The sequence below is a fragment of the Nicotiana tomentosiformis genome, chromosome 4 (assembly GCF_000390325.3).
Source record: "Nicotiana tomentosiformis chromosome 4, ASM39032v3, whole genome shotgun sequence".
NCBI lineage: Eukaryota > Viridiplantae > Streptophyta > Magnoliopsida > Solanales > Solanaceae > Nicotiana > Nicotiana tomentosiformis.
This window is the reverse complement of record NC_090815.1, coordinates 16488565-16549512: the sequence shown is the minus strand read 5'-3', so window position 1 is coordinate 16549512 and position 60948 is coordinate 16488565. Positions and strand designations below refer to the sequence as shown.

Sequence of the window (60948 nt, the reverse complement as noted above, 5' to 3'; positions counted from 1 at the left end):
CTACTTATACATGGAATTCTCGATGAAATAATCCAAACAAGGAAACAGTGAAAGAATCAAATTGACCAACTTGCTCTACATATTGAAGGAGAAATTTCATTGGAAAAATTACCAACAAAATTCTATAGCAAGTCAGAAGAGGTGCAAGTGCACAGATAGTCATCATCAGGATGCAATTTAGGAATTAGTCAGTGTTTATTTTGTCTGAAAAGTTAAAATTCAAGACGCATTATAATTCCTAAATAATAGCCCTTTCGAGTGACTACCTTTCTACCCAAAAGTTGGAGCACAACTACTAATATTGTCGTATGATAGTTCACCCACCTAGTGAACTATCACCACACTCTAACGAGGACAGTATTAGTAGTTGTGCTCCAACTTTTGAGTGGAAATGACGTCACTCTAAATGATTACTATTTAGGAATTAACCGGTACATCCTGAAATTCAGCTTTTCAGTTCAATTTTTCACTAGCTAATCTCTAAATTGCTTCGCTGAGAATGGCTATATGTGCACACTTGCCCCCTAACGAGGACAGTATCACATCTCATTTATACAAATCGCGTTGAAAATGATGTGGAAAAAAGGCATAGATATTCTCAATTTAAAACTCGAAATACAAGTATTCTGCCATAGACATACATTGTTCAATAAGCAAAAGAAACATTGTTGAGCTACACCACTTGATAAAAAAGTCCACCACGACACAAAAATAAACAATTTCATCTCCGTGAATGCGCCACTTAAAAGAGAGAAGTTCCCTTTCCCTTCTTATCTCCACCAATCTCAAAGTGCTTGCACCTCTGCAAAGTCGGTATCAACATAGAATCTCAGGTATTAGCTATTACAATGATGAAAAGGAAGATTGAGAACCATAACAAACCTTGATTGGGTGCTGGGACACATGTTTGCAACCCTGGCATTGCAACCTTAGCACAATCTTCTTGGTAGTTTTGGCCTAGTTTTAGAGGAATGTCGATTTATGAGATGAATACCAAGGAAAAAGATTATTATTGACCAGAATTAGTTTTAACAAATGTTTACATGAATACTATTCTACCTTCTTGTGGAAGACGGGTTTCGTCTGCCCACCATAACCAGACTGCTTGCGATCATACCGACGCTTGCCTTGAGCTGCTAGGCTATCTTTTCCTTTCTTGTACTGTGTAACTTTATGCAGAGTGTGCTTTTTGCACTCCTTCGACTTGCAGTATGTCTTCTTAGTTTTTGGAACGTTCACCTGCAAGTACAAGTTTAAAGACGGAACTGGTACCCATGTGGAAATGTTATAGCTACATTAATATGCAGATCACAGGCCAAATACAAACATACCACAACAGAAATGAATTTATTGGATCCAGGAACTGTGATCTAGAGTATGCAAATGCCACTAGACAGAATTTCTCAATATGAGAGAGCCATTCCAAATAGTGTCGACCATAATTACTACAATCCTTTCCAGAAAAAAGCTGGCTCAACTTGAGGGAAAAAAAAAAGATGGAACTCGAGACATTCTTTAAAGAAAAGTGCTTTAGCTTTTATTTAATACAACACAATACAAGGAAAAAGGTTTCTAGTGGTACCACAAATAATGGATTTACTAGTTCTTTTTCCACCAATGATGTAGGACGAGTCCTACTTAATTCATTGCATTTGGGAATAGAAGGGTCTTTAGTCTCTTAACAACAATTGAAGAGGCTAATCGAGGCTGAATTCTAAAGTTGACTGCATTCATTATTATTATTTACAGTATTAAATTAAGATACTCTTGATGGCATAAACTAATGGAGTCTGCCCTTGCACTTCTAAATTATATTGACTTTTATAGCAACTCTTTCACAGATGAAGTAAACAGAATTTTATCAAGCTGTCAAATTTGGTCCAAGCCCAAATGACCCGCCCAATGTTGGGCTGGTTATTGACCCGCCAATTTATTGAACTCAACCCATCTTGACCCAACCCATCTCAACCCATTTAAAGTTGGGTTAATTTTTAGCCCAAATTGATCCATGAGTAACTTTGCCAAAATATCTTAGAAATAAATTTATTTTTTGTTTTGATATGTTGTATATGAATTATGACCATAACAAAAGAAAAAATATTTTATTTAGTAATTATACAATTCATAACATATATTTTAGAAATAAATTGATCCATGAGTAACTTTGCCAAAATATCTTAGAAATAAATTTATTTTTTGTTTTGATATGTTATACTATATGAATTATGACCATAACAAAAGAAAAAATATTTCATTTAGTAATTATACAATTCATAAGAAAACAACATATATTAACTAAAGATTGATAAGAGTTGGACGGGTTGGGCAATGACCCAAATTTTAGCATATCTTGACCCAACCCATCTTAGACCAAGTAACTTTTGAGCGGATCATTTGACCCGTCCAATTATTGACTCAACCCGTTTTGACCCGCCCAAAATAGGCCCAATCTGCCCATTTGACATCCCTATATAAAACACAAGGAGGCAATGAATTCCAAAATTGAATCACATCGTTCACAGCCCAATAATTAGAACAGCAAAAGAAATTTATAATACTTCTAGCACTTCTATAAAGTTTAGAACTGGGTTACTGAGCAAATATCAATGAACTGAGGAAGGCGCATGACAAATTAGTCCATGAAATGGCAGACTAAACAAGCATTGAATATCAGACATGTGAGAACTTTCATATACAAGCAAAATGCAGCGACTCAGTGCAACTCATTGAATCAACAGTGACTGCACACCATGCAGCACAGGTATAGGATAGTTGAGACTTTATTCTGTAAACAATTAAAACGCAGCAATAGTTTTGCCACATCTCACAGCTGCTTTACAGAATTAAAACGCAGCAATAGTTTTGCCACATCTCACAGCTGCAGCTTCCATTCTATATCTATGTATCTCCCAGAGATGCCGCATCAACTCAATGAAATAATGTAAGTAGAAATTGGTGTTCAAGTAAAAGAAGTTCATTACTGGAGTGACCATTTGAGTGCTCATCCACAAATCAGTGGATAGATATACTTTCATACTACAAGAAAAGCTTTTAAACCCATTGTAGAAAGAAGAAACATGCAAAACAGAAATATGTTTTCCATGAAATTAATAATCCTCTATATATGTGTCCTCACAGAAAGGCCTGGTACACTATCATAGTTCTTACTACCAAGTGCTTTACAAAAGCTATACTGTTGCAGACTTGCAGGTGCTAACAGAGCAGCTCTAACTCTTTTATTTTGGTATGTGGATGTTTTTGTCTGATCACTATGCAGACAAAGGCATTTCTTGGCTCTGGATATTAAGACTGGAGCACCAAAGCATAGAAGTAAATAGTTAGGGTCAAATGTTATTTCATGCAGTGGCTCTACTTTCTTTCTTGAGGATTTACACTATTCCTCTACTCTTCTCTTGCCTGGCAATAAGTCAAGCCGAGTCCAAACTTAGCCCATTATTTACTGCTAGGATTTTACTAGGCAGGGGCAGATTTATATGTAAATATATGGGGCACGTGAACCCATTGTCTCTCCACCAAACTAGGTGTTTTATGTACATATTTTTTAGAATTGGTCTAATATTATTTGCTGGCACCCATGCTCCAAAGAGGCTAAATGGTGCACTTGGTGGAATGTTGAGTTATCTACCTAGAGGAGCAGGGATCAAATCCCGTTTAGTACTTTCCTTTTTCTCCTATCTTTAGTGGTGCACCCATGTTATGAAAATTCTAGATCCGCCTTTGTTACTAGGTTCAACCCTTAATACTAAATATTAAATAATAGATGCAGTATTTGTTTTCCAGAATTCTTTTATGTGCTTTAAAAGTTTCACCACCTTCCGATATTTTAGATCTTTTTTTGGATAAGCTTCTGGTTTTTTAGATCTTTCAGTCAATTTTCATTGTTATAGTTTGTTATGCTTCATTGAAGAATTTTCATAGGAGTGTGTTATCACGCCTGGCCAGGTAACAGCACATTGCTTATTACTTAAATCACTTATGGTGCATCCAAAGGCCAGGTTACAGTATCATTTATTTAATAATGACGAGGTTACAATATCATATTTCTATACAAGCAACCTATTATTCAAACAAATATGAAACCAAAACGGATGATTGAGATAATGTGTTTCCCCGAGCGAAAATAAATCTGCAACATACGCTAAATCATGCAACTGGAATGAGGTGTGTCATCCACAATATGAACCCAATAAAATTAAGCTTATACAAGCCATATAATAAAACAGAAGCATAACATCCTTAAACAAAATGCAACAGAGATTACACCCTATACATAGGCAATGGTATTAAAATGTCATACTTTTGTTTGAAGTGCAGTGCAACCTATACTCTGAATATATCTGTATCGGAACGGGAAAGAATCTGGTCAAATAGAGGTCATTAACGAATTGATGTTGCATTCTGGAAACAACTAAAAAGCTCTGGTAAGTCAGAGGTATCGTTAATTAAACTTTCCTTGATCCTCCAGAATTAGCCTAAAATTAGAATGCCATTGATACTAAAATTAAGCAGAGATTTAGTATATAAATAAGCTTAACTTAAAAGCTTCAATACCCTTTGAATTCTTAGATTTTCTACACCAAAGAAGATGAAAAACCTTCCAAATAATGCATAAATAAGCACCTTTCAGCATATTGCAAGCTTAACGGCAAGTGAAGGGAATAAGCTAGCCTTAATCACAATCCAAAAGTTGCATTCTAGACGTGGAATCAATAGACATGTTGAACTTTTAATATATCAATAGCCATAATCGTCTATCTATCAATACTATACACCAGCCTAAGCCTCAACTCCAAATAATATTAGATTGATCAAAACATAGGTGGATCTAGCATGTAACATATGGGCCAGTGTTTTTGACCAGACTTTGTATATATATTAGAATATTCACTAAATACCTATAAATACATGAATGTGAACTCAGTTATAAGGTTATTGTAAGAGCCTATAAACATATGATTGTGCCCAGTTATTATTGCATATTAACTTGAAGTTACTCTATGAGCCCGCAATTCAAATCCTAGATCCGCCTCTAGCTCAAAATCATGTGATCTAATGCTGCTCTACCATGTGAAAACAAAGTGTGCCTAGGTGAGTGCATCGCAATTAATGCATTCAGAGGAATCGACACTAGTGATGCTAATTACACCTTTTTCGAAAGTATGAGCTTCTAGTAACACTCTGAAAAACAACTCTGCAAAATACATCAAATTTATATACTAACGAAGACCAACTCCAAGTTAGTCGAAATCGGCTATACAAGCCCCTGTATATGTTCTTCTCTATCACCGTGGAAGTGGCATGTACCTATATAGGCACGTCGGGACCAATAATAAATCTGATAAACAACTAATTATACTTGAACTGCCTTCCCTTTTTACAAGTGTGAATACAATTAACAGTTTGAATAAAAATTCAGAAAATAACAAAATGAGCATAGCTTTGAACTAACAAGCATTTATGAACTTTTTTCGTTTCTCTCTTCAAACTTAAAGTTTAACGACTCAAAGCAGCAGCAGCAACAGAGAGATAAAATGAGTTACCATGGTTGGAGGCTGACTTCAAGCAAGGAAGGAGCTGCAGTATAAACCACCTTTGTTTCTAATGGCGTCCAGAAGCCCTAGAAAATGAGGGAAGACGAAACCACTTTTATATGGTTAGGGTTTCTACTGGGATTTTTTCGATTATGGGTATATAAGCAGCCCATTGTAATTTCGGGCTTAATTATGGGCTTCTTAGTAGTGATTGTTACTTGGCCCGTCCTAAATGGGGTATTTGCACAAGTCAAAATGGCCTCGTGACCACTTAAACTTGCACCTGATTGTCAACTCGATAACCGAACTTAAAATTTTTTTATTTGAACACCTCAACTCATATATTTGTAAACTAATAAACCCTTTTGATCATTGACCATGCTTATGTGGCAGGAGCACAGATGACATGGACAAAGTGCGTGCAACTCACATAATTAAGGGAATCTTTTGCAAATACCCACTCATCACAAGCTATTTACCCACCCTTACCCATTAAGTTTTCTCCCTGCCCATTTTTTTAGCCAAGCCAAGACGAACCAAGCCAAGCCAAGCCAAGCCGAGCTGGACCGAACCAAGTCAAGTCGAACCGAGCCAAGCCGAACCAAGCCAAATCAAGCTAAGCTAGGTTAGGCAATTAGTTTTAACTGGATAGGTATATATCGTAAAAAGTTTTTAAATGGGTAGAGAAGGGTAATTATTTTAAGTTCAATAGGTATTTTGTATAAATCTTCCCATAATTAACGCACATGAGGACAATAATTTTGGATTAAAAAATTATAAAATCATGAAAAAAATAACAACAACAACAACAACAACAACAACAACAACAACCTAGTAAAATCTCACTAATGAGGTCTGGGGAGGGTAGTGTGTACGAAGACCTTACCCCTACCCCGAAGGAGTTGAGAGCCTGTTTTCGAAAGACTCTAGGCTCAAAAAAAATAAAAAGATAAAATGACAAAAAAAAAAAAATATTAGTGTCACAACAACAATCATAGGATAAATAGGAACACCATGAAATCTAGAAGAAAGATGTAAAGCAAAGGGAGACAATATTAGTAAATATTAGTATCACCACAACAATCATAAGAAAAATAGGAACACCATGAAATCTAGAAGAAAGATGCAAAGCAAAAGCGATAGCTAGTAAATAGGACATACACTGAAGAGCGAAATAGTAAGCCACAACATTATCAATAGCTATCTTAGACAAATAACTTACATGGCTAGTCCCACAATGGTACGAAGTAAGGCACGACTCAACTACCTCCTAACCTACAACCCTAATACTCGACCTCCACATCTTCCTATCAAGTGTCATGTCCTCGAAAATCTGGAGCCTTGCCATATCCTGCCTGATCACCTCTCCCCAATACTTCTTAGGTCGCCCTCTACCTCTTCTCATGCCATCCACAACCAGTTGCTCACACCTCTGTACCGGAGCATCTGGGCTTCTCCTCTGAATATGTCCGAACCATCTAAGCCTCGCTTCCCGCATCTTGTCATCAATGGGAGCCACATGCACCTTCTCTCGGATATCATCATTCCTAATCTTATCTATCCTAGTGTGCCCGCACATCCACCGCAACATCCTCATTTCTGCTACTTTCATCTTCTGGATATGTGAGTTCTTAACAGGCCAACACTCAGCCTCATACATCATGGCCGGTCTAACCACCGCTTTATAAAACTTACCTTTGAGTATCGGTGGCACTCTCTTGTCACACAGGACTCCAGATGCTAACCTCCACTTCATCCATCCTACCCCAATACGGTGTGTGACATCCTCGTCGATCTTCCCTCCCCCTGGATAACCGAACCAAGGTACTTGAAGCTGCCTCTACTCGGGATGACCTGCGAATCAAGCCTCACATCCACGCCCTCTTCCCCTGGCTCAGCGCTGAACTTACACTCCAGGTATTCCGTCTTCGTCCTGCTCAGCTTGAAACCCTTAGACTCAACAGCCTGTCTCCAAACCTCTAGCCTCTCGTTAACACCGGCTCACGACTCATCAATCAGAACTATGTCATCGGCGAATAGCATGTACCATGGCACATCCCCTTGAATATGGTATGTTAACACGTCCATCACCAGGGCGAATAAGAACGGACTGAGTGCAGAACCTTGGTGTAACCCCATTACAACCGGAAAATGCTCAGAGTCGCCTCCTACTGTCCTAACCCAAGTCTTAGCCCCATCATACATGTCCTTAATCGCCATAATGTAGGGAACCGACATACCTTTTGCCTCCAGGCATCTCCAGAGAATTTCTCTAGGAACCTTGTCATACGCTTTCTCTAGGTCAATAAACACCATGTGCAAATCCTTCTTCCTCTCTCTGTATAGTTCCACCAACCTTCTAACAAGGTGTATAGCTTCTGTAGTCGAACGACTCGGCATGAACCCGAACTGGTTGTCGGATACAGACACTGTCATCCTCACCCTCGCTTCAACCACCCTCTCCCACACTTTTATGGTATGACTCAGTAATTTGATACCCCTATAATTGTTACAACTTTGGATATCACCTTTGTTCTTATACAATGGAATCACCGTACTCCACCTCCACTCATCCAGTATCCTCTTTCCCTTAAAAATAATATTAAACAACCTAGTCAACCACTCCAAACCTGCTCTCCCCACACACTTCCAAAATTCTACCGGAATCTCGTTTGGCCCGGTCGCTCTGCCCCTACTCATCTCACGCATAGCTCCCACGACCTCCTCAACCTCGATACGCCTGCAGTACCCAAAGTCACGGTGACTCTCGGAATGCTCCAATTCGCCTAGTACAATATTCTGATCCCCTTCTTCATTCAGAAGTTTATGAAAGTAAGTCTGTCATCTCCTCTTAATCTGGGCATCTTCCATCAATACTCTACCATCTTCGTCCTTGGTGCATCTCACTTGGTCCAAATTCCGAGCCTTCCTCTCTCTCAACTTGGCCAGCCGGAATAACTTCTTCTCCCCAGATTTTTTCCCCAATTCCTCGTACATACGACCATAAGCCGCAGTCTTAGCCTCTGTGACCGCCAACTTAGCCTCTTTCTTAGATGCCTTATACCTCTCCATGCACACTCGCCTCTCCTCCTCACCTATTCTCCCCACTAACTTCAGGTACGCCGCCTTCTTTGCTTCCACTTTACCTTGGACCACTTCATTCCACCACCAGTCTCCTTTGTGCCCACCAGATACGCCCGTCGAGACCACTAACACCTCTTTCGCAGCCTCCCTAATATAGTCTGCTGTCGCTGACCACATAGTACTCTCGTCACCACTACTCCTCCAAGCTCCCATAGCCGACAACCTCCCCTCCAACGCTTGGGCTTTATCCTTAGTTAGGGCTCCCCACCTGATTTTCGGTCTTTCTCGATTAGACCTTTTTCTCCTCTTTAACATAATACCAACGTCCATCACCAAGAGCCTATGCTGCATCGCGAGTATCTTACCCGAAATCACCTTGCAATCCTTGCACAACCCTCTGTCACACCTCCTGACGAGGAGATAGTCAATTTGGGTCTTCGCCACCGCATTTTGAAAAGTAACCAAATGCCCCTCCCTCTTCCAAAATCTAGAGTTCGCAATCACCAACCCAAAAGCCTTAGCGAAGTCCAACAACGATGTACCTCCTCCGTTCCTCTCCCCAAAATATATAAAAAAAATTTATATAAAAAGAAACAGTACACTCTCTCCTCTTCTCCCTTCCTTTACCAGTACACTCATTCCCCTTCTCCCTGACCACCCTCTTTCTCCCCTTTCCTTCCACTCAAAATCATTTTTTCCTTTTACCTCCAAATCAAACCCATCAATTTTTTACTGTCAAAAGCACCCTTGAATCTTCTCCCAAGCTATTCTTCGACTAAAAGTCAAGGGTATAGTTAAGACTTAAGAGGAATGATTAAGAATTCAAAAGTTGTATGCCAGTTTTTGAATTTTACAGTAGTTTACATCACCATGGTCATAATTTGGCTAGAACACAAAAAAAATAATTTTAGAATTTCAGAAGAAATCAACGATGGCTTCAAAGTGGGGGAGCATTATGTTTCACCACTAAATTCATCTCCTCTTTCACTGCTAAACCGAGCACTATTTGATGAAGAACTTTTCAGAATGCCTTTGGTAACTTTCAAAGTATTCTTGTTTGATTTGAGTTCTTCAGATTTGATTGAAGAATAGGTTCTTGATGAATTTTTAAGAACATGATTATGGAGAAACAGGGGTTGCCGATCATTTTGAATTTGGGATTCGGTCCAGACTTTACCGGCAATAGGTTCGTTTACCGATTGTTTGGGAGGAGGGGGTATTTGAGTGGAAAAGAAAAGTAAAAGATATAATAAATTTTTGATGAATAAATTTTTAAAATGGACCCACAAATAACACATGTCAAACAATAAATAGTCTAACATATGACATGTTGTATATATCAGCGCAATTGACATACACACGCTTTGTGGGATATGTTTATTAACCCGTATTCTATTAAGTTGAAGTGTTCAAATGAGAAAGTTATATGTTCGTTTAACGAGTTGGCAATCAGGTGCAAGTTTAAGTGACCACGAGACCATTTTGCCTTTGCGCAAATGACCTTTGTTGAGGCTACTATTTAAATTATGTCCGACGCTAGTTCAATGGAGTAAATTTGTCTACAAGAAAAATTCCCCAACTAATTTTAAATGCAAAGCTTGGGTGACTGAGCTAATGTGAACAAAATTTAAAGAGTCCCCTAAAAAAGGACTTTAGCATACAAATAATCCGAGGAATCATAAATAGCCAACTTTATAACTGGTAATTGAAAAATAACAATAATTTCAAAAGTAATTAAAATTTAGTTACTTTTTCATGTAAAGATAAAATCTGAACAAAAAAATCCTTCAAAATGCAGAAAAATTCCAATATAATATCCTGCAGTTTGAATTTTACATATGAGATTCCATCATAATGTGTTGGAGTTCCAACATAATATGCTCGAAATTTATACGCATGAGCTCCATCATTCAACATATTATGGTAGAACTTTTTGTGTGCTGGAGTTCCAACATAATATGATGGAAGTTTATACACATGAGCTCCATAATATATTATGCTGAAACTTTTCATGTTTCAGCAAAATAATGATTATTTTTCGATGACTTTACAAACGATGACTATTTTTTAATTACCCGTTCGAAAACTGACTAGCCCGAACTATTTTCACAATAATTCATCCAAATTATTGTTCATTTTGCGTCTGCGGATCAAAAAATGGGAGAAATAGGGCACCATAAAGGGCGGTATTTAACTTTTGGTCTTTGGGATAGGTCACTTGTCCAATAGGCAATCCAAATATGTTTGCCCATGGGACAATACTTGTTAAGCTTGAAGTTTTGTCTATTTGTCAAGTGACCTACCTCAAAGATCGAAGTTCAAGAACAATTTCATTTAAGGTATTTTGTAAACTTAACCCAAAGTTAAGTATTAAACTTTGAGAACAATTATTGAACAATCGAAATTTAAAGATAATTTTGTCGTAAATCCCTAAACTGTACATTAGTACAAAAAATCAGTTCTATTGCAGTTCATAGTAGACCTCTCACAAATTCTCCTCCCATTTCTTGCATGGAAAATTTATTTTAGTAATGATGATGTCCGAGCCAACTTGTGATATCACCAGCTTGCTCACACCTCAACTCTACCTCCAGGTATTCACCAAGAATTAGTAGAATAACCTATTTTTTTTTCTATTCGAATTGAAACCCTGATCTCCAATGATTTTCACTCACTTTGTATGCGCCTGCACCGTTGTAGGCACTCGTGGTTTGGATATCTTAACAAGTGTACGTGGCAAGCATGGCCTGCTTTGAGCTTTTTTTGGGTAAAAAGATGACCAAAGCAGTGTAAAATTGTTTTCAATCTCCAGTCTACAGGCATTGCGGCAGAACTACAATGATCTACGTTGAATAAATCAAAACAAAGTGAAATAAGAAATGCAGAAAGAATGTCTAATATAATAATAACCAATGTTCTTTCCTCCAATTACAGATAAATAGACTTGAATATGTAATCTACATAGGATGTGTAAGGTTCATGAAGCATTACCATGCAAAAAGAAATTCTACTACAAAGTAATCTTTGCTGCACTGCTACAAATTCTTAACTCTGAGGACAAACTTCACCTTTTACCAATGGTAGATATGATATTCTCCAGGCAAAACTTTGAAATAAGAAAAGGAAAGAGAAGAAAAGATAAGGTTCTAGGACTAAGTAAGCATTTACTGTTTTACTTCTTTAGTTCTACTTTCAGTTTCTATGTGTTGAAGAAGGGGTAGTAAGATATGCAGACATAATTGCTAATCAACAGCAGTCTTGCTTTTTCGAGCAGCAATTGGTTTGGGAAGGCTATCAAAGATTGGTTTGGTAATTGCTGCAGCAGAAATTGCCTGAAAATCTGGCTTCAAATTCCACTTTGCTGTTGGCCACAGGGAAGATAATGTGCCACTACTATCTGAATCCTGCAAACTCGACGTACTTGATGATTTCCTGACACTTGTACTTTCGTTCAATAAAGAATCATTCAACCCGATAGGGATAGGATTTATTGAACTTGCTTCAGTATCTGGTCCAGAGAGAATTCGACTAGCTGACTTAGGCCGCAAAGCCAATCCCTTGCCAGCAACAGCAGAAAACCCGCTACCACTGCTGTTATCTTCCTTCAACAGTACTTCTGGGGTGCAAGAACTGAAATCAGCCTCAGATTTTTGACGCCTTCTTGACAATTTCTCGAACCATCTACCCGAGCCATTGCCCAGAACTCCATTCTCTGACATATCATTAGCTACGCTTTTACATTTTCTATGAAGACCGAGTGGTGGATTAGAATGAGGAATTGACTTGACAAACGGTCCATCTTCTAAATAATGTGATACTCCTTTCCGATAGACAGCCATTTCAAAACCTTCAGATGCAAGTTTCTGAATTTCCGGTTTAGGACCACCATAATGTGAAACTCTTGGCTGGGAGGAAGACTTTAATTTTAGGGATTGAAATGAACCAAACAAACCAGGGTATCGATTGCTTGAAGGAGTCTTCTCAGAGCTGCTTGGTCTGTCAAGAAACCAATCACAGTTACCACGCAGCTCTGCAGATTGTTAGCCAAAAATATAAAACCGCCAAAGAACTACAGCTGACCACAAGAACTAAAGATGGTACTCAAGAAGCCAACAAGACAGATCTAGCTGCGTTACATAATTAGTCTCATAAATACTTAAAATGAACGTCATATCAACTTTAAAAAAGTAAGCAATCTTCACATAGCTTAGCAGTTCGTATGAGTACTGTTCTGCAGAAACTAGTGACTGGGAAGTAATATGAATCAGATGTGCAATTAGATTCCGACGTCTTAATTTTAATAAAAACAAACGAGGCCTTAGCCTTTCTAATCCATAATAGTGTAGAACCGTATGATATCTCATTTCTTGCAGGCTTTACCAACTTCATTCTAATTCTCAATAAAAAGCAATGCAGAATATGTACCTGAAACAATCTTCTGCATCTCCATGAGACCCTTATTCCATCCATAATATGTTCTCGAGAGACCATTTTAAATAATTTTTTGCTTAAACATTGAATACTTTGTGAAGTCAAGGCAAGAACCAACTAAACTTTAGCTTTGTATGCAAACAGTTTGCAGATCCAAGAAATTTTTGTGGACAATCTTTTCTTCTTCTTTTTTTTTTTTCAATAAAATTCTTGTCAACTAAGTAAAGCTTGTCAATCTTTTTATTTTTTTGACAAGGACCAAGCTTATCAATCTTAATACATTGAAAAAAGTGTCGTGCACTTGAAAGCGATGTTTTTCTCCTTCAGAAATTGAGGGCATTTCGCTGGAATATGAGCCTTTTCAAGTCGATAGATAGGAAATAGTTCTATAAGTTAGTCACAGATAAAGTGCACAAATGCAAACTGAATCCACCTCGGAACCCTAACAATCTTACAACTGGTAGTCCACTAAGTGCTAATGATATGCAAAGAAGTGAATGCGAGATCCTACTTATTAGTACTCCAGCTTGGTTACTTGCTGCTCCACCTGTACGTAAGGATTTCAACTACATAGTACGTACAGCCAAGATCTAACAGTGCTGGTGCACTAGTTATTAATTGTTCTTTACAAACAGATCACCTTATACACAAATTCTAATAGCCTGGGAGAAGAATGATGGTTGTCCTTGAAATGCAAATCTCTAATTCGAAAATGCAGCAGAGATCCACCTAAGACAAATGGGCTCATTTGATGTTTTTATCTGCCATGCCCATACAAAGCTCTTGGCTAAACAAGACAGACTTAAATATCTAAGTGAAAAAGGGCTCGTTCACTTCTATTGACGACACAATTAAATTACAATTACATAGAACCAGAAGCTGATATGACTTGTTCCATGTAGTGAAGGATGAAATAAAAAGATGAGAATATCCAACTAAAAAACAAGGAGTAGATTATGGTTTGCTAACCGAAACTCTAATTCATCGATGCAAATTTCACCATGAAAATCAGAGCTTAAAGCAGTTAAATTTGTAAAGAAAGAGAAGGAAATAAGCTGAAGAAAGAAAAAGCTCAAACACGTCTATGCCTTGATTCAACCTCAACATAACATCTACATTTATAAAGGCATCTCTAGGTAACTGTGGTCAGATCTCCATACCATCTTATATTAACGAGTTGTAATGCAACTGAAAGCAATGAATTTTGCAGTCTCTATGCACCCATACAATAATCACTGATTTTCTGATGGAGTTGAATGCCATTCTCGAACAGTTAGAGAACCTTTTGTGGTTTTCATGTCCATAATAATAACGGAGGAAACAAGCAACGCATATTTTATGATAGACTGATAGGTAATGAGTTGGTCACATGTAAACAAGCAATTAACATAAATCTAAAACAGAAAATGAAAAAAGACTAGATCAGCGACTTATCCTCAGATTAGCACAAGTAGTTCATTTACGATGAAGGTTTTATTATCAGTCACTACAGGAAAATTGGGAAAGAGACGCTGATATGAGATTCTAAAGTAAGAAAGTTAGAATACCCTTGGGTGCCTTCACCATTTGACACTATGGGTGATGGTGGATGCCTCCCGTGTAATGGTATTTGAAGAGTCTTTAGAGCAAACATCTGGAGATCCGAAACCAGCCCATTCAACCTCTTAATATCAGCTACCTGTCACATTGCATACGATTGTACAGCATGTTAAAGCCATTATCTATTTGGAGAGAACAATCCCAGGTGTAAAATGATAAAGAAATGCGAGTAGATATTGGTGCACTTTGCTTTGCAATCAAAATAAAACAAGCTCAAGTTCACAATTGCATCAACTGCTTGCTTTAGCATGTCACATAATGAAATAAGTTGAAAAATTCTAGAATCAGTACACTGTTTATCCTCGCATTTGATTTCAGAATGTCCATAAAACTCAGCTGGCACTTTTACATGCAAAAGAAGACGTACTGGTGATAGCCAAAGGCAAACTTGTCCGTGTACAAAGTAATTTGTTATAATAGTAGCCAAAAGAAAAGCTTTAGCCTTTAAGTGGCAGTTGCTGGCTAGTCACAGCTCTAAAATCAAACCACCTCTACACCTCTTCCTCTTCTTTTAGACTTAACCACAGGGAAATAACACACAATGTCTAACCTTTTGTGCCTCCCTGGTCAGTTTTCGCTATTGCATCGTTCAGAGAAAACCTTTTCCATTTCTATTTGTGAATATGGTAAACCCCATCCCCATCAAACCTCCTTTATCAGCATTAAACAGTGACTTTTCTCATTGACTGACTCGAATCCACAACCACATTTGTTTTTTTTTTAAAAACATCAACTTTGTTCATTCAAAAATCCCCCCATTCTTCCATTCTTTCTATGATCAAACAAAAGTAGAAACTCATACATGAATCAAAATAAATACAGAAAATTTAATACAACAACAACTAAGACGTCAGTTGCAAACAAGTTGGGATCAACTATATGAATCATCACTAACCAACGATACTCCCTTTAAACTATAATACAAATAACATACATAAAATTTAATATTAAAAAAATACCAATATTTTTATTAGTATAAGCAAATACAAATAAAAATACAGAAAATTAAATATTTAAAAAGAAAAAAAGAAAAATTACCTCAACTCCATATTTGATTGCTACACCAGGAAGTGTGTCAAATTTTGAAACTTGGTGTTCAATGTAATTCAATCCTCCTCCACCGACACTACAACCACCGCTGCCACCACCAGCATGCGGTGGAGATGATGACCTCATCATGGCGGAGCAATCTCCCCCGCCAAAAAAAAAATAGAGGGGAAAAAGAACCTAATCCAGTTTCAATCTACATATTTTGATTATTTAACCAGTTATAAAGATTAAAATTATGTGTAAATCATGCTTCTCTAAATATCAAAAGAACCTAACCCAGTTTCAATCTACACATTTTGATCAATTAAACATGTACAAAAATTAGAATTATGTGTATATCATGCTGCTTTTATGTAATAAAGATTGTATCTTTATTACCAGCCTAAATAAAAAACCAAAAAAATATTAAAAGAATATATCCCTGCTTCAGTTACACATTTTGATCAATGCCCATCTAAAAAAGTAGAAGTAAAAATTAAATCTTGATTGGCAGATAAGGAAGAAATGAAAATGAATATAAGAGATGATGACTGTAAGATTTAAAATAAAAAGGCTTCTCAGATCTGCCGATTAATTGGATTTTTTTCTATAAAAAAATATATTGTTAGTTCCTTTTTTCTGGGGAAGAAAAATGTGAGAGAGTGAATGAAAGATGAAGGTGACGGTGTTGATAGGGGAATGATGACAAATTCCACTTTTTGCAGAATCCTTTGTTTTCCTTTGACTTAACCGCCTTTTTATATCTTCTGAAAATGAAGTACGAAAATGAGGTAAAAAATTGTCTTGCTTCTCTTCGTGTTTACACAAAAATGTAATACAACTTTTCATAACGGGAAAATGTCCAAATTTACTACGTTTAATATAAGTTATAAATTTATCCCACCGTCAATAAACTTTTAAAAATTACCCCTCAATCCGTTAAATAACTCAAAATCTCTCAAATCTATTTTATTTAAATCACTTATTTTTCTTCTTGATCCACTATTTTCAGAAATTATTTTTAATGTGAATGCTAAAGGTATTAAACTATACAAAATATCCATGGATATTTTTTAATTAACATTGCATCCACTTCTCTCCTTTTGATAATGGTTTTGTAATTGGTTTAAAATTTTATAATTTTTTAACGATATACACGCCGTAGAATTTTGTGAGTCTATTTGTTATGTATTATATCCGATTATTCATCATGTATGTACATATGCATTCGAATATATTTTGTAATTGTCTAGTTAGTAGAAAGTTCGGTCGACTAACTTAAGAGTGCACAATATGTAGACATTTGATTAAAGCAAAGTTGAATTTGACTATGCAAAATCTCCAAGAAACTTCAACTCGTATCACTACCAGTTGTAAAGTCTTCAGACCTTTGGTGGAATGAATTCATTAAAGATGTGAGTTGTTGTAAATACTTTTAAAATTTAGACAAGCTATCTAATTTAGATTCTTCAATTTACTATATTTTATTTACTACCATTGCATTATTTTAATATTTCTTTCTCTTATTCTCCTTTTCCAATTAAGAAAATAGGTAAATGTCAACTATTTTAAAAATGGTGGATCAAGAAAAAGAATAAGTGACTTAACTAAATTGATTTGGGAGAATCTAAGTCACTTGTAGACCTATGGGTAAATTTTAAAAATTTGTTGATGGTAGGAGTAAATTTATCCAAATAGTATAACAGTATGGATAAATTTGGCCAAATAGTATAACGAAGGTTAGATGTAGACAATATTCAAAAGTAGAGGATAAATTTGGACCTTTTTTCTTTCATAACTAATAGCATGTCTAACCAAGTTTTTAAAATCAACTTATTTTTAAAAGTATTTTTCTCAAAAGTACTTATCAGAAAAATAATTTTTGTGAGAAACATTTTGTGTTTGGCTAATTAGTTTGAAAAATACTTTTGATTATCAATTAATTTTTAGTCAAGCTTTTAAAAAGTGTTTCTAAATGAATTTTTCTCTTTTCAAAAAAAAAAAAAAACTTTTGGAAAGTAGCAAGTTTTTTGTTTCTCAAAAACTGCTCGTGCTTCTACTTAAAGCATTTCTTTTCCTTCCAAAAATTTAGCCAAACATTACTTTTGGCCAAAAAGAAGCACGTTAAATGCGCTATAAGTAATCTAACAAGGTGATAATATAATTAGTTAGTCAAAGTTAAACGAGAGAAAATATATTTATTGGTTATTTAGCGTGAATAATTTTCTATGAAAATTAATGCATTTGGTTAAATAATTAATATGAATTTGGAAAGTAAATTTCTTATTATTTTGAAGTAAAGTTTATGTTTTCAATACTTATAATTAAACTAGTATATATCAAAAATTGTTGTAGACGAAAAATGTTCCAAAATTTGTAAAAAGGAAGTTATAATGCAGCTGCTTAAGTTTTCATGTATTCTAGGAGCATGAAAATAACTCAAGTTGATTTGTGAGGCTTGACGAAACTCGATTATTTGGAGTTTCCAATTTTTTGGTAGACTGGGGTATTTTTTTTTTTTTTTATTATTATTAAAAAAAATTTGTGTGTGTGGCGGTAGTGTATTTAATGTGCGAAATGCGTTAGTAGTTATTTATGACTATTTCAAACACCGTAAAACTATCTAGATGCATCTCCCATTGTGATAAGATTTTTTCTTTTCTTTTGTTACAAAATAACTTACTCCTTAAGAAAGTCTAGACCAGTAAAAAAGAAGATACTTATTTAGTTACTTTAACCAAAAATATTACTCCTAGTAATTATACTTATTTTACGAGGAAAAGAAGAAGAAGTAATTATACTTGTGTAATTTTTCGTTCATGCCAAGTTCTATGATTTTCCATGGATGAATGTCAAAATAAAATCCAGAAATATGTAATTCCCAACATATCACATGATTCTTGTTTTTAAAAATCCACACTTTTTCAAACCCCAGAAAACTAGCTAAGTTGGTAGAGGTATGGCTCTCCTAATCTTATACTTCTATCTATTGAAGGACAAAGAAAAATGAAATCTATAAATTTGAGGCTGTAGTAAAATGGTCCTTAGATTTTATAATATGAAAGAGTTTTCTTTTGCGGTATGTGAAATTTAACCTCTTAATAATTTCATTTATCTGCTAATTAACTGCTTTCAAATGTGTAATTTAATAGAGGATTTTACATTATTGGATAACAAGGGATTCAAATGATTCTCACTTCTCAACGAGTTTACTTTTAATCAAATGCTATTAGAATTACTACATAAACCCAAAATGAATTTTCAAAAAAACAATGGTGTAAATGCAACAAAAAAAACAGAAAAGTGGAGATGCGGGGTATCGATCCCCGTACCTCTCGCATGCTAAGCGAGCGCTCTACCATCTGAGCTACATCCCCAGCTGTGATCAAATTTGTTACTATAATTTATCATGTTCAAAATAATTCCTTTCAAAACAATTTCCTTCCTTGGTTTATGCTTCATAATCTTGCAATCATTTAGGGCCCATTTGGCTATAAAAAAGTTTTCTTTTTTTCGTAATTAATGTTTGGCTATGAAAATTTCAAATTTCACTTGATGTTAAATTTCATAAATTTTTTGGAATATGAAAAACTCCAAAAAGTTATTTTACAAAATTTTCACTTGAATGCACTCAAACAAAATTCATTAACAACTTCAAATTATATTCATATCCACACACAACTCCAATTTTCAAATATCATTTTCAACTTGAGAAAAAAAATTCACTTATTTTCGGAATTTCACAATTCTTATGTTTAAACAGCCACTGAAAGTTAATTCTAGTTCAATCTGTAGCCTCATATAGCTAGTGCAATTTTCAATTACTGTGCCACTTCAAATATATGTTAAAGGGATAAAAGAAAGCATTTCTATTTTCATAGAGAAGATTCCCTACCTTATGACTCGAATAATTAAATATTAATTTCAACAACATAAATATGCATAAGTCTCAAACAAATTAAATTTGGCTATGTGAATCCTCCTTCAATATATTACTCCACTTAAACTCTCATCTCATGCCAATGTAATTGAATATCCATTTCACTAGAACAAACCCCCCACACACAGTGGTCATCATGTGCTTAATTATTGGTTTTGTTTAGTGGACAATTTTTCGGAAGGGAGAGCCTTGGGGCAACGATAAAGTTGTCTCAGTGTGTTCTATAGGTCACGAGTTCGAGCCGTGAAAGTAACCACTACTGCTTGCATTAGTATAGGTTGTCTACGTCACATAGGGGTACGACCCTTCACCGGACCTTGTGTGAATGCAAGATACTTTGTGCACCAAACTGTCATTTTTTATTTGTTTGTTTAAAGGATTTTTCATTAGCATCATGACTCATAACCACCTTTCAACTATCACAAAAATAAAATGTTGCTTCTCCAACAGTTGGTGGTCTTTAATATCCAATTTCAAGTTTCATTTTCTATACTTCAGAATATCAAAACCTTCTCAATTCAAGAAAACTGCAACTTATTCTTCTTGAAAATGGCCACTACAAGCCCAAATGATGTAGTGGCACATGACTTGAGTCCATTTATTTTTGTGCATAACGATGGTAGAGTGGAAAGACTAATAGAAACTGGATAGTTTATCCAGGTTTTGATTCAAAAGCTGGTGTTGATCCAAATATATTATGATTGCACCAGGCATAGTTAATTACTTGAATTTAAAAGTGGGGTTAGAAATAACGAAGCTTTGATGAGATGATTCTGAGTTGCATAAATTGTTAACTAGAGTAGTTCAAGAGAATGCTTCTAGTAAATTATCGTAATTGATCGAAAGGTAATTACGGTAGCCCGGAACTCATAATCCTCATAGAATATTACGGCGAGATTATAGCTAAAGAGTTGAGAATTAATCCGGCAATTGGGAAAATCAATAGCCCTAGATCCTTTTACCCTTGAATTCAATTTTAGTCTTGATTATTGCTAATTTTATTGTCATTTTTCCTTGGCTAAATAAATTTCACTGATTATTCATAAAACTATTGCATCTGGAAGTTGCCTAAGCTTATCATTAGCATTATTTAAGGGTGTAGTAAACAGGTTAGTTCCCTGTGGGATTCGACTCTGGACTTGAACCGGGTTATATTTACAGCGACCGCTTAGTCTTTCTTACAAGGCATAGTTGGGCGTGATCAAATTTTGGCGCTGTTGCGGGGAACTAACAGTGTTATTTATTACAACTTAGAAGAATTGTTAGGATTCTTAGTTTGGATCAATTTCTTACGGTGTTTAAATTTTTTTTTATTGAAATTCTCACGTTTGAATTCTCCTGTGACTCAGGTGTATGCCTAGAAGCTCTTCGAGGGCTGGTGAACTTTTTGAAGGACTTTCAGACCCCGAGAAAGCATTCAGGTCATTAAATCGAGCCAACAAGAAGAACAAACAGTTATAACAAAAACACACACTCGAAATTGAAATGGACAATGTGGACAATGTCAACGAAAACAATCGGAATAATCGGGTTGACCCAAACAATGGAGTGGTGGCACCTCTTGTGCCAGAAGCTACTATATATGATTGGGCACAACCAACTGCTGATAACTTAGCCACCGCCATTGTTGTACCTCAGATACAAGCGGAGACATTCCAGATCACCAACAACATGTTGCATTCATTGCAAAATAAGGGACTGTTCTCCAGGTCATACATTGAAGACCTACAACAACATCTGAAGAACTTCCTATCAATATGTGTGACCCAAAGATAGCCGAATATGACTCCTGAAGCCATCAAGCTATTACTGTTTCCATTCTCTGTAACTAGAGAGGCTTATACTTGGCTGAATTCACTCCCAATAAACTCCATTGCCATTTAGGAAGAATTAGTCAAACAGTTCTTAAACAAGTCTTATCCTCCCAACAAGACTGCAAGGCAGATTGATGAGATATTGCAGTTCAGGCAAAAACCAACTGAGTCCTTGCAAGAAACCTGGAAGAGGTTCAAGGGTATGCTAGTGAAGTGTCCACACCATGGCATTCCAGATCAGATACTGGGACAGAGATTCTACATGGGTTTAGCAGATAGTTTGAAGGCCAATGTAGATGCTTCAGCTGGGGGTGCATTTTTGAGCAAGACATTCACAGAGTGCAAGATTCTTCTTGACAAAATGGCTCAAAATTCAGGCTGGATGGCTAGAGGTACGACACTTACACCAATAGTGCATTCTGTTGCTCTTGACCCAAACAATTCCCATGCAGAGAACATAGCCACGCTCATGACTCAGATGAGCATACTGACAAAGAAAATTGATGAGATGGGTTCAAAGCAAGTGCACATTGTTGATACAACGAATGGAGGATTGTGTACTCCTTGCATAAACCAGGCATATGTGTGCTATTGGAGTGGAGAGAATGACAATCAGGGCTTCAGAGAAGACATGAATTATGTCAATAATTTTGGAGGTCAGAGGTAAGGTGAGCAACAATGGGGACCAGCACCAAACCAGCAGTACAGACCCAACCTGCCACAACACAACCCCAATTCTGGAGGCGCACGACCACAAGGTCAAGTTGTGCCTTATCAAAGGCATCAGGGCTATAATCAGCAGCACCAGTAACAGTTGGCCTACCAACCACCTTATCAACAACAAGACAACAATATGGTAGAAGTCAAGGGTATGCTGCAACAACTCATTGGAACAAGTGGTAAGATGCAAGAAAAGTTAGCAGCACATGATTCAGCAATCAAAGGCATTGAAACTCAACTAGGACAATTGTCTATGGCCTTGAACAATCACTTCCAAGGAACATTGCCTGCATATACAAATATTAACCCAAAGGAATAGAACCCAAATCAGCTAATGACAGTGAGTCTCAGGAATGGAAGAGATTTATATAGAGAGACTATGCCAACTACTCCAGTTACATTAGAGGCAGATGAGTCAGCAGAGCTCACTGAGGTTGTAATTGAACAAGCACAGTTTGACAAGGGTAAGGAGAAAGACGGTGAACAAGTCTCAGAACAGGTGACACCTCTTGTGCCAGAAGCTTCCAACAAAGAAAAGACATCAAGTAATGGACAGAGATTGATTCCTACACCATTCCCTCAGAGATTGGCAAAACAAAAGAAAGATGATCAATACAGAAAATTCATGGAAATGCTTCGACAGATTCAATTGAATATTCCACTGATGGATGCTTTGAAGGAAATGCCAGGGTATGCAAAAATGATGAAGGACTTGATGTCCCAGAAATTTGACTTCCAAGACCTGTCCACTGTAACTCTGACATAGACATGCAACGCGGTAGTGACAAGACCTATGGCCCAAAAGGCGTCTGATCCAGGTAGCTTCACTATCCCATGCACTATTGGGAGTTATGTTGTTGCTAAAGTATTGTGTGACTTGGGAGCCAGCATAAACCTGATGCCCTTAGTAATCTATACAAAACTGGGCATTGGCAGAGCTAGACCGACCTCAATGTTGCTGCAACTGGTTGATCGCACAGTTAAAAGACCGACAGGAATTCTTGATGATGTGCTTGTGCAAGTGGGAAAATTTGTATTTCCTGCAGACTTTGTTATTCTTGATTGTCAAGTGGATGAAGAGATACCCATCATTCTAGGAAGGCCATTCTTAGCCACTGGGAGAGATTAATTGATTGTGAGACTGGAGAGTTGAAAATGAAGTTGAACAATGAAGAAATAATATTCAACGTTCAACAATCCATGAGGAGACCCAGTGAATTTGCAAACTGCTCACTAGTGGAGGTCGTAGATATGATACTGCAAGAAGAGGATGAGACCCTTAATGTCAAGGATCCACTAGAAGCCTGCTTGATGAATTTGGAAGAGATGGACGGTGAAGGGTTGGCAGAGTGGGTCATGGCTCTCGAAGGTCAAGGATTCTGGAAAAGGGAACCTCAGTTCGAGCCCCTACGCTTAAAAGAGAGAGCAACACCACCTGCAAAACCATCAATAGTGGAGCCACCACAACTAGACCTGAAACCGCTTCCAGCCCACCTCAGGTACACTTTCTTGCGGCCTAATTCTACCTTGCCTGTTATTATATCATATGGTTTGCTAGCTGTGCAGGTAGAGCAACTATTGAAGGTATTGCAAGAATGTAAGACTGCCATTGGTTGGACCATGGCAGACATAAAGTGTATCAGCCCAGCCTTTTGCATGCACAAGATTCTTCTGGAAGAGGGGCACAAACCTTCCAGGGAACATGAACGACGTCTGAACCCAAATATGAAGGAAGTAGTAAAGAAGAAAGTGATCAAGTGGCTGGATGCGGGTATCATCTTCCCCATCTCTGACAGCCACTAGGTCAGTCCTGTCCAATGTATGCCGAAAAAGGGAGGAATGACGGTCGTACAAAATGAGAATAACGAGTTGATCTCGACTCGTACAGTTACGGGGTGGTGGATTTACATGGACTATCGAAAATTGAACATAGCCACTTGAAAGGACCATCTCTCATTGCCTTTCATTGACCAAATGTTGGACATGTTAGCTGGGTGGTCCCACTTCTGTTTCTTGGATGGATTTTCGGGGTATAACCAGGTCTCAATAGACCCGGACAGAGAGAAAACATCTTTCACTTGTCCATATGGCATCTTTTCCTTTCGGAGAATGCTCTTTGGACTTTGCAATGCACCGACTACATTCCAGTAGTGCATGTTATCCATTTTCATTGACATGGTGGAGGATATTATGGAGATGTTTATGGATGATTTCTCCGTGGTAGGGGATTCATTCGAAGATTGTCTTCACAATTTAAGAAGAGTGCTCAAAAGATGTGTGGAGACAAATTTGGTGCTGAATTAGGAAAAGTGCCATTTTATGGTACAAGAAGGAATAGTTTTAGGGCATCGAGTGTCCAGTAAGGGAATTAAGGTCGACCATGCTAAAGTTGATGTGATTGAGAAATTGCCACCGCCCACTTCGGTCAAGGCAGTGAGAAGTTTCCTTGGGCATGCCGGGTTCTACAGGTCATAAAAGATTTTTCCAAAATTGCTAACTCTTTATATAAACTTCTTGAAAAGGATCATCCCTTTGTTTTTTCTAATGATTGCAGGTTGGCATTTGAGGAGCTGAAGAAGAGACTGATAATTGAACCCATCATTGTTGCACCCAACTGGGAGCAACCATTCGAGCTCATGTGTGACGCCAGTGATTATGCTATAGGAGCAGTATTGGGGCAGCGAAAAGACAAGATGATGCACCCGATTTACTATGCAAGCAGGACGCTCAGCGGTGCACAACTCAATTATACTGTAACGGAAAAGGAAATACTGGTTGTAGTATTTTCCTTCAACAAATCCAGGTCATACTTAATTGGTTCAAAAGTTATTGTTTATACTGACCATGCAGTAATTAAGTACTTGATAGCAAAGAAGGAGTCAAAGCTACACTTGATTCACTGGGTTCTTTTGCTACAAGAATTCGATCTGGAAATTCGTGACAAAAAGGGGACATACAATCAAATGGCAGACCACTCTCAAGATTGGAAGGAGCTGAAAAGAGAATGGTTGTTGAAGACATAACAGAGACATTCCCGGATGAACAGTTACTTGCTGTGACAATGAAGGAGACGCCCTGATATGCTGATATTGCTAACTATTTAGCAAGCGGTATTGTACCTTATGAACTCTCCTCAATTCAAAAGAAAAAGTTCTTCCGTGACTGTCGAGCCTTTTATTAGGACGAACCTCTATTGTTTAAAATATGTGTAGATAACATGATCCGGAGGTGTATCCCCGAGAAAGATCAACCTTCTATTTTGCAGGCTTGCCATGCTTCACCATATGGTAGACACTTTGGAGGAATTCAGACAGTAGCAAAAGTGTTGGAATCAGGATTGTATTGGCCTACTCTGTTCAAGGATGCCCATGCTTGGGTCAAAAGTTGCGATGAATGTCAAAGGACAGGCAACATATCTCGCTGTCACGAGATGCCGATGACAACAATTCAAGAGGTGGAGGTTTTTGACATGTGGGGGATCGACTTTATGGGGCCGTTCGTCAGCTCGTATGGTAACAAATATATATTGGTAGCGGTTGACTATGTCTCCAAGTGGGTCGAAGTGGTGATTCTCCCAACCAATGATGCAAAAGGGGTAACAAGTTTCCTAAATAAAAACATCTTCACACATTTTGGCACCTCGAGAGCTATAATCAGTGATGGTGGAACCCATTTTTGTAATAGAGTGTTCGCACGTCTGTTGGAAAAATATGGAGTTCGTCATAAAGTAGCCACACCGTACCACCCACAGACGAGCGGGCAAGTTGAAGTGTCCAATAGAGAAATTAAAAGTGTCCTGACAAAGACAGTGAATGCAACAAGTACCGATTGGGCGAAGAAGCTGGATGATGCATTATGGGCATACCGCACAGCATTCAAAACTCCAATTGGTATGTCACCGTACAAGTTGGTGTTTGGAAAGGCATGCCACCTTCCGGTAGAGCTCGAACATAAAGCACTTTGGGCACTGCGGCAGCTGAATCTGGATATAGATTCCACAGGCACCAGTAGAGTCACTGAGTTACATGAGCTCGAGGAAATTGGGTTCCATGCTTTTGAAAATGTCAGATTATACAAAGAAAAGATGAAAATGATCCATGATAAGCACATCTTAGATCAGAACTTCAAGCCCGAAGATCTAGTGTTGTTATACAACTCGAGATTGAGGTTGTTTCTGGGTAAGTTGAAGTCTAGATGGTTAGGACCCTTTAGAGTGGTGCAAGTGTTCTCAAGCGGAGCTGTGGAGATTGAATCCGAAGATGGGACAAACAAGTTCACGTAAATTGACAAAGGTTGAAACATTACCTTGGAATGGTCGAAGAAAAAGGGGATAGAGTGGTGATAACTTTGGAAGAGCCCTAGTATGCTAAGGAGGAGTGATAATAAATGCTTACGTCGTGCCGCGACATTAAATCTGGCGCTTCCTGGGAGACAACCCATTATTTTTCTTAATTTGTTTGTTGTAATTGATTTTGAACGACTTTGACCGGCCTACTAGTGTGCAGGGCAAAGATCACGCTCATCGAAAAGATTCAGGGGTCGAAATTAATCCAAGACTAGGTAAAACAAATGCGGCAAACACAAAAATTGGCTGGAAACGGAGATCCGCGGCCGCGGATTGGACTGCGGATTTAGGCCTATGTTCTGCCCCCCATCCGCGACCACAGATTGGGCCGCGGATTTTGGGACCCCCTCTGCCCAGAATCCACGGCTGCGGGGTGGACCGTGGATTGGGGCGTGGAAGCCCGGGCTTGTCCAGGTAAGTTTTTTTATTTTAATCCCCCACCCCCTTCTTTTCCTTAACCCAAACCCTTACTTTCCCCACTTCTCTTCCCCCCTTCCAAACTCTAAGAACCCAACCCCCCCTTCTCTTATTCCCTTCCTAACCTCAAGAACCCAAACCCTTCTTTTCCCCTATATTTTCATTTTAACACAAGACTCTTCTCTTTCCTTCTCTTCTCCACGCAACCGATCTCCAACCCCCGTTCTTCTCAAGATCTCCAAGTAAGTACATGATTTTATTCCTCTTTCTTAGTATTTTTTTAATTTTATTTTCCTTTTCTGTATATGGTAGTAAAATCATAGGTACTTTTGTTTGGGATTTGGATTGTGGTTTATATGTGGTATATGGAGGCTATTCGAATTGATTGATTTGGAGGAAGCCATTGTTGGGTTTGATTGGGTCTTTGGGTGACTTGGGGGGTACATATGCACACTACCTGTTTGTTGATTTGCCTTAATGAGTGTTGAAGATAAATTGTGACCAATTGTGAGAGTGAAGTCTGAGTAACCGCCATTGGGACATATATTCCTCTATCCACTGATAGTAGTATTTATTGTGTAGGTAAAATGAAACCCTCAAGGAAGAGACGCGCTACCGGGGCCTCATCAAGTGGTCATGGAGGCTCATCTCGGGGACGGGCACAGACCAGTGCAGCTCAGTTTGATCTTACCAGGTTTGTCTCTAGAGCTGCCCAAGACCGTTTCAGTTTGAAGGCCACTAAAAAACCTGTACCGGAAAGGGGTATTGACAGGGTGTTCCTCCAGGATGATTGCCCTAATATGTATCGAGAGTTGATCAGGCGCAGATTAGATATTTTTTTCGAAGAGCCGGAGGAGGGTAACTTGATGCTTATTCAGGAGTTCTATGCCAACTGCCCCGAGCATGAGGATAGAATATGCACTGTGCGACACACGAGGGTGGATGCCTCATTAGAAGCCATCAGGAGAGTATATCGATTGCCTGAATTCAATGGGGAGGAGGATTTCTATGATACTTACAGGAGAGAACCCATCACATGGAACAGGTTTTTCAGAACTATCTGTGCACCAGACAAAGAGGTAGTGTGGGATGCGCCGGGATCGAAGCTACACTCTTCCTCACTCACTTTTGAAAGAAAATGCTGATTGTACATCATCAACAGTTACTTACTGCCATCCCACAACACCACTAAGGTAAATAGTCTGAGAGCAGCCTTGATATGGTGCTTCGTGAATGGCCACGACTTCGATGTGGCCAAGGTTCTTTAGTTTGAGATGTTCTTCCGTTCAACATAGAAGAGGTATGGGTTCTTTTTCCCATCTCTGATCACTAGATTGTGCCGGGCAGCAAGGGTGCCTGAGAACCCAAATGTGGATGGCATGGTAAAGAAAGAAGCAAAGTTTCGGGCAGACAAAGTGACCATCGGGAAAGACCCGGTGGAACCAGGAGCAGCTCATAGTGACGATTCTCATGCGTCGGAAGAGGGCGACAAAGGGCAGGAGGAGGTTGAACCTGCCTCACCCCCATAGGAATAAGCTGCAGTGGCTGAAGGACCATCCCAGGTCAGACGGAGCACGCGAATGACATCCCTAGAACAAGACATGGCAGGACTATGCACTTCCATCATGGAATTGGGGACCAGAGTTAATGCTTTGGCAACCCAAAATGCGAAGTCAGAAAAGAAAATCATGGGCTGGCTGCGTGCGCTGGGGAGAGCATGTCATCTCGACCCTGACACTGTCTCCGATCAAGACTGATCCACCAGGGAAGTTCCTTTACCTCATATTACTTTACTTTGTATGACATGGGGACATGCCATCTTTTTAAGTGTGGGGTGGGAGATACTTTGTTGTATGTAGATAGTTTTGTAGTTTAATTGTATAAATCATTTTCGACTTGGCCCAACGATGGATACCATTCGACGGGTTTCTTGAGGGACTAAAGTCGAAAGAAAAAAAATGATTTTCTTTTGTAGTAGTGTATCAATTCCCCCTTGGATTTTCTTCAAATCACGGCTCTTTTCCAAGGATTTTGTTTGAACCGGGTGTAGTTAGCTTTTTATTTTTTTAGTTAGGAACTTATGGGCTATGGACATAATTAAAATAGGAAGCCTTGTTTGATTTCGTAATGCCTTGAATATAGCGGTTACTTTAGTGTGACGCTTAGGCTCATTTGTTGACTCTTGTAAGAAGGCCTTAAAATGTATGTTCTTAATTTGGCTGAAATACCCTGATTTGAGTGTTTGATGATCTAATCTGGAATGAGTCATGTGCCATGTGTGTGGGAGGCTTGTTATATTCTGTGCACGACATTTAACACCTAGAACTTGCCCTGTGTGTCTGCAAAGTGAAATGGTAGTCTTGTTTAGTCTGGGAAGTGATATAGGCATTTCTTTATTGAACCATATCTATACATACTCCACCCACCTATTTGCTATGTACCATAGTTAACCCCGTTGAGCCTGTAATATGTTTTCTTGGCAACCACATTACAAGCCCTATCCCTTGTTTGAATTGACCATCTTTATGAATCCTTTACCTCTCGTAAGCACTAGAAATACTATGAATTTACAAAGGATAAAGTGTGGGGTAGTTGATGGAGCTTTTGAGTGGAACTAGGAAATAAGGAGAAAGGTAAATATTGTTGGAAAAGGCCATTTGAATTTGAAAAAAAAAGAGAAAAAAAGAAGAGAAGAACATTGTTAATAGTGTATCATATTGATTGGTAATAAATCTTTGGTGGCTTTTAAGGTGATTGTGCTCAAAGAAGAAACGTGGGGTGGTATATGTGGAGTTAAAAAAAATGAAAATATTGGTTTAACTTAGGTGTGGACTTGATTGTAAAATAAATGTATTAAAGTGCTTAGGGAGGTATAGTCACTATTATATATCCAAATATATCCTACCCAACCTACAGCCTACATTACATCCAAATAAAGTCCTACTTGATCCTAGACTGAGTGAGCTCAATTAGTAGAGTCGTACACTACGGGCAAGCCTATAGTGCGTTTTCTCTGGCACAAGAATGTCATTTCTGAGGGTGAGTAAATTCTGTTCCTTTTAAAGTTCCTCAGTGTGTGTGAATTTTACTGATTGTGAAATGAGTCTCTTTGTTGTGAGCAGGCATATAAATCATGAAGGAGAGGTAAGTCTGGACCTTTGATATAGAGTAAATAAGCTAGTTAGGAACATTGCGTGGCTAGAGGGAGTCAACTCTTGAGGTGTAGATGTTGCACTAATATACTCAATTTAATTGAAATATTCTTGGTGTGATGAGTAAGGAAGTCGCTCAGTGAAATTAAACCTCTTAGAGTGTGGTTTGATTGCTCGGGGACGAGCAATGGTTTAAGTGTGGGGTGTTGATAGTAGGCTATATTCATGCAATTTAGACACTACTTACACTCTAATTTAGCCACACTTTATTGATATTTGAATGCTAAAAGATAAAAAAAAAATGCTCTAATTAAGAATTTGATGCTTTGCATGAGCTACTTTGAGCTAGGAGGGAGCTAACGAGTATTTTGGAGTCAACATGGAATGTGAAAGGCCAGTCGAAGGTTAGCTCGGTCGAAAAGGAGCGAGAAAAGCAAGCAAAACAACCCCTCCAGGTGCGCGGTCGCGGAGTGGGCCGCGAACTCAAGGCAGTGAGGTAGTCCAAATCTGCGGCCGGATCCGTGGTCGAATCCGTGGCCGCGGACGGGCGGACGAAAGCCAAACACGCAGGGTTAATTATGTAATTTCCTAGGCGACTAGCCTAAACCTATATGAAACCTAAACTCGCCCAGAAGTGGGAGATAGCTGTTTTTAGAAGATTTTAGAGGCAAGAACGAGGGAGAGAAGACGGATACAATTCCTAAGAGTTTTAACTTTCTTCTTGATACTTCTATTTGTTGATTATGAATTATTTTAGTGATTTGTTTTCCATTAGCATGAGTAGCTAAATCTGTTATCTAGGGTTGATGGAACCAATTATTGGATGAAGTCTTGACTCTATTTTATTATAATTGAGTCGTGTTTGTTCTATGATTGTTCAATTACGTATTGTATTGTGGTTAATTGAAAAGACCCTCGATTAATCGTGTCTATTCACCTTGTGTTGCTTGAAAAAGAACACTTGGTTAGATTATTGTTAAACAATACCACTTTTGGGGAAGTTAAAAGATTAATTACTTGAATTTAAAAGTGGGGTTAAAAATAACGAAGCTTTGGTGGGATGATTCTGAGTTGCATAAATTGTTAACTAGATTAGTTCGAGAGAATGCTTCTAGTAAATTATCGTAATTGATCGAAAGGTAATTACGGTAGCCCGGAACTCATAATTCTCATAGAGTATTACGACGAGATTATAGCTAAAGAGTTGAGAATTAATCCGGCAATTGGGAAAATCAATAGCCCTAGATCCTTTTACCCTTGAATTCAATTTTTAGTCTTGATTATTGCTAATTTTATTGTCATTTTTCCTTGGCTAAATAAATTCTACTGATTATTCATAAAACTATTGCATCTGGAAGTTGTCTGAGCTTATAATTAGCATTATTTAAGGGTGTAGTAAACAGGCTAGTTCCCTTGTGAGATTCGACTCCGGACTTGAACCGGGTTATATATGCAGCGACCGCTTAGTCCTTCTTACAAGGCATAGTTGGGCGTGATCACAAAACTAGGACGACATCTCTTAAAGCAAATTTAGTGCAAAGCAGCAACAACAACCGCAAAAGGTATGAGAATATAAGTCTCAAGGTTACAAGCCTAAAAATCCTAACCTTAAAAGGAAAAAAGGCTCTTATTTTGTTTGTGGAAAACCAAGCCATCATGCCTCACCGTGCAGGTATAGAGCAGGAAATGACAAAGTAAAAACTAATACTCCTAAGGCTAACTTAGCTGAAGGAGGTGATATTATTGCAGCTGTCATTTCTCAAGTAAGCATTGTAGCACATGCAAAAGAATGAGGGATAGACTCTAGGGCTACTCGGCATATTTGTGCAAATAGAGAAGCATTTCCCTCTTATACTCATGTAGAGGATGATATAGAAGAGGTCTACCTTAGAGACTCAAGTACTACCAAAGTTTTGGGTAAGCGTAAAGTTCTCCTGAAACTCACTTCGGAAATTGTTTTAGCCCTTGTTGATGTACTGCATGTTCCTACTATGAGGACAAACTTGATCTTTGTATCCTTGTTGGGAAGAGCCGGAGTGAAAGTGTCATTTGAATCTGATAATATCATAATGACCAAAAACAATTTGTTTGTGGGAAAGGGCTATTGTAACCAAAAACTCTTTGTACTTAATGTTTCTGATGTTATCAATGGAAATGCATCTCCTTCTGCTTATATGGTTGAGTCTATTTCTTTATGGCATGATAGACTAGGACATATTAATATCGCATGTATAAGAAAGATACAGTCACCGGGCTTAATATCTAGTTTATACTCAAGCAATATAGACAAGTGTGAAATATGTGCTAAAGCTAAAAGTACCAGAAAGACTTGTTTTTCTGTAAATAGAGAAATTGAATTATTATGTGACTTTTATTGATGATTATCTAGATTTAATAAGTTGTATTTGCTTTGAAATAAAGATGATACCTTTAATGCTTTTATTTTTTATAAGACTGAGGTTGAAAATTAACTTAGTAGAAAAATCAAGAGAATTAGATTTGATAGAGGCAGCGAATATTTATTTTTGAATGATTTTTGTGAAAAAGAAGGAATAATTCATGAAGTAACTCTGCCTTATTCACCTGAGTCTAATGGAGTTGCTGAAAGGAGAAATAGAACATTGAAAGAGATGATGAACTCATGTTAGTTCGCTCTAATGCACCTAATAATTTGTGGGGTGAAGCTATATTATCTGCATGTCACTTACAAAATAGAATACCATATAGAAGAATTAGCAAAACTCCGTATGAATTGTGTAAGGGTTATAAACCTAATTTAAAATATTTAAAAGTGTGGGGGTGCCTTGCTAAAGTTCTTTTTGCTTGAACCTAAAAAGAGAAAAATAGATTCTAAAATTGTTAATTACATGCTTATTGGATATGTTGAACATAGTACTGCATATAGATTTCTTATTTTTAAAAGTGATGTGCTTGATTGCAATACTATAATTGAGACAAAGAATGCTGAGTTCTTTGAATATATTTATCCACTGTCTGATGAAATTTCTCATACTCCTATTGAAACAAATAATAAAATTACCTCTAATGATGACTAAGAATGAGCAAATGGCCTAGGAAAGAATATTTTTCGTATGGAAATGATTTTCAGACTTTTCTTGTCGATAATGAACCATCAAATTATTTTGAAGCTATATCTTCTTCAGAAGCTAATTATTGGAAAGAGGCAATAAAAGTTGAAATCGATTCTATTTTGAAAAATAAAATATGGATTTTAACTGATTTACCTCCTAGTGCAAAACCTATTGGTTGTAATGGATTTTCAAAAAGAAATTTAATCATGATGGATCGTTGGATAAATATTAAACTTCTTTAGTAGCAAAAGGACTTTCTCCAAAACAAAATATAAATTATTTTGATATATTTGCACCAGTGACTAGAATTTCTTCTATTTGAGTTTTAATTTCTTTAGCTTCAATCCGTAAGCTTTTTATCCATCAAATGAGTATCAAAGCAATTTTTTAAAATGGTGATTTAGAAGAAGAGATTTATATGGTTCAACCTGAAGGCTGTGTCATTCCTGGACAAGAAAATAAAATTTGTAAATTAATTAAATCACTTTATGGTTTTAAACAAGCTCCTAAGCAGTGGTATGAGAAATTTAAACAAGTCTTACTGAGAGACAATTTTTCTTCAGTTAAGGTGGATAAATATGTTTATACTAAAATGGTAGACAATGATTATGTGATAATATGTCTATATGTTGATGATATGCTTATAATTGGTACAAGTTTTAATATAGTGCAAAGTACTAAATTATTTTTATCTGCTAATTTTGATATGAAAGACCTGGGTGAAGTAAATATGATATTGGGAGTTAAAATTATAAGGAGTGAAGGTAGTATAATGTTGTCACAAGAATATTATATTGAGAAACTTCCTAAGAAATTTGAATATTTTAATGTCATATCTTCGAGTACTTCTTTTGATACTAACTCTCAATTGAAAAGGAATAATGGTGACCCAGTTGCTCAGTCTAAATATGCTCAGATTATTGGGAGTCTGATGCATTTAATAAATTTTATAAAACATGATATATCATATAATATGTGTAGACTGAGTAGATATACTCATAATCCCAGCAACGAGCATTGGTCTGCATTAGCTAGACTAATGAAATATTTGAGAGGAACCATGAATTATGGTATCCTATATAGTGGATTTCTTTCTAGTTTAGAAGGGTACAATGATTCAAACTGGATCTCTGATTCAGATGAAATAAAATTCACTAGAGGTTATGTATTCACCCTTGTTGGTGGTGCAATATCGTAGAAATTAGCTAAACAGACGATCATTGCTAGATCGACTATGGAATCAGAGTTTGTAGCTTTGGAGTTAGCTGGTTCTGAGGCTGAATGGTTAAGAAACTTCTTAGAATATCCCTTTAATGAAGGACGTATTGCGTCATGTGTCTATTCATTGTGATTGTCAAGCGGCAATAGCTATTGCAAAGAATAAATCGTATAATTGTAAAAGTAGACACATGAAATTGAGACATAATGTCATAAAATAAATGTTGAGAGATGGAATAATTTCCATTGACTATGTGAAGTCAGAGATAAATTTGGACGATCCTCTGACTAAACCTGTGGGAAGAAAATTAATTCTTCAAACCTCAAAAGAGATGGGATTAAGGCCGACATTGTGATTGTCAAGCGGCAATAGCTATTGCAAAGAATAAATCGTATAATTGTAAAAGTAGACACATGAAATTGAGACATGATGTCATAAAACAAATGTTGAGAGATGGAATAATTTCCATTGACTATGTGAAGTCAGAGATAAATTTGGACGATCCTCTGACTAAACTTGTGGGAAGAAAATTAATTCTTCAAACCTCAAAAGAGATGGGATTAAGGCCGACATGTTGTCAATAGAGACGGTAACCCAACCTATGTGATTGGAGATACCATGAAATAGGTTCATATGGTAATAATAAGTCGATATTGACACTGAAGCACTAGAAGAGAGTGCTTAACTACTACTAATTGAGAGGATGAGTTATAACTCTTAATGAAATTCATAGTCCTTATGGATGGTGCATTTAAAAGCAGTATATACTTGATGAATTCACCTATATGAAAGTGGAGTGGGGCCGCTCCTATGAGATTTTAGCCTAGTCTCTAGAGCTCTCAAGAATAACCAGACACACGCATGGCCTAGTCGTGTAAAACAACGTTGAACATCAAAATTATGAGGGTCGAAATGTGATTGATAAAATCTCTGACTTACAATAAGAATTATTGGTTCATAAAAATATTATATTTCACCAGTAATTTTGTGAGTTACGTTTTATTTGTCTAAGTTTGGTTTATAGTTCAGAATACACCAAACCTATTGCATTTGGACCATACAAATCCAGCAAATCTTACCCCTCTTTGTATGAATTTTTGAAAATATATCGGGGAACTATTGTGATATTTTTCAAAATTGGACAAATGTCTTTCCAAGTTGCAATAGAGAAATGTGTGTGGCAATTTCCTGAAAACTTCAAGACAAGTGTATAACACTTGTCATACTTCAAAACTCTCTTAAACTTTATAAATAGGCAATCAACTTTAGGCATCAATCATTGGCAAATTTCCTTTGCCTTTTCGTTCTTCAGCTTCCTTTTGTTGTCTTTTTCTCAAAATTTAGTAGTATATTTTTCTTTTATTCCCCTTTTTAAATAGCTGAGTTTATAATTTAATATTTTGCTGATTTCTGTATCCTCTAAATAAATAGAGGTAGGCTTGTTTAATTCCGGAGAAACCTTTCACATCGCTAAAATAGTTTCTTAGGACAGTACCCAACACGACTCAAGTCAATTCGTGTATCTGCTCATAAATAATATTATTGCAGTAGTATCGTTATTTCCTCGTGTCATTTTCCTACAATTGTAAGCACCTTATCGTTGTCTCCCACTTATCAGCAGTTTTTGAGTCGATTTGTTGCTAACAACTTGTTTGTATGGTTATTATGTATCGTTTCATAATATATCATATAATATTATATTATATTGTATTGTATCCTTTTGATGTATAGTATGTTTGAATAGATTGTATTATTTGTTGTCATTTTCATGATGTCATGCACCAACAATATGAAGAATAAACTTTTACTATTATTAAAAAAAGTAAGGTACAAGGTAATATTATTATATAAAACGGTACGGTAAATGATAAAATACGATTATTAAATAATACGGAAGGACGCGACCACACCAAATTGGTCGTTCTATAAACTGACACTTTTTGTCGTTACGTAACGATGAATTTAACGATACGATATGATAAAATTTAAGTAACAATCAAAACAAATATTGTATTTAAAGTAACAATACGATACGATACAACATGTAACAACCATCCAAATAAGCTGTAAAGGAAATGTGGTTTTAGCTTTAGTTGATTATAGAAGAGCCATTGAATCCCCTCTACCTACTTCTTATGAAGATTATTGGGAGGCAATTAAATGGATAGCTTCTCATTTTCATGAAAATGGTCGAGAAGATTGGCTAAATAGCCACGTTGACTTTGGGCGCGTGTTTTCTTGTTTGGAGATAGCTCTAATATTGCTCATAACATAGCCATGAGGCAGCAGTTTGGAAAGATGATCTGAACTTTTGTGGACTAATTCCAGTGCATCCATTTTTCTAAGGAAATGGAACAAAAGATAGGAAAGAAATAAAAAAAATCGATAAAATGTGGCTTTTCGCGCATCCTTCAACTAGTGAATGCGATGATCCTTTAGTAAATCCGGATAAGGTTCAAAGTGTGGAATGCTTTGGTTGCAGAAGAGTTCTGGTTTTTGCTGCATAAATAGATTTTTTGAGGGATAATGCATATTATTATTGTGAACTTCTAAAGAAAAGCGGATGGGGAAGAGAGATAGAGACTCAAGGGGAAGAACATAATTGTTTACCCTTAAAACGGTACAATTGAATTTATACGTGGTTTCTAGATAAGTGAATTAATTTGATCCTGAAATAATGTAATAATTAAAGAAATATACAATACCTAGCCTTGAAATGTAGATAAAACAGTAGAGATAACAGTTCCGGAAACAGAGTTTCCGGACACAACAATGATGAGATCAAAAGGCAAGAAAATAAGATTGTATTAAGTTTTATAAAGAATGTAGTATAAGTTTTGTCAGAAAATTCGTATCCATTATAATAATAACTGAGCTCACTATTTATAGTTATGTTTGGGAAGGAGGTCCTAGGATTGTGTTCTCCTTTAATGTCAATTATGAGGGTCATTGATGAAGACGTAACAATAAACATAAATGCCAAATTCTTTGTAATGGACTGTCGCTTTTAATGCTGCAGAACATTCCCTATCAAATGCTACCGGGCGCATAGCATTTAACACACCTTTATGAATGTTATCCTTTCCGGTGACAAGCAGAATGGTTGTGTTCGGTCTTCGGCCATCCTCGTCTTGGGTTCCACGTGTCCTCCCTTTAGACGACCACGTGTCATATCATATTTTACCCTATACAGATAGTCCTCCTGCTTCCCGGTGACATAATTTTATATTACCGGAATGTTGGTAGAAATACCTTTTTAGCGGGAATTACTATAACTCCCTCTGAAGGTTTCTGATAATTAATTAGACGCACGTCTCTCTGTATTTAATAGCCCGAACACGCGTCATCCCATGATTCAACATATTTTTTTTCGATTATCGAGGTAATCATGGCCATGAATTTAGCCACAAATTTTTTACTTATACGCAACATTCTTTTCCTTTGCGTTTTATAATTTCTCGAGTTTCTGATTTGCATCTTTGTTTTCCATACTTTCTCTAATTCTCTTCAAACACAAAATCTTTTCTTTCTTCTTTTTCAATGGCTTCTTCCTACAAGTGTGTTGGTTCTACAAAGAACAAGAACAAAACTGAGGACTCTGTTCCTCCAACGTTGAGTTCCATCATCCCAAGAAGACTTAGCACCACAAAGGACTTTGAAGAGAAATTTCCTACTGCTAACCCCCGTACATGGGCTGTTAGTAGGTACCCTTCTTCCAGTATTCCTGCTGTGAAGGGGGACTGTCGCTGCCATGAGTTGGATATCATTGCTCCTGATCTATCAGAGCGAGTGACCCTTCCCAAGGAAGGTTTTACATACTTTTTCACGTATCCCTTTACTTTGGGTATGTTTTCGTTGAGCGGAAGGCTTGATTCTATGATTGTAGAGTTTTGCCTTCGCTACCAGGTGTATTTGGCATAGGTAAGTCCTTCAGTGTGTAGGCCGATTGCCTGCCTTTGATGTTTGTACCAGGAAACTGGAGAGGAGCTAACCTTAGCTCATGTGATGAATCTCTATTCTCCCAAAATCATCCGCGGGGGAGTGATAAACCTCTGAAAGCGTAGCTACCATACTTTGCTGTCTAGCATGGATGATGACAACGACCGTGGGTGGATGGAACGATTCATTGCAGTCGCCACCAATGACATCATTCCGGTAACGACTTCATCCTTTCCGGTCGCTTGGAACCACACTCGTAAGCTCTTTGTTTAGTATTTCTTTTTACTAGATATTATTTTATAGTCGTATCAACTCTTCACCCTTCGCATATTTCAGCAACTCAATGGATCCCACCAGTGGTGGAACGTTTGGACCGGTGTGTTTAGAAGATCTTGAACGTCACGAAGCCTGAAACTCTTTTGTGGAAAGAATTGCTCTTAAATACGGGTGAAAGGCCAAAAATTATGGTAATTTTAGTTTTCATTGCTTCCATTTGTTTTTTGTATATGGAGAACTTGGTTTAACCTTTCTGACTTGTTCATAAAATTAGGTCTACATGCGGGCTCTATTGTTGTCCCCGAGGAGGACATTTTGCCTGATCCTACTGATGCAGCGAGGCTGTTTCAGGAAGCACTTACTCGAGCAAGTATCTCCAGGTTGTTTCGGGTGCAAACACTTCTTTACGGAGTCCCCGACCGAAGGATAAGCAACCAAAGAGAAGAGGTTTCTCCGCGGCCGGGGAAAAGAATAAGAGGGAAAAGACTGATGCCCCCGAGTCATCTCCGGTGGCGATGACGACTGGTCCTCCTTCCGGGCCAGTCATAGACACTGTGATGATTGATGGTAATGAAGAAGTTAGTGATGAGAGAGCTTTTCTACATATAAGGCGACGATCCTCATCATCTCAACAGGATGCTCGACCTGTTGAGATAGTTACACCAACTGAAGACGATGTCTCGGAACTTTGGGGAGAATCTGATTTGGTAGAAAATGCCAACTCCCATTTTTGGGCCCCAATTGCTATAACCAGTGTTGTGGGGCTAAGTACTAGGTCCTTGCCGTCTTTTGTTGGCGAGCATCCAACAACCAGCACTGGATTTGATGCAGCTGCTTCTCACTCTTTAACTCCATCAGTTTCATCTCCACCTTCACCAACACTAGCAACTACTACATCACTTCTATCTTCATCCACTCTTCCACCAACAATTGCTACATCACCTCCATCGGCCATATCTGACCATGAAGAAGGTGTTCATCTTCCATAGTCCCCAGTTCATGGGAATTTGCTGCAAAATTATGCTGCCCCTACTGAAGATTCATAAAGGAGGAGGAACGTTACTCTTTTGGTCTCTACCGGATGCAACTTGTTATCCCGGCCGGTGGAACTTGCTAATTATCTGAAGCCTTTGGCTTCAGAAAAAGACTGGGAAAAGATTCAGGCACTCTCGGGAGAGTGCTTGTTGAACAATTCCATGCATAACGCCGCAACGGTACGTTCTTTTCTTCCTTCATTACTTCTTCTACTTTTGTATGAATGTATTCTAAGTCATACTTCTTCTTATTTTGTAGGCCAACTTTCTTGGAACGAGACCAAACTATTTTTCGCCTCTCGGAACTAGAAACCAAACTACTGAGGTCGTTATTTTGGAGGCTCGTTTGCAGCAAAGCGAGCAAGAAGTGGTAACCATTAACCAAGAAATTGGCCCGCTGAGGGTTAAATTTGATAAAGCTAAAGCCAAATGGGCTTAAGTCTAGGACGTCGTTCTTGCTACAATCGAGCGCGAGGCTGTTACTGCCGAAAAAGTAACTAACTTAGAAGTAGCCTTGAACTCCAAAATCTAAAAGCTTGCTGTTGTGGGGGTGAAACACGCCCAGCTAGAAGTGAAGTACAAGAAAACTATCTAGCATAATAGGCTCTTTAGTTCAATTGTCCGCGACCTTAACGTCAGCCTCAAATCTGCTAGGTCCGATCGGGAAAGCCTTTCTGCCGAGGCTACCCAACTCAAAGAAGAACTTAAGCGCTGAGCGGCTTCCCTCGTTGCTAAAAAACTTATGTCATGTACAGCATGAGGAGAAAAAACTTGGAGGAGGCCAAAGTTAGTTGTAACGACTCGGCCAATCGTTTTGAGAGTTGTAACCCCGTTCCCCTATTTACTGCTAAATTTGTGCTTTACAGTTATTATGTGACTTGCCGGAGTAATTGGTTCGAGTCTTGTAAGGTTTTGAAATGAATTGAGACACTTAGTCTCCAAAATAAAAACGTAAGTTGAAAAGGTTGACCGGATGTCTACTTATACGTAAACAACCCCCAAATAGAGTTTTAATGATTCCAATAGCTTTGTATGGTAATTTTGGACTTAGGAGCATGTCCGAAAAATTATTTGAAAGTTCGTAGTTCAATTATGCTTGAAATGGCTAAAATAGAAACTTAAGTTTGAAAGTTTGATCGGGGAGTTAACTTTTTGTTATCGGGGTCAGAATCTGATTCTGAAAATTTGAATAGGCCCGTTATGTCATTTATGACTTGTGTGCAAAATTTGAGGTCAATCGGACTTGATTTGATAAGTTTCGATGTCAAATGTAGAAGTTGAAAGACCTTAAGTTTCATTAAGCTTGAATTGGGTATGATTCGTGGTTTTAGCATTGTTTGATATGATTTGAGGTTTCGACTAAGTTTGTATGGTGTTTTAGGACTTGATGGTGTATTTGGTTGAGGTCCCGGAGGCCTCGGGTGAATTTCGGATGGTTAACAGATCAAATTTGGACTTAGAATAGTTGAAACTTGCTGCTGCAAATGATGCAATCGCACTTGCAGAAATTGGCTCGCATGTGTGAGCCCCCAGAAGCGAGCTTGGCAAGTGCAGAAGCGAGCAGGGTCCGGGCAACACAGGTGCGACATTTTGGGGCGCACCTGCGAGACTATAGATGCGGCTAATTCAGTCGCAGGGCGAAAAGCCCCGACAGAACATATAATTTGGGGGTTGGCCATTTTTACCCATTTTTTTGATTTTAAGAGCTCGGGTGAGGCGATTTTTAGATGAAATTTCAAGAAAGTATCGGAGTAGGTATTCTTAACTCAATTTTGGTTAAAGTACGTGAATCTATGATTGTTTTTAACATTTAATTGGTGATTTAAGTTGGAAAATTTAGAGAACCCTCTTAGTTTAAATTGAAGATTTGAAGGTCGAGTTGATGTCAGAATTTGGTAAAATTTGTATGGTTGGACTCGTGATTGAATGAGCGTTCATATTTTGTAACTTTTATCGGGGTTCGATATGTGAGCCCCATAGGCGAGTTTTGGGTTAAATTTCGAATTTTATTGGAAAATTTATATTTTCATATGGAATTTATTCCTATAATTTGTATTGACTGAATCGAATTAATTATGACTAGATTTGAGCCGATCAGAGTCGAAAAATTGAGGGAAAGGCATTCTTACTAACTGATTGAGCGTGGTTTGAGGTAAATAACTTGTCTAACCTTGTGTGGGGAAAATTTCCCTTAGGATTTTTATTGGTATGATAATTGTGACGTGCTGAAAGTCGTGTACGCGAGGTGACAAGTGTGTACATGGGCTAAATATGAAAAACTCTGATTTTAAATTGTATAGATCTCTCTTACATATTAATTAAATTATTTTACCCGATTATGTTCATCATCATTGGTCTATTTCTATATTTTAAATTTGCCTTATCTTTTTCTGCTAATTGCTTTAACTGTTTAGTTTAAGCTTTGTTTCTTTTATTTTGTGCTCATTATTTGGATGTTGAATTTCTTAATTCAATTATTATTAATATGAAATATTTGACATTAAAAATTTGGTATTGAGGCAAAGTGTTAAAAATTTTAAAATATTATTTTTGTTGAGTTATTCACTCCCTAGTATTTTATGATATTTTGTATTCATTGTGATTGAGTTGTGGGCTCCTTATTCTGGAAAATAATGTTGTTGTTGATTTATTTTGGCAAGTTGAAATATTTGGGCATTTGAGGTGTAAAGTATGATATTGATACGCATGCGGTATAAGGTCTGGATGTTGAAACGCATGCGATGAGATACGGGTGGCTTGATACGCGTGGCTAGTAGGGGAACTATTAGAAGTCATGCGGTATAATAAAGGTGGCTAAAATGCGGGATGCTATTTCGAAAAAAATATTTTCTTTAAAATTAAATGTGAAGGCTCCCGCGATGATATAAGGAAATGAGATATTGTGAATTTATTTATGATTTAGGACTACGAGGCGGTATCTCGGGAGTGCCCTTGTTGATATTTCTTTATGGTTGCATTTCCTTTGGTTATTTTTGGTGTTTCCCTTAAAGTTGTAAATTTCTGTTTTTCTTCCGCAAGGTGTTATTTGCCCTTATTCTGTGTAGTTAAATTGTGACATACTACTTACTTGATTCATCCCCATTATCATTATTATTATTATATTGTTAATTTTTTTACCCTGAATTTTATTATTCCAGTAGATCCTGACCTAACCTCGTCACTACTCTACCGAGGTTAGGTTTGGCACTTAATGGGTACCGATGTGGTGTACTCATACTACACTTCTGCATATTATTTTGTGCAGATTCAGGTACTTCCTATCAGACTAGGCATCAGTGCACTGGCCGTACGCGGACACTTCAAGGTATATCTGCCAGCGTCTGCAGACCTCGGAGTCCTCTTCGATCCTTATTATATTAATCTTCTTATTCTCTTTAGACTCTGATGTATAGAGACACTTAGAATAAATTCTTAGAAGCTTGTGACTTATTTCTTCCGGGTTTTGGGAGTTGTAACTATTTGAATCCCAGTTTGATTTATTTTATATGTTGAGAATTGAGTTTTAGTTTTGTATTCCGCATAATTGATAGGCTTACCTAGTCTTAGAGACTAGGTGCTATCACGACATCCTACGGAAGGAAATTGGGGTCGTGACACTAGTATCATCGACTTTGATGCCTAAATTGCTAAGGCCCGAGAGCTTGAGTAAGATGCTAAAAATGGACTCCCGACGCAGTCTGATGCTTCTGGTTCTTCTGGTTCCGGTTCCGAGTTTTTGGGAACTGAAGAGGGATCAGAAGGTGATGATGCTGAAGACCAAACTGGTGAAAACGTCGAGCCACCTGTGGACCCACCTACTTCTCCCAAGAATGCGGACACTTCTCTTCCTCCTGGTTTCGGAGGCCCTGCAGTTTAGTTTTTCTTTTCTTTTTCCCATTTTGAACTTTTATCGTTTTGGCACATTCTTATAAATAAAGACATATTTTTGCTCAAGTATCATTTGAGTCTTACTTTCGTTTGAGTATCCATGCAAGTCTTTAATCTTTGCATTTGCTCAAGAATTCTGCGCACACTATACTATGTGTAGTCTCGAATGTGTTTTCCTCGAAGCACTTTGGTTCTGAGCATTATATCTTGTACGTGAGGGTTTCTATAAGTATTTGCGCAAGTTTACTTTTTGCGTCCTTTTCATATGTGGCTTCGGGTGTATTTTTTCCCGAAGGCATTTTTTATTCCGGGCATAGATTCTTCTAGAACCAACACTTTAACATGAGGGATTTTATAAGAGAAGGCCCTCTTATGTTTACGATACTCTTGAAGAGGACGTCTTCTGTTCATTATGACACTAACATTTGAAGTACTTGTTTAACTTTCAAATGACAAAGTTTATTCATTGTTCAGACAAGAAACAAGATAAAAACAAAAGGATTTCATTTTATTCCTTCTATCTTCAAAAAATTACATAAGCATTTGCTATGCTGAAAAGAAATTGCCATTACTTGTGGCTATCTTGTACAACTTGTTTCTACGGGGCTAGCTGCGCAGTCCCTGGTCCCGATGATGCATTTTGTTTTCGGATTTTCGTTCCCCAGTTGACGTGGCGGTCATTGTTGCCGTATCCTCATATCATTCGCCTAGTGTTCGAATGCGAAGAGTGCAAATTGGAACACTGGAAGTCTCGTATCCTTAGGAATCTATGGTATCGAGCGAAGGAATATCTAACAAACCTCTAGTGGTTTGTGCTTGTGAACGGTTGGGTAACCTTTGTTCGATAGCAAACTTAACTTCCTAGTTGGAATTTGCTATCGAACCAAAGATTATTTAACCGTCCCCGAGTGTAAGCTTGCTTGTTTGCCTTAATATCAAAGGGGTTATTACTGCTGTCTTCGTAGTATTCTTTTTGTCGCTGCCTCATTAAAAACCTTGCCAGAAAAACCCAATTGGGACAAAACTGAACGAAGGGAAAAAAAGTGCAGCACATACTTTCCGTTTGAATAATAATCATCAACAATAATATCTTTTGAGGTGTGCCACGTTCCAGTTGCTAGGCAACTTGTCTCTATTTTGGTTCTCTAACTCGTATGATCCTTTCCCATTGATAGCTGAAATTCGATAGGGACCTTCCCACGCTGGACCTAGCTTCTCCGCGTTGAGCTCCTAGGTATTTTGGGTTACTTTCCTCAGAACCAAGTCTCCTACTTTGAAATAACGGAAGTTGGATTTTCGATTATAATATCGCTCCATTCTTTGCTTTTGAGATACCATTCTTATATGCGCCAATTCCCGGCATTCTTCGAGCAGTTCCAAGTTGATTAACATCACTTCGTTGTTTGAATCTTTATCTGGCTGAAAATATCTCAAAGTGGGTTCACTCATTTCCACCAGGTTTAGGGCTTCAACACCGTACACACGGGGAAATGGAAGTTCTCCTGTACTTGATTTGGCCGTTGTTTGGTAGGCCCATAGAACTTTGGGAAATTCTTCGGGCCATCTGCCTTTTGCTGCTTCCAACCTTTTCTTGAGGTTTTGAATAATTACTTTGTTTGTTGACTCCGCTTAACAGTTTGCACTTGGATGATAAGGAGAAGATGTGATCCTCTTTATCTTCAAATCTTCGAGGAATTTTGTAACTTTTGCATCGATAAATTGTGGTTCATTGTCGCATGCTATCTCTTTTGGTATTCCGAACCTGCAAACTATATTTGCCCACGGGAAATCAACCAATACGTGTTCTCCGATCTTCTGGTAAGGACCTGCCTCCACCCATTTAGAAAAATAGTCAGTCAAAATTAAAAAAAACCTTACCTTTCCGGGAGCTGGTGGTAGCGGTCCGACGATATCCATCCCTCATTTCATGAATGGCCATGGGGACAAAAGCGAATGTAAGGGTTCTGCCGGTTGGTGTACTAGTGGTGCATAGCGTTGGCACTTATCACATTTTCGTGCGAAGTCTTTGGCTTCTTGTTCCATGCGAGGCCAGTAATATCCTGCCCATACCAACTCCAACACCAAAGAATCTGCGCACGAGTGATTGCCGCATATCCCTTTGTGGACGTCTCTCATGACGTAGTTAGCTTTTGACGTTCCTAAGCACCAAGCTAGTGGGCCTTGGAAGGATTTCTATACAATTGGCCTCTCTTGAAGATATAACGTGCAGCTTTGGCGCGTAACGATCGTGATGCTTTGGGGTCTTCGGGTAACTTCCCGTGCTCGAGATAGTTAATTATTTCATTTCTCCAGTCCCATACCAGACTAGTTGAATTTACCTCATAATAACCATCCATATCCAGGATTGAGTTCATCAGTTGCACTGCCATCCCAGATTTAGATCCCTTTATTTCCGTCGATGATCCTAAGTTTGCTAATGCATCCGCTTCTGTGTTATCCTCCCTCGGGATATGAGTAATTGACCACTCCCCGGAATATTTCCAAAAGAGCCTGGACCTTTACCATGTATTGTTGCATACGTTCTTCTTTGGTATCAAAGACCCCGTAGACCTGATTTACCACCAGTTGCGAGTCATATTTGATTTCAATACCCTCGGAATCAAGTCCCGGGTCAATTCGAGCCCTGCAATCAAAGCTTTATACTCTGCTTCATTGTTAGTTAAAGTGATCGTTCTGATGGCTTGTTTTAAGGTTTCCCCCGAAGGAGTGATTAAGATTATTCAAAGTACAAACCCTTTTACGTTGGAAGCTCCATCCGTAAATAAGGTCCAAACCCCCGATGTCGATTCTCACACCATTACTGCCTCCTTGGTTGCCAGAGGCAGTAGTCCCAGATTGAAATAGGCTACGAAGTCAGCCAAAACTTGCGACTTTATTGCAATCCTTTGTTTATATTATATGTCGAACTCACTCATTTCGACGTCCCATTTGGTCAATTTGCCCGAGAGCTCAGGTTTATGGAGGATGTTCCGCATAGGAAAAGTAGTCACCACAACTATCGGGTGGCATTGGAAGCAGGGCCTCAGCTTTCGAGCGGCGACTACGAGAGCTAAGGTCAGTTTTTTCAAATGTGGGTAGCGAGTTTCTGCTCCCGTTAAAATTTTGCTAACGTAATAAATGATAAATTGCGTACCTTCGTCCTCCCGGACTAAAATCGCACTTACCTCAAGTTATGAAATCGCGAGGTAGACTAGCAATGTTTCACCTTCTTTTGGTTTTGAGAGCAATGAAGGGCTCGATAAGTACTTCTTCAGATCTCTCAGAGCCTGCTGGCACTCCGATGTCCATTCGATTTTTTTTTTGAGCAGTGTGAAGAAGCGATGACATTTTTCTGTCGACCGGGAAATGAACTTGCTTAAAGCTGCTAATCTTCCTACGAGCCTTTGGACTTCCTTTACGTTCGACAATTGATCTGGGATATCCTCTATGGCCTTGATTTTGTCGGGTTTTACCTCAATTCCTCTTTGTGGGACCAGAAATCCCAGAAACTTACCAGAACTGACCCCTAACGCGCACTTCTCGGGATTACGTTTCATGTTATGCTTCCTCAGGATGTCGAATATTTCTTGCAAATGCTTAAGATGGTCACCTGCATTCAAAGACTTAACGAGCATATCATCTATATAAACTTCCATAGTCTTTCCTATTTATTTTTCAAACATCTTATTTACGAGCCGTTGGTAAGTGGCTCCGGCATTTTTTAACCCCAAGGACATTACATTGTAACAATATGTACTGAAATTCATTATAAACGAAGTTTTTTTCCAGATCTTCCAGGTTCATCTTGATTTGGTTGTACCCCAAGATAAGCATCTAGGAAACTCATCAACTCATGCCCGGCCGTGACGTCAATCATTTTATCGATATTTGGCAGTGGGAACGAGTCTTTCGGGCACGCCTTATTAAGGTATTTATAATCTACACACATGCAAAAATTTATTGTTCTTCTTAGGAACTACTACTACATTGGCTAGCTAGTACGGATATCTTACCTCTCGGACTGAACCGATTTTAAGCAAGCAGGTTACCTCTTCTTTTATGAATTTATTCCTTGCCTCGGTAATATCGCATTTCTTCTGCCTTACCGGAGATACGCTGGGATCCAAACTCAGCTTGTGCACGACTATTTCTGTCGGGATATCTGTCATATCCTCGTGCGACCATGCAAAACAATCAGCATTAAATTTAAGAAATTTAATAAAACCAGACTCGAGCTCCGGGTGCAGTCCTGTCCCCAAATGGAATTTTCATTCTAGGAATTCCTCGAATAATGCAACTTGCTACAGTTCCTACGCCGTGGACTTCGTTGCGTCCGTCACTTATGGAACTTGGAAATATATTGGCACCTGATATTGTTTTGATGACTTTGCTTCGGGGTTAACTCCTTCTAGCTCGGGAGTAGGTGCGGGTTCCTGTAATTGCTATGACGTGTATTCCTTCCCTTTGCTACTGAAAACTGAGATTGCATTCATCTTCCTTACTGTCGGTTGATCACCTCTTATCTGCTTGATTCCTTCGGGCGTTGGAAACTTTAGCAATTGTTGATATGTTGAGGGTACATCTTTCATCTCGTGTAACCATGGCCTTCCCAGGATGATGTTGTATCCCATGTCACCATCTACTACTTCGGAGAGAGTTATTTTCATTACTCCTTCAGTATTCGTGAGCAGCAAAATCTCTCTCCGGGTCGTCACGCTCACAAGGTTGAATCTAGCGAGGAGCTTTGTTGCCGGAATAATGCTTCCGGTGAGTTTAGCTTGCTCCAATACTCTCCATTGTACGATATTAACATAACTTCATGGATCTACTAGAACATGTTTAATCTTAAAAACTCACACATTTAAATAAATTACTACTGCGTCGTTGTGTGGTGACAACAATCCGTATGCGTCCTCTTCCGTGAAAGTGATATCGTCTTTCCAGAGTCTTTTACTATGAGTTATTATTACTTTCGTCTTTTTCGCTGACGAAAAGGTGACCCCGTTAATCTCATTCCCCCCGAAGATCATATTAATCGTTTGGCGCCGGGTTCTTCTCCTACTTTCGAAGGTTCCACGTTATCTCTGTTACGACCATAATTGTTCTTAGCTCGGTCACTTAAGAATTCTCTGAGGTGACCATTCTTCAATAGTGTAGCCACTTCTTCCCGGAGGTGCCGACAATCCCCTGTCTGGTGACCGTTCATCCCATGGTACTCGCACTATAAGTTGGGATCTCTCTGGCTGGAATCAGATCTCATAGTTCTCAGGAATCATGTCTCTTTAACGTTTCTCATGGCTGACACCAACTCTATTGTACTAACGTTAAAATTATATTCCGATAACTTGGGGTAAGAAGGATCCCGATACCCCTACGTCTCTTTATCCTGGAGTGATCTATTGTTTCGATCACGATTGGTCCCTCTGTCAACGATGAACTTGTTTGCTGCCCGGAAGCTTCTGCCATTACCTTCGGTTCGCTCGTATGGCAAATATCAGCCCCTCAAAGTCCGCCTGCCCGCGTTGTAGTCATCCTTTGATTTTTCTCTGCTCTTCCCCGTCCTTTGGCTGATGATGTGGAACCAACATGGTCATCTTCGATCCTTATCTTTGACTCGTACCGGTTGTGGACATCTGCCCAAGTTGTTGCTTGAAACTCAAGAAAACTCTCCTTTAGCTTCTGGTAAACGTCTGAGATTCTCAGATTCAATCATTTGGTGAATGCCTCAACTGCCAATTCTTTTGGGACAGCCGGGAGCAATATCCTTTCTTTCTGGAATCGGGTAACGAACTCTCGTAGTAATTCAGATTCTCCCTGAGCGATCGTAAATATGTCGGCCTTTCGGGATTGTACTTTTCTGGTACCGGCATGAGCCTTGATGAAAGAATCTACGAGCATCTCAAAGGAATCTATGGAATGCTCGGGTAATAACGAACACCACGTTAGGGCTCCCCTCGTAAGAGTTTCTCCAAATTTCTTTAGCAGCACATATTCAATTTTGTAAGGATCTAGATTATTTCCTTTTACCGCCATTGTGTAGGTGGTAATATGCTCCTGCGGGTCTGAAGTCCCGTCATACTTTGGCATTTTAGGCATTTTGAACCGCTTTGAGATTAGTTATGGTGTCGCGCTCGGCTTGTACGACAATTGAGTATACTTCTTCGAGTCCGAGCCTTTCAATATTGGTGGCGCACCCGAGATTTGATCTATGCATGCATTTACTACCCTCATAAACCGTAAAGGTTCATTCTTGAATGGGTCATTCTCGTTGTTGAGACAGGATCCGCTCCCCCTGGCCCCGTCGGAGCCAACTTCGCCCCTGAGAGTATTGTTGTCGACTATCTGCATCGTTTGGTTTGCGGGAACACCTGGAGGAATTGGATCTCATCTATTTGCATTATTTGAAGCCCCCCATAATGCCTGCTTCAGTTCCGTCATAACCTAATCCTGCCGCGTGAGATGACCTAGAATGATTGCATGTTGCTCTTGCAGGCCCCTCACCGCATCTACGACATGCTCCGCCTCATCATCACCGAGAGTTGTATTTCAAACCTGTCGAGGGTATTGCCTGTCATACACCGACGTGGCATCATTCTCCTCATTGCAGGTGTCACTGATTGAATACTCGAAATGAGGATGATCCCCTCGAATTTCAGGGTTGTGCGTGTTGTTAACAATGTTATCTTCCATTTTTCATGATTTTTTCTAAGACAAAATAATTAAATCGCGTTAGTAAAAAAGGCAAGAATCAATTTAATTGCACGACTGTCTAGGCCCCACGGTGGGCACCAAATTATTTACCCGTAGAATGGTACAGTTGAATTTATACTTGGTTTCTAGACAAGTGAACTAATTTGATCCTGAAATAATGCAATAATTGAAGAAAATATACAATACTTAGCCTTGAAATATAGATGAAACAACAGAGATGACAGTTCCGGGAACAGGGTTTTCGGGCACAACAATGATGAGATCAAAAAACAAGAAGATAAGATTGTATTAAGCTTTGTATTGAATGTAGTATAAGTTTTGCCTGAAAATTCATATCCCTTACAATGATAACTAAGCTAACTATTTATAGTTACGTCTAGGGAAGGAGGTACTAGGATTGTGTCCTCCTTTAATGTCAATTATGAGAGTCATTAATGAAGACGTAACGGTGAACATAAATACCAAATTCTCTGTAACGGACCATCGCTCTTAATGCTGTAGAATATTCCCTATTAAATACTACCAGGTGCAGAGCATTTAACACACCTTTATGAACATTATCCTTTCCAGTGACAAGCGAAATGGTTGCGTTCGGTCTTCGGTCATCCCCGTCTTGGGTTCCAAGTGTCCCCCTTTTAAACGATCACGTGTCATATCATATTTCACCCTATACAATAATTTTCAGTTTGATAAGTCTCTTTCTGAAAATACCTTGGATATGATACAACAACAACAACAACAACAAAAAATCCATTGTAATCCCATAAGAGGGATCCGGAGAGGGTAGTGTGTACGCAATCTTACCCCTACCTTGTGAAGGTGGAGTGACTGTTTCCAATAGACCTCGGAGGAGAATACCTTGGATATGATTCGAAGATGAAAACCTTGAGTTCCATCTTGGTAAACCTTGTTCCAAAAAGGCCCTAAATATGATCAAGAGATAGCTTACTTCATAAATTGGAAAAGATCAATGAAGAATGAAAAGTAACAAAGAGTTAGACTAATGTTTAGTACCATTACATTGCATTTACTTTGCAGAACAAAAAGTAATTACAAAGTTACAACATTGTTTCACTAAGAACACTGAGAGCTTTATATTGGATATATAAGAAACTCTTTTCTTTTGGCATTTATTCAAGCTTTCCATTGTTTCCTAAAAGGACTATTGCATAGAATGGGAAGGAATATATTAGAAAACAATACATATTAATAGGATACAGTCAAACTTCTCTATAATATCTCGTTTGTTCCGTTATTTTTTGGCTGCTATAGTGAAGTGTTGTTATAGAGGACATATATTATAACATAAAAATCAGTTTCGGGAAAAATTTAGCTTTTATAGTACATTATTGTTATATAGAAATGTTGTTATAGAGAGATCTAACTGTATTTAAACTTAAAAATGTGTCATCTTTCTATTATTTTCCTTTCCTTCTATTTATTTCAAACCAATTAACCCCTTAAAAGGGAAATAGAGGAGAGGAGGTGGAGAGTGAGTGAAGAAGAAGGTTGAATCAATGTCTGTAATTGATGAATCTTATGAACTTGTTTTTTGATCTAAAGAAGCAACAAAGTCATCGATATTTCTATCTGAACTTCCTCCTTTAGCTATGGCCTCTTTTGCCAATTCTTTCCATTTAAGTGTGTTTCTCTTAATCTCTTCCCTTCTTTCACCTTGCATAACTTCCTTTATACAACTTTCAATCATTTCTCGTCGAACAATTCTTTTCTCATCAGCCAAAACCTTGACTCCAATTCCCCAAAAATCCATAACATACTTAGCATTTGCTTAGTCTGTTCTGATTCCCTAACCATCCATAAGAATTTATCGTTATATCGTTTCAATCCCCAGTACAGTTCTTCTATTTGGTCAACTTCTAGCTTTGCCATACTACCAAATGAGACATAAATGTGGTTGTTCATTCAGCCATTTCTTACAAGTATCTGTCTCTGGCTTGTACATTGTCATAACATACTCTTTGTCGTCTCAGATTTGCCTATCCAGGTACATCGATGGTGTAGCCCGACCAATGGTCTTCAATGGCAAGAATTTTGACATAAAATTTCTTACCTACAATAACATTTGAAATAGCTATCAATGGCTTGCTGAATATGTACCAAAACAATGTCATCTTGGCTTTTTTCTTGTATATATTCCATAAAATTTGTTACCTACAATAAATTTGTCAAATTTTATGTAGGTACGTTAAGCTCCCGCTATGCGCGGGGTCCGTGGAAGTATCGGACCACAAAGGTCTATTGTATGCAGTCTTACCCTGCATTTCTGCAAGAGGCCGTTTCTACGGTTCAAACCCATGACGTCCTGGTCACATGACAACAACTTTAAACTTCAGTGCTCTCTGCTTTAGCAACACCTCCGTCATCATAAGTCATAACCATCTGAAATAGTGTCAATCTTAATGGAATCATATGATTTTTCCATGGTTTTGAGTATATAAGGAGTGGTGACTAATGTAACTTTGATTCCTTTTGTTTCTAAATTTGGAAAATTGAAGCATAGGATTGATATGGCAAAACCAAACAATGAGCTTTGTAAGAAACTCTCATGTTATCCTCCATTGTTTGCTAGCTTTTTTTAGACTTGGGGTCTGATTTTTCTACTTTATAAGCTCAGAAATATAATAATTCAGGTAAACTGCATCCTTGTGGTTTACAAAGTAATTGTATAGACCATGATTTGGAACTTACTCTTAGTGCAGTTCTGTGTTGGGGAAAATGCTTGCCTCTTAAAAAGTTGGTACTTTACTACTTTGGTAGTTTGGTTAAAGAAAATGACAGCAAACAGGCTATTGCATTAAATAGTTTTTAATTATAAAAATAGTGCTACATGAACAACAAAGACTCTTTAGTTGAGTAGGTTCACTTTACATTTTGTTTGGATTGTTGTTATATTTTGTTTCGTAATTATATCGTTTTAACGAACACGTAGTATAATATTTGGATAAATTGTATCGTTTTGCGTTGTTTCATAATGTCACACATTCTAGCATTCTGAAAAATAAGCTTCCAATATTATTTAAAAAAAAGATAAAGTATGTGGTAGAGTAATTATTAAAAAGATAGGATAAAGAGTAAAATAAATTATAATAAGGGCAGGATGAGAAGATATTAAATAACGACGCGACCAAACCAAATCGGTTGTTACATAAAAAATTTAATAATACACTACAATAAAATTTAAATAACAATCAAAACGAATATTATATTTAAAGTAATAATACAATACAACTATAAACAACCATCTAAACAACCTGTTACAAAACAAAGGTCGTGAATAAGTTAATGAACAGGATAGTGGTACATTTCTATATCGCCATGACATTTTGTTTGGAAAAAACTCATTGTGTCCTATGTTTCATATTCATTCACTACATAGAAATTAGTAGATAAAAAATATATTACCAGTATAAAAAATTCCTCCTACTTTAATACTTTATTGTTTGGCATCAAAAGGAAAAAATAATTAACACGTTACTGATCAAAAAACCAAAAAGAAGAAAAAAAAGGAAAGAAAATAATAACCCGTTAACCCATATGGTTATCAGGTACTGCCCATGAAATATCAGGCAAATCCCTATTTTTGTAATTCTTCTAGGTTTTCCAACTTCTCCATTTTTTCTGCGTCTCGCTCACCTGCGTCGGTGCCACTGACCTCCCTTCTACGTCTCTCTCAGGTAAATTAAAATATCTTTCTTTTAGCTCACCTTTCTGTTCGCTAAAACTATTGCTTACAGTGTTTAACTCTCAGGTGTTTTGTCGATAAAAAAATAATAATTTAAACTTCAAAATGTCAACTTTTTTCACTGTTTTTGTGAGTTTCGCAAATTAAGTCAGTTCTAGACCCAGATAACGAAGAAGTGATACGGAGTATTTTTATAGATGACCAATTAATTTGGGATTGAGGTCTAGACGTCTAGTTGATTGATTGGTTAATTAAAGATCTCAGCTTTTGTAGCGCAAGTTGTTGTTTTTTGGTAATTTGCGTTTATGTGTTTCCTAGTTTTGTTGAAGGAGGGTTTTTTCTTTATTTATTTATCGGAAAAGGGCCAAAACTACCCCTGGAGTATCGAATTTGGTACAAAAATGATCTTCGTCCACCTATTTGAATAAAAATGCCCCTACCGGTATTTTTTTGGCTCAACATTACCCTTATTACTAACAGAAAATTCTGGGGGGAAAAAAAATTTAATTAATATACACGTGTCACCGTTCCATTGGCCTAACTTAAACTTCAACTAAAATATAACTAAACTCACCCTTAACCCGTTCGAATATTGACCCGCTTCGATTTTAAAACACATCTCTCTCCGTGCCTTGTTGCTACTTGGGCGGAATTCACTGGCGGATCCGCCGGAAATAGCAACGTACACAATAGCTTATCTCATTTGCAAATTATGAGTAGAAAATCCTTTTTTACTAGACTTAACACAGTAATCTAATCGAGAATATTGAATCCATGATAACAATCAAAATAAGAAAACAAATACTAGTGAAGAAATTATCTAAAAAAATTGTTAACTATTATTAGTACATCATATGAACCCAGTGTGTATGAAATGTGACAATTGCACAATACCCGTTACACGGAGTAGAAAAGCTTACATATTAATTGAATAAATAGTGAAATAAATAAATAAATAAATAATAGAAATACACATCACATAAACAATAAAAAAATTGAAAAAACATCCTCAAAATTTCACGGAGGAATGACAAAAAATAGTGAAGAACCCCCCCCCCCCTCACCCCCCCCCAACAAATTTCAAATAAAGAAGAATTATATAATAAAGAACACCCATTGCATAAACAAAAAGAATCTAAACTTTTTGCATTAAGAAGAATATGACAATTCCTTACATTTTCCATAAAAAAAATTCTAATAGAGAACTCAATTTTAAGTTTGCCTCATGAATAATAGTAGGCATACACTCGTGAAATAGCGAAGAGAGAGAGAGTTATGTTTTAAAATTGGGGCGTGTCAATATCTTGGCGGGTTACGGGTTGGGGTTTATGTTAGGCCAATGGGACGGTGACACGTGGATATTAATTAATTTTTGTTTTTTTATGAATTTTCTGTTAGTAATAAGGATAATGTTTAGCCAAAAAATAAAGGTAGGGGCATTTTTATTCAAATAGGTGGACGGAGGGCAATTTTGTACCAATTCCAATACTTCAGGGGCAGTTCTGGCCCTTTTCCGCTTATTTATTGAAAAGAATGCTAGTATTTGTTATTTATATGTTCGGTCCTCAAAATTACATTTGTTCCAACTTTCAAGAAACCTATAAATTGTTTTTCAGTGTTAGTCTATGGAAGTTTATAGCTTGTGTGCTCAAACCCTACAACAACAACAAACCCAGTGTAATCCCACAAGTGGGGTCTGGGGAGTATAGTGTGTACGCAGACCTTACCCCTACTTTGTGAGGGTAGAGAGGCTGTTTCGGGTAGACCCTCGGCTCAAGGATGTGTGTTCAAACCCTACCGCTGACAAAAGCCTGTGCACCATTGACCCTCGGGGATTTCTCGTTTATAAAAAAAAGTTTATAGCTTGGATTTTTAGCTCGCTGGAATATTCTGTTGTTAAGATATCCTTTCCAAGAGTGATCTGAAGTTGTTAAATAGCTGAGAATGAAGTTATTGCCCTTTTTATATAAAACTGTTGTTAATCTTTATGAAGAATAATGTTTTGGCTTATAAAGAAAGGGCGAATGGATAAGTACCTGAGAAAGAAGTTATTACCCTTTTGTATATATAAAACTGGGCTTACGTTGTTACTTAAGCTGAGTTATGACTTTGAGAGCTATAAGACAAAAAACTGTTCTTGTTATAGTGTTCGATGCAATGTTTGTGTTCATGTTAGTGGAATACTGTTGTTTTCAGTGCTCAAATTGATGGCACGGCTTGATGAGAACTGTTTTGGTGCAGGTGAAATCTTTGCATTCTATTGTTGTTTTATCAAACCAAGCACTTGTTTGGAAAGTGAAAACAAGTTTGCTTGGTCAGTGTCATCCTCTTTAACCTTTTTCCTCTCGGTTAGTGATCGTCCCCTTTAACAATGGGAACACCAGAGACCTCTCGTGAACCTTGCCCTGACCGTATACTTGATGATGTTGGCGGTGCATTTGGTATGGGTGCTGTTGGAGGTGCAGCCTTCCACTTCATAAAAGGCACATACAATTCACCAAAAGGTGAGCGCATGGTTGGTGGTACACAGGCGGTGCGCATGAATGCTCCTCGTATTGGTGGTAGTTTTGCTGTGTGGGGTGGACTGTTCTCCACGTTTGATTGTACAATGGTTTATCTCCGTCAGAAAGAAGATCCGTGGAACTCAATCATTGCTGGTGCAGCAACTGGTGGCTTTCTCCAGATGCGGCAGGGATTAGGTGCTGCTTCTAAATCAGCAATGTTTGGTGGAGTTTTACTTGCGTTGATAGAGGGAGCTGGAATTATGTTGAATAAAGTCATGAGTGCTCCCCAGAATTTCCCGGCCATGGATGAGCAACTACCAAATGCCCCTGTTGTGCCTGGATATCCAACCGGGCAGCTGCCTCAACCAATGGGGCAGCTTCCTGGTCAAGCTCCAGTAAGTATTGATGGCATGATGGCTGAATCTTCAGCACCGTCCTCTTCTTCCTCAAGTTCCTGGTTTGGAGGGCTTTTTGGGGGTGGAAAGAAGGAGGAGACAGCGACAAACAGTGGTAGCAAGACACAGGTTTTAGAGAGCTTTGATGCTCCTAGCCCACCTGCCTTTGAATATAAATGAGTTGAAGAGCTGAAATTTTTTGCAGGTTGGTTAATGTTATTGTCTTTATTATTTGGAATCCTTATGTAGTATGGACCAGTATATATTGATTTATCAGTGTGGCCAAGGTTTTGCTATGTTTCATGGAAAAGATAGATTCCTGAATAAATGTCTTCCTTCAATAGCAATTATGTGCTCTAGTCTCTATAAAAACTGCGCCGGATAAAGGAAATGAAATCTTGCTTTATATGCATTGACGTGCTCTTCAGAATGAAGATCACCATATAATTGAAACTTGTTATTGACTGCTTTCTAAGCTCAACTGTTGTGTCCTGTTACTTAGATGTGTTCTGATCTTGTGTGTATTTGAGAGCCTGTTTGGCCAAGCTTCTGGGAGGTCAAAAGTACTTTTTAAAAAATTTAAGCTGTTTGGCCAAGACGGAGAAGTATTTTTGGCTAGCAGTAGAAGCAGCTTTTCTGCGAAAATTCTAGCTTCTTCCAAGAAGCAGAAGCAGAAAATTAATTTATTCAAGACAAAATTATCCTCACCATAAATTTATGTTATCCAAATTATCCCTAACTGATTTAAGTTTTTTCTTTTCATTTTTGTTTTTAGTTTTCACCATTCTTTTAAAATTAAAGATATCATATACATGAATCATATTGTAATTTTTCAAATTCTTTATTGACTTTTCTTGTTTTTGATTTTTTGTTTGTGTAATGTCTTGTAACTTTCCAAATTATCTTTCTTTTTTCATACTAAAGCAAATTATCTATATCCTTCTTTGGATTATCAATTCTCTTCTTACAAATAATCATTTATAATTTCTTCTGTTATTTATTAGTTCAAGAATCTTTAAAACAGTTATCAAATCTAATTTGTGAAAATTACCTACAAATAGCTAATAAATTTACAATTGCATCGCATAATCTACCTATATATTATTAAAAGAAGAAGAAAAAGCATTCACATTAAGCCAAGTGGCAGCTTCACATAATTAGTTTCTTTTTGAATTTAAATTTTTAAAAAAATCAAATTCTACATTATGTGTTGTTAATAAGTAGTTACTTTTTTTGAATTTGAATTTAAACATAAACTATTTTTTTTTACGAAAATATTTTTTTTTATATATATTTAAAATAATATTTCTATTTTACGTTTAATGCCATCTTTCAAGTTTAACACTCAGAATCATCTAGTTACAACTACCATGGCTATACATAATTTCACCCGACGATATTCTTCTACCAATAAAGAATTCAACTATTATGCTAATGAAGACATTATTGCAGAGATTGAAGAGTTGAACCTTATGGTATTCCTTTAGAAATGCAAGGCAATGTACTAATATGGAGACGTTGTGTGATAGAAGTAGAGATAAAATTGTTGAGAAATGTTATCATGTTTGAGTGACTTTACTTATTATTTCATGGTTGATTATCAATATATAGTAATTTGTGGAATAGACTTCTAATTCATAATGGATGATGTATTTTGATTATTCAAATCATTATGTAACAATAAGTTCTTATACTAGATAATATTATATACTTTGGTATAACTATATATGTAAAATTGATTTAAATCTTTAATATGTATGTTTACTTTATGTTTCATATTTTAATTAAATAAAATAAAAATAATAAAAGTATCTCACGATAAATATTTAAGTTTATTTTTCTCTTTAAAATAATTATAAGACCTTGATACTATCCTTTTTGGTAATTTGACACAAAATCACTTTTTAGAAAGATTGGCCAAACACAATTTGTTTATCAAATGTTGCAAAAAGTACTTAAATGAATTGGCCAAATAATAACTGTTTTTTTTTTTCAAAAGTACTTTTGAAAAAAGACTTTTTAAAAAAGTACTTTTCAAAATAAGCAGATTTTGGTAGCTTGGCCAAACAAGCTCTGAATCTTGTAGGTTTTGCAATTCTTGAATTTATTATTGAACATGTATTATATCCTTGAAATAAACTTTGATTTACCTGTAGAAAACTGTACTAATCTCTCTGAGATGCCTTATCGTTGGTGCCTGCACTATAACTCTGTGCCACATTGGTATATTATGCTGGTGTACTATAGGAAATACTTGTGGCCCTTAGGGCTTTGGTCTAGTGGTAAAAGCGCAATATGATGTGTGGATTGGGCACACGTCATAGGTTCGAACTCTACTGGGGACAAAAGCCTGGTATTCAAGTGGAGTAGGGAAGATGGGAGGGCACATTATCCACCGAGTTCTAAACCGTGCGCCACCGGTTCCCAAGGATTTCCTGGTTATAAAAAATTATAGGAAATACTTATATCTGACACGAGTTTGTTCTTTCTTAAAAAGGGAGAATAACATACATAACTAATTATACACTTGCTCATTTTTGGAATATCTTGAAGTAGAAACGGGGGTTATGATTAGTTCCTTTTCTTTTTGTGAGGTAAATAATTCAATTGATGCGGGAGAACTCATGTGCAAGCAATATACCAAAGTAGAGGGCCTACACCAAAATGTTGTTCTCTACAAAAAAAAAACTGTCAATCTTCTATACACGGACCAATCTACAAATCGCATAGTCTGCCTATACATCAACGGACCATAATCTTTACATTAACAAAACTAACAGGGACCTCATGGGTGCACTCAAAGTTAACTAAGCCAAATTATTCCTCAATGTATAGAGTCATGCTATAAACCTACAAAAGCTCTCCAATTTCCGTCCTTTTTAGGACACATAGGAGGGCTAGAGGGAAAACATCTCATGCCGTATATCTTTTTTCACTTCTAAAGGCTCAACTGTGTAGCACATCTTTTAGTGTGTTCGTTCTATGGACTAGTTTAGTACCACCCAACATAGTCGGGTTGCCACATGACAAATGCAATAGAAGATAGTTCATATTTTCGCCTGAGCATCTCACATAAAGCACCAACCAACATATGCGAGCCTCATCTTTCTCGTGAAAAGCTATGAGCTATGGTCGGTTCTTTTATCCTCCATCCTCCTGGGAGTTCTTATTGTCATTTTCTGTTTCAAGATATAAGAGGGATGCTGTGTTCAACTTTATGGACTAGGAAATATCAAGGAGGCAACTCCTTAATATTGCTTGAACTAGACTGACAATAGTCAAATGCTGTTAAATGCACTGCCCAAAAAATTCAAAGTGATGCCTTGTAGAATCTCAAAGTCAAATTTGACAGCAGCTTTGAATTTGAGAAAGCTTTCTCATGTGTTCACCCACACCCTCTACAGAGACTTTCCCGCTGGTCACTTCAGGGTTCCCTTGGGTTTGTTCTGACCTTTTCACCGCACTTATTGGGATGGACATCAAATACATGTAATAGGTTGTTGGTATGCTAGACGTAGTACTCTTTATCAAAGTTTCGTTCCCTCCTTTTGAAAGCTCTCTCTTTTGGGACTCAGCTCTTTTCTTAATCCTCTGTCTCTGGATTATACACAACACAATCCTTAAGAGATGCTCCGAGTGGTAAATCTAAACAGGTCGTCAGGAGAGATCCTACCTTGCATCTAAAAACTTGTGCTAGTTGCTCAATGTTTTGCACTTCCAATTTATCTTTGTGTTTGTCACTTTGAGAGATAAAATGCTGGAGTTCTTATCTACTGAGGTATTTATCTGCTATCTGTTGTATGAGACGCTAACCTTAAGTTCTCGCTTTCTTCTTCCTCTCTGTCTCATTTTTCCAGCACTGAAACAATGAATTTCTTTCTTTCCTTTTCTAGTGAAATACCGAGTTCACAACCACCTACTCCAGCAGTGCATGTCTCCCTCTCTCTAACAATGTACTTTACGTTCTGCTTCGCTCGGAGGATGAGAGAATATTTTAGTTTTTTTTGTTTCCACCTTGCTTTTGGTAGAGGCTGTAGATCTAGTAGCAGAGGGCTCGATCCTTAGCCATTTCTTTGTTCTTTTCTTGTTTACATAGGTGAAGTT

General features: G+C 37.6%; 4 protein-coding genes and 1 non-coding gene across 5 annotated transcripts in view; 1 reads left to right on the top strand and 4 right to left on the bottom strand.

Moving 5' to 3' along the window:
- Positions 1-576: 576 nt before the first annotated feature.
- Positions 577-5701, bottom strand: LOC104119106 (large ribosomal subunit protein eL42). Its single transcript, XM_009630520.4, has 4 exons — positions 5562-5701; positions 1060-1239; positions 883-957; positions 577-802 (listed from the first exon to the last, which is right to left on the bottom strand). Exons 1-4 carry the CDS (start codon positions 5562-5564, stop codon positions 743-745), a joined length of 318 nt encoding a protein of 105 aa, XP_009628815.1. The 5' UTR covers positions 5565-5701; the 3' UTR covers positions 577-742.
- A 1852-nt stretch (positions 5702-7553) lies between these two features.
- On the bottom strand, positions 7554-8987 carry LOC138909312 (uncharacterized). Its single transcript, XM_070200496.1, has 2 exons — positions 8552-8987; positions 7554-7612 (listed from the first exon to the last, which is right to left on the bottom strand). Exons 1-2 carry the CDS (start codon positions 8985-8987, stop codon positions 7554-7556), a joined length of 495 nt encoding a protein of 164 aa, XP_070056597.1.
- Positions 8988-11516: 2529 nt separating this feature from the next.
- Positions 11517-16503, bottom strand: LOC104119298 (uncharacterized). Its single transcript, XM_009630759.4, has 3 exons — positions 15705-16503; positions 14615-14745; positions 11517-12632 (listed from the first exon to the last, which is right to left on the bottom strand). Exons 1-3 carry the CDS (start codon positions 15843-15845, stop codon positions 11879-11881), a joined length of 1026 nt encoding a protein of 341 aa, XP_009629054.1. The 5' UTR covers positions 15846-16503; the 3' UTR covers positions 11517-11878.
- A 2496-nt stretch (positions 16504-18999) lies between these two features.
- TRNAA-AGC (transfer RNA alanine (anticodon AGC)) lies at positions 19000-19072 on the bottom strand. The gene has a single exon. It is a non-coding gene; the product is annotated as a tRNA-Ala (tRNA).
- A 34731-nt stretch (positions 19073-53803) lies between these two features.
- LOC104119301 (mitochondrial import inner membrane translocase subunit TIM17-2-like) overlaps positions 53804-60948 on the top strand; it is a 7581-nt gene continuing 436 nt past the window's right edge. Inside the window, exons 1-2 of the mRNA XM_009630765.4 lie at positions 53804-53937; positions 56187-57049. Coding sequence (XP_009629060.1) covers positions 56317-57024 — 708 coding nt within the window. The 5' untranslated portion in view covers positions 53804-53937; positions 56187-56316 and the 3' untranslated portion in view covers positions 57025-57049. The remainder of the gene's footprint in view (positions 53938-56186; positions 57050-60948) is intronic.

Coding starts and splice junctions, on each gene's coding strand:
- LOC104119106 (XM_009630520.4), bottom strand. Junction 958..1,059: donor AACCCGTCTTCCACAAGAAG/GTAGAATAGTAT, acceptor CTCTAAAACTAG/GCCAAAACTACCAAGAAGAT. Junction 803..882: donor TGTCCCAGCACCCAATCAAG/GTTTGTTATGGT, acceptor CCGACTTTGCAG/AGGTGCAAGCACTTTGAGAT.
- LOC138909312 (XM_070200496.1), bottom strand. CDS start 8,987: ATGCAGCATAGGCTCTTGGTGATGGACGTTGGTATTATGTTAAAGAGG. Junction 7,613..8,551: donor TAAGACTGCGGCTTATGGTC/GTATGTACGAGG, acceptor ACCATATTCAAG/GGGATGTGCCATGGTACATG.
- LOC104119298 (XM_009630759.4), bottom strand. CDS start 15,845: ATGATGAGGTCATCATCTCCACCGCATGCTGGTGGTGGCAGCGGTGGT. Junction 14,746..15,704: donor CAATCAAATATGGAGTTGAG/GTAATTTTTCTT, acceptor GCAATGTGACAG/GTAGCTGATATTAAGAGGTT. Junction 12,633..14,614: donor AATGGTGAAGGCACCCAAGG/GTATTCTAACTT, acceptor GTTTCTTGACAG/ACCAAGCAGCTCTGAGAAGA.